Source organism: Rhagoletis pomonella, unplaced genomic scaffold (genome assembly GCF_013731165.1).
Source record: "Rhagoletis pomonella isolate Grant_MI unplaced genomic scaffold, Rhpom_1.0 Rhpom_scaffold_00008, whole genome shotgun sequence".
NCBI lineage: Eukaryota > Metazoa > Arthropoda > Insecta > Diptera > Tephritidae > Rhagoletis > Rhagoletis pomonella.
The window spans coordinates 25752020-25824108 of NW_023458562.1; the positions used below are offsets into that span (position 1 = coordinate 25752020).

The 72089-nt window shown below is 36.3% G+C and overlaps 3 protein-coding genes and 1 long non-coding RNA gene across 5 annotated transcripts; 1 reads left to right on the forward strand and 3 right to left on the reverse strand.

The window, feature by feature from the left end:
- Positions 1-2813: 2813 nt before the first annotated feature.
- On the reverse strand, positions 2814-10419 carry LOC118744532 (protein DEK). Its single transcript, XM_036477598.1, has 13 exons — positions 10322-10419; positions 7917-8172; positions 5938-6374; positions 5697-5871; positions 5519-5634; positions 5340-5460; positions 5146-5246; positions 4918-5079; positions 4617-4811; positions 4443-4527; positions 4246-4346; positions 4030-4182; positions 2814-3554 (listed from the first exon to the last, which is right to left on the reverse strand). Exons 1-13 carry the CDS (start codon positions 10322-10324, stop codon positions 3540-3542), a joined length of 1920 nt encoding a protein of 639 aa, XP_036333491.1. The 5' UTR covers positions 10325-10419; the 3' UTR covers positions 2814-3539.
- A 280-nt stretch (positions 10420-10699) lies between these two features.
- On the forward strand, positions 10700-12568 carry LOC118744533 (flap endonuclease 1). The gene is made up of 5 exons (XM_036477599.1): positions 10700-10910; positions 10970-11553; positions 11610-11828; positions 11908-12057; positions 12118-12568. The coding sequence occupies exons 1-5, from the start codon at positions 10829-10831 to the stop codon at positions 12235-12237; spliced, it is 1155 nt and encodes a 384-aa protein (XP_036333492.1). The 5' UTR covers positions 10700-10828; the 3' UTR covers positions 12238-12568.
- LOC118744531 (integrator complex subunit 8) lies at positions 12466-17543 on the reverse strand. 2 transcript variants are annotated; one of them, XM_036477595.1, is made up of 14 exons: positions 16511-17537; positions 16202-16447; positions 16022-16141; positions 15826-15946; positions 15274-15745; positions 14954-15199; positions 14661-14892; positions 14345-14586; positions 14039-14284; positions 13528-13961; positions 13334-13452; positions 13103-13275; positions 12876-13046; positions 12466-12810 (listed from the first exon to the last, which is right to left on the reverse strand). In XM_036477595.1, the coding sequence occupies exons 1-14, from the start codon at positions 16665-16667 to the stop codon at positions 12691-12693; spliced, it is 3099 nt and encodes a 1032-aa protein (XP_036333488.1). In that variant the 5' UTR covers positions 16668-17537; the 3' UTR covers positions 12466-12690. The 2 variants fall into 2 exon arrangements, with proteins under 2 accessions (XP_036333488.1, XP_036333489.1); XM_036477596.1 differs by having other exon boundaries at positions 12719-12810; positions 12876-13039; positions 16511-17543.
- Positions 17544-24869: 7326 nt separating this feature from the next.
- On the reverse strand, positions 24870-25879 carry LOC118744534. The gene is made up of 2 exons (XR_004993546.1): positions 25472-25879; positions 24870-25391 (listed from the first exon to the last, which is right to left on the reverse strand). It is a non-coding gene; the product is annotated as an uncharacterized LOC118744534 (long non-coding RNA).
- Between the last annotated feature and the right edge of the window lie 46210 nt (positions 25880-72089).

The window sequence follows — 72089 nt, forward strand, 5'->3', positions numbered from 1 at the left end:
TTCGAGCCCTGTTTTAGACATACTTCGTTTCGGATACACACATTAGTGCGGTGGTGGGCATCGGCCTATCCGCGAGCAAAGCTCTTTCAAGCTTTGTATACATTTAGTATAGAAAGCTTTAGGGAGCTTTGCCCGCAGGCAGGCTGATTGTTGTTGTAACAGCATAAAAATTCCCCAAAGAGTTTTTTGGGAGTGCTATTGGAGTGGCAGTCCTTGGCCAGGGCATGAATCACGTAACTTTGAAACGATAGTCGTTCAAACAATGCTGACAAAACGATGCCATCAAAACAATGATTTATGCATTTGTGTTGCTCTTACGTGAATCAAAATTGGAATCGAGTTGACGATATCGTACAAACGATCAAACAATTGTTGGTCTTCATCAAGCAAGACTATCTCCACACGATATCGTTCAGACGATTGTCGTAGTACGTGATTCATGCCCAGCTATATGTACATACACAAATCTGGGTCGTTCCGTTTGCATAGACCCGACTGTCGTTGGAACGCGGGCAAGCTGATGACCACCGCTTTAGTTACAGAACGTATCGATTCGATTGTATACGAAATTTTTCGCATTTTCGAATACGTTTCCGGATAGTTTGCTGGCTGGTAGGTTAACAGACCCAGCAAACACGGTCTCTAACGTTGGAGAAATTTGGATTTCTACATTAGATAACTAGGGTATTTCTCTAATCGTTCTCGAGTCGATGACGGAAGTTAGAGAACTATATTAGAATTCGATTCGAGAACGATTAGAGAAAAAACGCAAATTCAAATAAATGTAAATAAGCAATATTCTAAATGAATCATAATTTTTTTTTTATGTTCAAATTCATTATTATTTTATTGCAAATACATTTAATAAAAATTTTACAAACAAAGCGTTTTATTTAATAAAGCAAAATAGCAGTTTAAAATTCAAATTCGAATCCCATTAGAGATCAACATTAGAATTCGATTAGAGAATTAATATTTTCTCGAGTCAAGAACTATGTCCCATTTTTGTTGAGATCGCTATGATTCTCGATAGTTTTTCGAGTCGATCTCAAGCGTTAGAGATTGGAGAATGTGGCTAGTTCTCCAATCATTATATAATCGATAACTAACCTCAATGTTTGCTGGGGAAATATTTGCATTACATCGTATGGCATTTTTCGCATTATATCCATGATACAAATATTTAAATATTTCATCATGATTATATCTTCGACTCCTAGCGACAATGCGACTCCTTTACAGTTAAAAACATTCAAATCTATCGAAATTTCACATCGGTATTCGTCCACAAAATTCGGCTGGGTTCGATATCGACCAAAAAACTTCTTACAGCCTTTCTCATAAAATATATTCCGTCAAGAGAGTATCGAGAATACATAATTTAACAAGCTCACGATTCAAGATTCTCGTAAGAGGACCTTAAGAATACACAAAATTCTTTCATTCGCCAAGTTGGCACACCTCTAACCTTTTGTTCAAGTTTGAGCGTGTTCTGCTCTGGAGTGCTCGATTTTTCATCAATGAAGTGTTTTGCGATATTCGTGAATTTACTTCAAAAACTCGATGCCGCGAAGGTCGCTAAAAGACAATTCGTAACCGATGATGGAACATGGACTTACGAGTTTCGGCATACAATGCAACCATTCAACAATCTTCGGGGTAGTACCTTAAAACTGTAGAATAGAAACCTCTTCAGAGTCGGATTAACCGCTCTATTCTAATAGAATAGCAAAACTTAGCTCATCACTGTTGTGATTTCTAGTGCGCCTCAAAATGTGCCACAAAAATTCGATTTTTAGTGCTAGAAAAATACACAAAAACTCGACAATTTGTTTTGTAGCGGCATATTTGCTGCAGCAGCAAACTTTGAGGCGCAATAGAAATCACAGCAGTGATGAGCTAAGATTTGCTACTTTATTAGAATACGGCTGTAACAGAGTTTAGTGTCTTTCATTGCCGAGGTGTAGTGCACCTGCAATTCTTGGCAGAACGTTGGGAGAGAGCAAAATCGTCGGAAAAGGTCAGATTTGTGGGCAGTTATTTCATGTATTTTACACTAGGATAATTCACCATCTCATAAGTCAGTCATTTTGAAGATATTTCCGGCTAAAAACACGAAAAAATGTCATCGAACAATCACGGTGTTAACGTATTATTGCTTCGGTGGGCTATTTTGTCCTTCTAAAATCCACAATTACCATTTCGAGGCACGAATCAATAGCAGACAAAAAAGATAATTCACTGCGAGAACTGAGTGGATTCCGGGAAAGCGTTTAAAAATTGTTATTTTGAAAGCGATACACTAAATTTTTATAAGTAACAAATAGTTTTTGTTTTATCGACTATATACTCCCTTCAAATTTTGGCAATCTGCAAAAAGCTTCGGGCCGGCTTTCGAAGGGGAATATTGAAACACTTTCAGTCATCTAACATATATTTTTATTAAAAAAAGTAATACCTTTTAGATAGGAGTTAATTTTATTTTCACTTTATTTCACTTATTTGCTCCATACACATTTTTTAAACATAATTCGCGCATACTTTTGTTATGATAATTCTCCCTTTTTAGCATTTTTGACTTGTTTTTTTTTTATATGTCGATTTGTCTTAAATGTGGCCAAATATTAAAAAATAAAGTACATACATACTTTTTTGTTTTTTTTTTTTGTTTGTACTGACGCTAGTTTTTTGTTTAATTTCATCCAATTTTTTTTTTGCTTTTCCAAAATTGTTTTTAGTGTATCTGCTTTCCGCTACTTTTCTCCTTATTACAAATAGTATTTTTAGCAAATACAAACCAAAAATTAAATAACTTGATTTTTACTTTTTGTATATGTTTTCCATTTGTTTATTATAATTTACGTAATCTTACTTTACGCACATTTTATTATGTTTAGGGTTTTTGCGTTTTATTATAATTAAACATTTTACAGAAATTCTACAAATTTGCATTCCACATTTTTTTTTGTTTTTCTCTTGAAAGTCATAAGAAAAGCTAGTATTTATACAATGCTTTGGAACTAAAAACAAAATATATTATGTATGCATGGGTGTAGTTTTGTGTGCAAGTACACCATTCATGTAAAAAAATGAGAATAAAGAACGTTGGATGTATATAGTATCTAGATATATAATAAAAGAAGAAATACAACATTGACAAGTTATTATACACACCATTTGTGTATGATCAAGTTGAAATAAAATTAGTCAAATAATCAAAGATTTGTGTTTTTTTTTTTAATTGTTTTGAGTGTGTTTCGCTTCAATTAGAATGCACATGGTGCACCAACTTAGGAAGAGCCGGAGGGGAGTAATGAAAAGCAATCTTAATATTGACAAAAAAAATCTTGAAATCTTAAAGCTCCTGAATTCGTCGATTTAAACCGTCTTCAATAGCTAAATATAAATACACCGATGCTGTGGCGCAGACTGACAACAATTGTTGGTTAGCATACTTGCTGTGCTGTAGCACCGCTGCCTTTTTAATTTGCAATATTGCAATGTTTTGAGTTTTTTGCACATACTTGTGTGGCCTGCATTTATGCCGCAATTAGCTGTAAAAAAAAAAACAATTCATTGAAAATATATGCAATTTATGGGTTTGGCAAGACTGTACACTCATATTGTATTAAAAATGAAAGTAAAAATAATTAAATTCAAAATAAGAATAGCAGACTGGCAAACTAGGTTTGCGAACGGCAAGGTTAATTTTTTAAAACAGGGGAGCATTTGATGTATAATGCTAATCGTAACCTTTTAAATTCAATTAATTTGCGAAGGGAAAGGGGTTTTGAAAACTAGATATTGTGGTTGTTTTGATAAGTAATTTTCATATGTAAAGAACTTTTTATCAAACACCATTCTGTATAATTGTTTATTGTTTTTGAGCGATTGCGTACAAATTTTTGATAATTGTGAAAAAGAAAAAATTAAAACATGTTCTAAGATAAAAAAAATTCAATGTACGATTTTGATAAAAATATTGCATTAATTGCGAGTCAGTAAAAATTTTAGGCTTTCCAAACTTACCGCCTTCACCGTGGCCTTGATAAAGTCCTTTTTATCTGTTAAATCGAAATCGGGATATTTTGCATACACTTGCTTGCACACTGTTTTCATAGTGATCTCTTCAAGATTTGCTTTATCTAATATTTCCTTAACATAATTGCGTATTTGCTCATCCTGTACAAAAAATAACAATTTATTAAAAAAAAAAAACAAAAATTGCACGCTTATGCATCGTACCGTGGGGAATGTCGCTTTTCCCTTCTTGTTTAGTGGCTCATCCTCATCATCGGATTCCTCTTCCTCCTCTTTTTTGCTTGATTTTTTCGGCCGACCAGCAGCTAAGTTAAATAATTGAATATATATGTACATATGTATATACAGTCAAAACGGGACTAAAATTATATGGTACAGTTACCAAAACTACTTATGCTTACGTTTGACTGGCGTTTTGGCTTTGTTATTAGTTTTAGCATTTTTCACAGGCGCCGGGGGTTTCTTAAACTTCTTGGACTCCTCTTCCTGCAGAAAAGCATACACCATTAATAGTATTGCTTAGATGCAAAAAAAAAAAAAAAAAAAAAAAACACAAATGTGCCATCGCTTTTTACCTCACTCTGATCGCTGCCGAAATCAGACAGCTCCTCTTCTTCCTCCTCTTCAGACACCTCTTCCTCACTTTCAGAGTCCTTGCGCTTGCGCGATTTAGTTGCTTTGGCAGCACGTCCACGTGTACCACGTTTGGTAGTAGCAGCAACAGCAGGTCGGCCACGTTTACCAGGTGTAGCGCGTTTACGTTTCGGCACCTGGAACAACAAAAACCATAATACATTTTCATTTTATTAAAAAATGTATTAATAAAAAATTGAAGTAAGAGTATATGTATATCAAAACAGCACAGATTGCCCTCACATCACTATCGGCATCTGATAGATCAAAATCATCTTCTTCAGAATCTGAATTCTTCTTCCAAGATTTACGTACTGGTCGGCCGCCGCGCCCACCACGTGCCAATGCTTTACGAACGCCGCCACGCGCACCATCCGAATCAGAGTTGCCGCCTGACGGATTATACTAAAAGCATAAATAACAAACGCTTATAGGGAAAAAGTTTGAAATTAAATATAATTTGCTATTTACATCTGAGCCCGATTCGGAGCCATCGTTACGCTTTCGTTTAGCCGGCACTGCTTGGCGTTCACTTTCATCCGAGCTCGAGAAGTCGACATAAGCGGACATCTCTGCAACACAAACGTTAAAAAGTATATATATATATTTTTTTTTTTCATTTACATTAGACTACTAGTATTGGGATAAAAAATTATATGCCATACTTTTTCCAGCGGTTGCGCGTCTAGGGCGGCCACTTGTTGAATTTCGTGCGGGTGCGCGGCTGCTGGGTTTACGTTTACGCTCCTCTTCAGCGCTAACTTCTTCCTCTTCCTCATCTACTGGCTGTTGCAACAGAAAAAATTGATAAACAAAGGGCTAATAAGAAAGGCGTATAAATTACCTCTTCATCTTCTTCAATATCTTCTTCTTCCTCTTCGGCAGCCTCATCTACGCATAGCGATTCATCGGGTTCCATAAGGAATTTTAGCACACGATTTGCAATCTCATCTTTTGTGCCTACATTTAATCGGGGACATAGTACAATATACATTTAATACTATTATTTTAAGTTTTTATACCTTTGCGCTCCAATGCCAGTATATCACAAATACCCTTTAGTGCCTTAGCGTCGGTTTTCTTAATGGCATCAAACTTTTTCTTATATTCGCTAGAGTCCTTTTCAAACTCGAAACCGGCAAATGAGCGTAAATTCTTTTTTACAACATTATTTTTACCAACCGAACCGAAACAAAGCTGCAAAATTATTAATGTATTAAAATATGAATTTAAATTTAGGCATATTGCCGTTAAATTACATACCTCATGCAATGTTTGGAGTCCATCTACGCGAGTTTTATTAATGTTATCGTTGATTCTATCAATTTCAGCTAATGCCACCACATTTTCATCATCCTCATCTACTTCTTTATTCTCGCCCTCCGCTTCTTCTTCTTTATCTTTATCTTCTTTGTTTTTCTCCACCTTTTTATCATTTTTTTCTTTGCCCTGCTCTTTGGCTGGCTTCTTTTTATCAGCAGCGACTGCCGTGGCGGCGCCGCCTGCAGCACCTGCTACTGTTCCATTCTTCTCCTTGCCTTCAGTCTTCTTATCACCATCACCATCCCCATCACCATCACCATCTGTTACGTCATTTTCCTTCGAGTCGTTAGCCTCCTTGGCATCGGGTAGTTTGTCCTTCTGTGCCGCCTTTTTATCATCAACTTCATCAGTGGAGGCTTTATCGTCAGATATGTTGTCTGGTATGGTAAAACACAATTTTTATGAAAACCAAACAAAATTGTTAATTGAATTCGTAATTTTATTAATATTGTGTGTCATTTTAAGATATGGAACTTAAATTAAGGAACTAATTTCAATATTTGATATAAAGATTCTTTTTTATGCGAAATATATTTTTATTTATTCGTTTTGAATTTTATAGATTTTAGAGTTTACCGTTTTTATAGTTTAGATTTTTTTATTTATTTTTCTTTTAACCTTGTTCATTCCCTAGTGAATTTTTATGTATGCGTTTTTTATGCGTTTTTTTTCTAATTCTCTATATTAATTATAAATCTTAGCGTTAGTTAAGAACTGCTGTTGTTTTACATATTTTTTTTCTAATTTTTATCAATTATTTGTTGTACCATTAAAGATCACAAATGTTTTTGTACTAATGAACGTCTTCGCATTAACTGAAATGAAATTATTACATTTTTCTCATTTTTAATATTTTTTATGTACAAAAATATGTATTTTCCTTTATTTTATTATTATTTTTAATTTAATAAATTAACCTTCCGGTTTCATCAGCAATTTAAGTGAGAAATTATTTCCCTTTTTCAGTTTTCATAATACATTAAAAAAAAAAATCGTGAAACTGGCTGCTAATGATTTTAATATTTTGTTTGTTTGTTTTTGTTAATTAGATACATGAATTTATTTTTTAATTATCTATTTTTTTATTTAAGAAAAAAGCATTGTATTCACCCTTGGGAAGTTTAACAGTCACATATAACGTGACGAGATAAACTATGAAATAGTGAATATTTATTGTACCTTGGACATTACTACACAAAACCATATTTGTCAGGGTTTCGTATGAACAAATCCAAGGGTAGATAGAATGTTTCTGAGAAGTCAATAGATTTTATATATATATTTAACGAACTGCATACTTTGACGCTCTCAACACAGAATCTAGCTTATTTAGAAAGCGCAAAGCAAGGAAGAAAAGCACATACATAAATTAAATTTTCCTTTAACTTCCTTAACCCAAACACTTGCATTCAATAAACAACAAACAAACAAACACAAAAGTTGCCTTCATCGGGATTCGAACCGTGACCGAGAAAGCGCGCCAATTCATACAGTAAATGCGACACGCTAACACGATGCGCCACGCAACGTCAGCAATGTAGCCGGCTAAAACACACTTCCTTGCTTTCACGTCTTCGTTCTACATATATGTACATACATACATACAAATACATTTTGCTGCCAGCGAACACCGGAGGTCTGTCGACCGAACCGAATACGTAGCAAAACACAAACGCAAAAGAGCAACAACTCGCTGAATTACAAAGTTCATCCATTATTCATTTTTTGGTTTTCATGCTTTATACGTTCGCATTAGCCGCGTTTGTTTTACAGCTTATCAACAGTACTGAAGAGAAATGAATGTTCGCCGCGTAGCATAAATCTACATGTATGTATGTATGTACATTTATAAATGTAGCTAGATATGATCATTAAGAAACCTTTCGCCCATTCTCAAAAATCCATATTGCCCTGCTTACCTGCATCAGACTCTGATTTAGGTTTCTTATCGTCATTCTCTGCCGCTGTAGGCGCCTTATCCGCATTCTTATCATTGGCTTCGTCACCAGCCCCAGTACTGTTTTCCTTCTCTGCCGCTGGTGCTGTTTCTTCTATTTCTTTACCACTAGCGGCTACCTCTTTCTTATCGTTTTCAGACGTTTTCTCTGCCGTTGTCGTCGCTGATGCCTCAGCTTCGCCTCCGGCTTTTGTCTCCTCTGTTTTGTTCTCGCTTTCCTTTAAGCATAAGATCATCAAATATATGATTAGTTAAATATTTTATTAAAATATAAATACAACTGTAAAATAAACTACATATCTAATTGGTAAATGTTTTGAAGTTTTTTTAGTTAAGTTGTAATTCGTGTGCCTCCCAAACATAGAGGTTAACTATGAAAGCAGCTTCCAGAACTTACTATGTACTAAAATATGTATACATATAGATGAATTTGTTCCCTTGAACGTCATTGTGATGAAACGAAAAATACTGATTGTAGGCCACATACGTACATATGTATTATACCTGGAACTATTAGTACATGGCGACCGGCGGTGATATGGGTGCTATTCGGAAATGCAGAAAATCACTGGCGTGTTGGGCAGACAACTACCCTCATCACAATAGACCAACTTTGCTCTGACTGCTGCTGCAGCCTAAACACATACCTGAACTGAGTCAATACAGATGTTCAAATGAGTGCCCGGCAAGGGGAGTCTTCACATGACTCACGGCACCTCTTTACATGCGCCCAAGACCCCTCCCAGCTAACGCCCCTGCCTCTATGAACAACCACTGTTGAAGTTGCACACTTCCTGTGCCTTATCTTAGCTGAAACAGATGACAACGCAGATGGATGAGCCGACTCGAGCGGGGTTTAGTAGCCGCTACAACAACAACAACGTTGACGAACTAGCCGACCCGTGCGGGAATAGCCGCTACAACCATCAGTCTCTTATTTCTAAACTATAATATCGAATCGGAACTTACGTTTCGCTAATTGGGCTTTTCCAGCAATTATAGTTTAGATATAAGAGACGGATGTTGTTGCTTAGCTGCATTTCCGAATAGGGGTATGATTCTGTTGGTCCCAAGTGTTTAAACAATTGTTTATAAAATTTTTTGACCTTCTGGGCGCCTATGCATTGGATCATCCGTAGTGAGTCTGAACTCTCAATGGAAAAGAATTAACTAGACTTCTAAAGAAATTAACCGCACAAACTACTCGTCGCATCTCGACGGAAGCTAAAGGTTCTCGTCAGTCATTTTATTGGCAATAGGATTAGTCCAAAAAGCAAATATTCAGAAACAAAAAAAAAAAATCATGGTGGAATAATAACACCATGAAAAAAAATTAAAAATTGATATCGCTCACCAAGTAGTTTTAGGAATGGTGTAGATAGTAAATTGGAGCTTCGCGTGGTATTAAAACCACAGAGTGCCTCCTACATTGGATCTGACCCTGCCCACATGTACATACATATGAACTGTGTATCCAATTAACTAGACGGCATATGTTGATTTGATGCATGAAACCTGCTATCGAGCGTAAGGACATTTACGTAGTATTTCTGCACTTTAATCCAAATCATAAAAAGTCTAGCGAAATTAAAGAACAAGTGTACGCTTTTAAAATAAAGTAAATAAATTTTAACCTTCTAGAGTTTTCTCCCCAGGGATATATGTATGTACGTGCATGGTATGTATGTTTTGCAACACGTGTATGTACAAAGATACCTATTTATATATTTCCAAACCACTTGCCGAGCACATGAAAATAGGTTCAACTGTTGCCTCAGCAAACAGTTCAAACCCTCAAGCCACCCATTACAAAGATATCTAAAACTACAACTTTTACAACAATATCCTCCGCGCATAGGAAATAGAAGAAATTTTTTCGCCTTTGTTTTTCTCCCGTGTTCGTCTTTATATTGGCTCTGGTGAGCCACGGCAACACCGAATCGAATGAATATAAAATGGATGAACGTATGCCGCTTGAACAACGAATCAAGGCGAAAATGAAAACGCGAAATTTTCAACTAGATGAATTCGCTCGTGCGCTGAAGAAAAGACTACACAAAAGGCGGCAAGCGAGGAAAGCTCATACGAAATGTGAAGTACGTGAAAATGAACCGACGCCATGTTTATACACCACCACGGCGTAGCAAATACACGATGCAGCGCGGCGCAACGAAACAGCAAAACGACGACCAATAAAAAAAGAAGACGAAACGATGAAAGCGAAAAATTCACCGAATGTGACGCGCTTCAAATTTTTTCCACTCACTTATTCACGTTAAACACATTCAATTCGCACCGAATTTCATTGAAATTGAAAACTTTCAACACTAGTTAACAATTTGAAGTACTTTTTTTTAATTTACATACCATATTTACTATATTTTTTTCCCGAAAAAGTTTTTCTCGCCGTTTTCCTGGCACGAAATTCACTTATGGAAAATACACTCAACTATTTCACTAGTTCCTCTTTACTTTATGCTTCTTCTTTTTCTCAGCACATAAATGATTTTTTTGGTACTAGGTAAAATAGTACTATTTGGCGTAAAGTAAAGATCGTAAATCTATAAGTTATTTTTTTGATGCTGAAAGGAAACCAAATATATGTTAGAAATTCTAATTTGATTTCCTAACGTGTATGCCCTTGATTAGGAAGGAAGAAAACTCGTAATAAATCCAAAAGTTATCAAATTTCTTTTCAAATTTACCGCCACGCTAATGCATTCCTTCGATTGTAATAACAATATTTCGATAACATTTGCGATCATGGTTTATCGTTGCGGCATTGGTAAATAACCGCGCGCCAACATCCATCTGCTTCTCCTACTTGGCACATTTTGTCCTGTTGGTCCTGACTGCAATTTAAAGGAGAATATCATGGGAATTTTGGGCTTAGCCAAGTTAATAGCAGATATTGCACCATCTGCTATTAAAGAGAATGAAATTAAAAACTATTTCGGTGAGTTTTTTCGCAAAAAAAAAGAATACGTTCATATACTTGTACGATTCCCTCCAAAGGACGCAAAGTGGCTATTGATGCATCGATGTGCCTGTATCAATTTCTGATCGCCGTACGCTCTGATGGCGCACAATTGACAACTGTCGATGGCGAACCTACATCGCATCTGATGGGTATGTTCTATAGAACCATACGCTTGCTGGAGCATGGTATAAAGCCCGTGTATGTGTTCGATGGTAAGCCACCAGATTTAAAATCGGGTGAATTAGCGAAACGTGCAGAACGCCGGGAAGAAGCACAAAAGGCTTTGGAAAAGGCCGAAGAAGCGGGCAATGCTGAGGAAGTGGAAAAATTCAATCGCCGGTTAGTGCGAGTAACCAAAGAGCATGCGCGTGAAGCGCAGGAATTGCTTAAATTGATGGGAGTACCCTATGTAGAGGCACCATGTGAAGCGGAAGCGCAATGTTCGGCGTTGGTGAAAGCAGGCAAAGTTTATGCTACAGCTACAGAGGATATGGATGCACTTACTTTTGGTTCCAGTGTACTCCTGCGTCATTTGACATTCAGTGAGGCGCGGAAGATGCCGGTAAAAGAGTTTATCTATGAAAAAGTGCTTCAAGGATTCGAATTGACAAGCACTGAGGTGAGTACTTGAAGGCCCTCGAATGTATGAGCAGTATTATAAACCTTTTTTTGCAGTTTATAGATCTTTGCATACTGCTGGGCTGTGATTACTGTGAAGGTATCAAAGGTATTGGACCGAAGCGCGCCATTGAGTTGATAAATACTTATCGCGATATTGAGACAATACTCAAGAACATTGACCAAAAGAAGTACACAGTAGCGGAAGATTGGAACTATCAAGTTGCACGTGAATTGTTCGTAAAACCCGATGTAACGGATCCGTCGACTATTGAGGTTAGTAAAGATGCACATGTAAATATGTGTATATTCTTGGAGAAATTATTTTACATAAATATTTGATTCGCATTTATAGCTTAAGTGGACTGAACCCGATGAAGAAGGTTTGGTAAAGTTTCTATGTGGCGATCGGCAATTCAATGAAGATCGGGTACGTTCTGGCGCCAAGAAAATACAAAAATCTAAAAATACTCAGACACAAGGACGACTAGACAACTTTTTTAAGGTAATAAATTGAAGCTAAATGTATGTATGTATTAAAAAATATATATATATATATATTTAGGCACTACCGTCTACAAGTAACAATAAGCCCACACCTAAGCGAAAGGCCGAGGATGATAAAAAGGCTGCCAATAAGAAGGTTAAAGCTGGCGGCGGTGGACGTGGCAGACGCCCCAAGTAATGAAGTTTCATTTGAGAAATTAATTCATCGACTCGACGAACATGTTTAGCATTGGGCATTGGACTAAATTTTTTTGAGAAACTATCGTCGCAGCCGCATCTTTGATAAAATCCTATGATCAGATATATTTCTGTTCAATTTTGTTTTATTTGTTTGCACAAGTCTCCATTCTTTTTTGTTGTTAATCGTTGCAAAAATACTTAGTTTTTGAATCAGAACACATTGCTCAATGGTTTAAAAAATTTTATTTTGTCTGTTGGGAGAATACTATAATACTTTACAATTAAGTTTAAGTCTAGATACTTCGCATAATCATAGAAAATAGCTTACAACTACACATAAGTACTGCTATATACATAACTAAGATCTGTTCAATTTTATAATATGATTGCGCATAATCGAATTAAAAATAAATTATATAAAAGGTTCGGATAACTGTAATACGCATTTCATCTACAACAAATACTGCTTCGCTAATGCGCGCAGAAATCTTGTTTTTCGTATAGCTGCTGCTTCACGCTTGATTTCATCGTTATTATTCGCATTCAATTCCAAGGAGCCCATAATTGCGATCTGCAATCAAAATGGAATTAGAATATGATTGTTTAAGAGATGTTTAATTGTATTGTTAAACCGACCGCTTCTAATTTTCTGCTATGCTCTCCCTTTCTTGCGTGCAAATTAATTATGAATTCCAGCAATGTTGTATCCCAAATGCAGTTATAGTATGCGTCCATTGCATCGGTGAAGTTAGAAGATTTCTCAGTGAGTTTCTTAAACACGATACCATAGTCGATTTCTTCTAAAAACTGTAAAAATTTAAAAAAAAATATTATTTTAAAACTGCGCTGCTGCACTTTAATACCTGACACAGAACGGTGGCTTGCATATGACAGCCCAGGTTTGAGGAGCAACGTATCATTTTGTGAATTACATAGTCATCAGCTACATTACGTTGCAGCGGGAAAGTGCAGTAATCAGTGCCGGTGATGAGCGCATTGACATAACAACGCATAGCAGCTTCATTATTGCCAATTGCTAATGACAAAGAGTTAATTTACAATTCAAGTATGAATCGAAAAAAACTGTAACTCACCTAATTCCAGATCCCCTTTCATTTTCAGCCATGTAATAGTTTGTGGATAGTATTTAAGCGCTTCTGTCAGCAACCAATGCAATGTTTCGCAAACTATACGCACGCTATAGGCCATTGGGCTGTAAACAAAAATTTGCTTTGATTATATACATACATACATGCATTTGGTACAACATTATTTAGCTCACACATACCTTGGTATACCAGCTGGCCACAAATGCATATATTCACCACTGAGATCGTGATTTGTATCATCTCTGAGTATGTTTTGTATTTTTCCAAGGCAAGATATGGCCAAGGAGAAAACCAGTTGATGGCGTATGCGTTTCAGAAACGGCTGAAGGCCAGTGGAAACAACTAGTGAGGGAGAATTCCGTGAACTGCCACCACTACCACCACCACCACTACCACCAGGACCACCGCTACGCTTCGTAGTATTCACAAACATTTGCAATACCAAATCGAAGGCATCTCGCGTAACCTTTTTAGAACCCTTCATTTTCTCCATATCAAGTACAGTAGCTGCAAAGGCGATGGGTAATTCGAGCTGCGGCAGGCGCTTATCCAAGAACATGAGCGCATTCCAATCGCCTAGATTAAGTAGCATTATGGCGCAACTTTCGATGATCTATGGAAATGTATATTTTTTTAACAAATATGTCTTAATTACCCTACTATTGGGTTTAAACTCCAAACTATACTTACCTCAATGCGCGGTATAATATTGTCATTGGTTTGTAACGACGCTAAACATTGCTTGCAGCGATTGCCTAGTGACTGCAGATCTAAAGTTTTGCGGTTCCATTCCTCTAAACACTGTGTGATTTGGATAAGCAAAATTTCCCAATTTACCAGTTTGCCGAGTTTCGAAACGATGGTGGTGTTTGAAAGCTCTTGTCGCTGTGTTTCCGATTTTAGCACGCTTAGCATTGACACGGCGCCAATATAGTCCTAAAATCATAAAAGTGAATTTGTTCACATATTAGACAACACAAATAAAAATGAGCTTACACTCTTCGCCGTCATTTCACGCGCTTTTCCCAACAAAACATAAGCAAAATCTTGCAGAAAGCCGCGTTGCATAGACATAAGCAGTGACTTTATTGGCGTTGCTATCTCCCAGCTTGGATTGACGGTCCATAAAGGTTTAGTTGGATTGGTGGCCGCCAATTTTACCAGCAGTTTGCGGACCGTATTTGCATTTGTGCAGGAGATAAGTTGACGTTCAAGTGAGCCAACCTCAATGCGCATAACTGGAAAATAAATGATGTATAATACATTTTCTAAAAAAAAGTCGGTTTGCGCGGCACGCAGGCGCATTACATACTCTTCGAACTGAACTTCCATTCACCCAACGTTGCTAGTGTTGGCACAATAATTTCCTCTTCTGCAGTTTGTCGCTCCAAATCTCGCAATTCAGCGGGTGTGAAGAATTGTATGTATTGTACATTTTGTAGAAACTGTTTTCCATTATTTTGCTTCAAAATGCAGTCTATAAGAAAATGTTTGACGATATTGCGTTCGCTAAGTGTACAATGCGGCAACACATTACTGATGGCCTAAATGACATTAATGAATTTATTAATTGAAAACTAAACCAGCGATTACACATTAACTCACATCTATTATTGCGACAAAGCAATTCATATGTCTGTATTTTTCAAAGTAATCAACGCTGGCAAAAATGTTTCCCTCCTCAAAAATACTGCGCACCACATTCAGCGCGGCTACTTGCATTTCTAACGTGCGGGGTTCCTTCAGCGTACCCTGCGAAATGACGCCCTCAATATCAAGCTCGAGTATACGCCGATTTACAAGCGGGATTTCACGCACATGATTATCCTCTCGTAATATTTCAATAATGTCCTTAATTTGGGGTTGTAAGTATTTAATTTTAAATATAATGTTTTAATTGGCATACGTATGTTAAAAGAACTCACCTTATACTGCTTTAACGACGATGCATTAAATCGCTCCGTCAAAGTCGTACGCTGTTCACTGCAACCACAAGCCAGGAGATAACCCTCCAGTTCATCATCGTTAACGTGGCAAAATAGATAGCCAGATGCAGTGTGATTAGTCGATTCAGCTCGGTAGTCTGCCTTCATTTCTCTTAAATTACGTCGGCATTCATTAACAGCTTCTCGCGCCAGGACATATTGTTTGGTATACAAGTAAAAGTTAACTAAATCGAAATAGATTTGTGCACGCAACTCGGCAAGGGATATTTTTTGCATTTGTTCGAAATTTTGACGCATTGTTTCGTTATCGGCGTGAAGTGTTACAAATGTGTCATAGGTGAAGACATAAAAAGGTTCTGTTGATTTACATAGCTCCTGTAGATATTCAACGCTATTTTGTGGAGGTATTTCGGGAGCAAAGAATTGATGCATAGGCTCCATTGGTACGAACCTAAGATATTTTTCAAATAAAAAACAAATTATTATACATATATTAAAAAAAAAAATCATTAAGAAAATTTGTTCACTCACATATTAGCCATGGACGGTCGTGCAGCTTTCATGGCAATATCTTTCAGTATTTGCAAGCGTAGCACCCATCGATGATAAAAGGTTAATGCAAAACGGGCTGCATGCTCATGGCCATCCGGCGCTGCAAAACACAATATTTCCAAGCGTGTTCTAGTATGATGTTAAATAAAATTTCTACATAGATATATCTACTTACAAACTTTTTGCTGAAAATCCTGCTGTAAAGGTATTGGTACCAATTTGCCAAAACATACTGTACATAAATCGCGCAACAGAAAGAGCTGCTTTGGAATGGGAAGACTCTTTTCCAGGACATCTGGGATATATACAGAATAGATTTCACCAATGTTTTTTTATATATTAATTCTCCACTTACCCAAGTTCCATTTCAACCATGTCGCCACTTTGAGCGTTAATATTTTTAAAGCAATTTGCTTTCGCGGTATACGCAGTCCATCTATGTTGCTCATTATGACAGTACCAGTTACGCCTGCGCCCGGTGTCACTGGTATACCGCCTGGTACATTTTCAGCCTCTGGCGAAGTCAGATCATACTGCGGCGGCATTATAACATCCGGTGTAACAGATATGAATTGAGACATTAGCTCCAAAGGGCTGGGATCTAAAGAATGGTATTTGCTTTAATGTTAAGTGCATCTTTTGGATATTTGCCATTCGCACTTACCTGGATTAGGTTTCTGCAAATGTTTGGTAATTAAATGTGGGTCGAGCAGAAATTCAAACCAAAGCACCGTTTCAGCGGCAAGTGGCACCGCTTTCGGCCGCAAAGGGTCTTCCATTTTTTTAATCGAAGGATTTATTGCACTTTTATCTGCATTCATTTATTTATAAAATTGGAAAATTAACAATTTTGGAGTTAAAGCACCTCGCTGCAAAAATCAGATGTTTTCCTGTGTGTGTCAAAACAAATCAGCCGGCTGAAGCGTTGCCATATGTTTGTGGCGCAGGGTGCATTATAATAAAAAAATAGAAAAATCTTTAAAGTTTACTGCAAATAATTGGCACATAAATATCTTAAATCCTCTCATTGATAGCCAGTTCTCCAGCAAAAACCCTGTGTAATTCGTTTCCGTTGTATAATTTATTGAATAAATAGAAACAAAAGATTTAGCACGTTTGATAGCCTTCATTATTAGAAAATCGTAGGCACCCTGTACACATTTGCATAAAAGTACCGTTTGCAAATTTTCTGTTCACTTCAAGTGCGCGCTCAATTAATTTATTTGGTGCAAAAAGTGTGATTTAAAGTGAAAATTGTTCAATAAAAAGTGATAAAATGTGTTAAATTGATATTAAGGTATGAATTTAGCCTGAAATATTTCGAGGTGGCACTTTTGTAATATCAAAAAATTGGCAGTAGAAAAATACAGGACATAACCTCTTTTTCTTCCCGTCTGATAAAAGTTGCGCGTTTGATTGTAATTTTCAGTATCTGAATTTCGTCAACTAAATAGTTTATTCACGCTAGTGCATATTTTCGCGGGTGTTTGGTGGTAAGTACAATTCTTTGATGCATAAATGGAAATATAGAAAGCTTTTTTATTACTCATATGTATGCTACATACTTGCCGTTCATACCTTCAAGTTGACATAGGAAGCGGAAGTGCACAAGTTTTTGTCTCAAATAGATAACATTTCCAGTTCCGCAAAGGGATACAAAAACGAAAACGCTAAACATCAGCATTGTCCTAGCCAATGCATCCAAATGATATTAGCAATTTTTTAATATATATGTATATGTATGTATGTATGTACGTTGGTAGCTTCTATACTTAACAATTATACTTACATACATATGTATGTGCATACTTTTAAGAAGCGAAAATGAAAGACATTTGGTATTAAATAAAAGCGCCTTGAATCTGTAAAACCAGGATATGTATTTGGAATGTGGGCCGTTCCGATAACGTAGACTCAACTGCTAGCAACTTTTCACTATAAGGGCCAGTTTTTCAGTGCCAGTTGAAACTTAGATTATGTAAAGATTATACGGATAATCCCGGCCCTAGTATATATCCATGTACCTATAGATGTATGTATGTGTGTACGTACAGTGACGGGCAAAACTGTAACACTTTTTACTTCAGTCATGGCTATCTTTCCAAGTTCTAACGACTTTCATACTTTTGTTGTATGTTATTATTGGTACACCTGTACTTCCTCTCTCGTAATTATTTGAAGTTAATCCAACAACAATAATAAAACCAGCAGACAAAAATGTAAATTAAGGCAGATGTTACAGTTTTGCACTCATATATTTTTAAGAACTTTTTAACAATTTTAACGGGAAAAAAGAACTTCTAACACAATGTTCGGTACCCCTTTGCTTGTTTTAGTTTCTGGATGCGATTTGGCATACCTTATTTTTATCTCTGTAAAACTTCTGGAGGTATATCCTCCATATATCCTTAGTTTGCTTTCACAGCTCATGTACTCTATTATACGGACTTGGATACTTAATAAGCTGTGCTTCTAGTTGATTTCGCAAATTCTCGATGAGATTTATGTCCGCGGATTGTGGAGGTCATTTCAAATTAGCAAATTTTTTATTTTGTATCCAGTCTTTGCGAACATATGCACTATGTTTTGGATGATTTTTCAGCAGAAACTCTCATTTTTCGACTACATCTTGCAAATTTTGTTGAAATATGAACAGATAGGCTGCTTTCCAAAACGTCAAAATACAAAGCATCAGTCTCTTTTATTTCTAAACCTCAGCAGCTTGGAATGCCAAATGTACGCAACCACAGTTAGATTCTAGTTTTCACCTAGGTTGCGCAAGTTATACTTTTTCTTCTAGTGCGGTTCGGTAATAAAAGAGACTGATGCTTTGTATTTTGACGTTTTGGAATGCACCCATACTGTTCCTTACGCATAATGCGTACTAACGGACCCATAAAATTGTTTAAATACAACCCCAAACTATTATTGAACGACCACTGTGATTCACAGTTTGCCTAACATGTTGCGCATGGGCTTAATTTGGGTCTTTGACCCGATACCATGCCCGGCCATCTGATTGAAAGCAATTAATTGAGTCTTGTCAGACCAAATAACCTTCAATTGAAACTTAAAAATATGTTTTTTATTGCATTCTGAAAGGCGTAACATATCCCAATAGGCAACGGTCCGGTTTCCGGGCGACACAGCAAAATGCTACCACTCTCGCACATATATTTTGGTCAAATTAGCTTTTTTCTGCTTTTATGATGCCTTTGCGCCAATTTGGCAATTCGTCGCCTCGCTGTCTACTGATTTGCATTAAAGTTTAATACCTTAAGCGCTTCTGTAATAGTGGCTGCATTGCTACTTGCTGCTAAGCTCACAAGATATTGGTCCGTAATATTTTTTGATAGACTTCCTTTGCCCTTGGGAACACTTTAGGCTATATTTTTTATCAATCTAAATATTTTCAAGTAGCAAACTCTAAAATTTTTTTCCACTTTCCTGCGGCCCCGCCTTTCCACAGTAAATCTATTATTTACATTTATGGTTCCTGATAAACTATATTATTTACTGGTGATTACTTCTTCAATAAATTACAATACAGAAAAAAGTCATCTGACTTCCAACTAAGTAAAAAATAACTGTAAAATGCAAAACTGAGAGTAAGTGCAAAACTGTAACATTTGCCTTAATTTAAATTTTTGTCTGCTGGGTTTTTTATTGTTGTTGTACTGACTTCAAATCGTTATGAGAGAGGGAACACAAGAAACAAACAAGAATATACAACCAAAGGATGAAAGTCGTTAGAACTTGGAAACATAGCGGTGGGTGCATTAAAAAGTGTTACACCTTGTTACAGTTTTGCTCGTCACTGTACATACCCTGTGGGAAAATCTCTAGTTCTGAACTGGTGTGCTTCTAGTACATTTAGACCCAGTACTGGTTCGCGATAAATCTCTTTTGCATGCAAGCAACTGGCGAATTTAACATGGCGATGTCCTAGGAAGTGTCAATTGCCCCCCGCTGCATCCCTTTTTCGACAGTTCCGAACTAGTCCTAAATTCTATAGTTCCGAACCAGTTCTAAAATCGACAGACGATGATTTTTCAATCTTTTTGGTTCTTCCGTGTGTGCGATTTTAAGTTATTTTGAAAGAAATGTGTTTTCAATTTGAAATTAAATTTGTTTGAGTGATTGTAAGAAATGTACGTTTACATACGTTTAGCTGTAGCTGAGTTTGCAGAGGTGCTCGCTGTTAGATTCCAGACGGTTCCAAGATGTTGAAATGTTAACACAAATTTTGGTTTTGTATTACCAAGCTATGAAAAAATATCTGCGAAATGCAGAATAGAAGCGTATTTGAACGAAGAAGCCGCCGAACACATATCTATGTAAAGTAAACAAGCGCCCTGCAGCATCCCTTTTTCGATAGTTCCGAATTAGTTCTAAATTCGACAAATAAGATCTAGTTCGTTCTGCATCTCTTTTTCGTTAGTTCCGAACCAGTTCTAAATTCGTCACTTTAGAAATAGATTTCTAGTGAAAAGAACTGAAAAAATTAGTTTTTTAAACGTACCACTTTTCGCCGATTTTGGACTGGTGGGGATCTAGCTCCTATCGGACTAGTTCCTTTTTGGCGATAAAGACCTAGTACGAAACTAGAAATTTGATTCACTAGTTCGTGGTTTCCCTGCAGGGTATGAACATATGCATTTTTCTGTTTTTTAATATTATCATATATACATACATACATTCATATGCGTCTTTCTGTTTGTATTTTTAATATTAACATATATATACGTAAATACATACATACATACATACATATCGATGGTCCAAGTGCAATAACGACACAATTCAAAATTCAAAAAATAAAAACTGTTACTATTATGTGGCTCATATCTCTAATCATTGTCGAATCCATGCCTAAACTTTTGAATTCACCTTAGCAGTCCTCACTGCTTACTTTAGTAAGGGATGGAAATGGATTAGACAAGGATTATAGACGAGCCACTTAACATTAATAACAGTTTTTATTTTTTCAATTTTGAATTGTGTCTTTATTGCACAGGACCATCGATATGTAGCCTTTTTTATCGTAATCCATTCAACTATACTGCTTTAAGCCACCATATTTCTTTAGAATACGCACAAATAGAAAAGTTATGGAATTTGTATACATTCATTATACATAATGTATCTTCATTAAAAATGTAAAGCAGCTTATAACGCGACACCTTTTAGCGCACAGGTATCTACTTCGTATACCTATACATAGATATATATATATACATATATATAAATACATATATATGGATGTGTAATAAACCCATTGAACTGTGCCGCCGGTCTAACCTCTCTTACTACGTTGAGTGCAAAATCGACTACGTAAGTATGACACATATATATATTAATAAGTTAGTAAGCGAAGAAAAAACAAAATACATTTTATTAAAAGATAATTAAAAAATTACAGTATCACTAGCGTAATGAAAGATAGTGAAACAGAACAGTTTCGCCTTCTTTCCTTGTAGCCGCATAGCTATTTAGTTTCTAAAAGCCAAGAAATGTACCCATGTATGTAAGTACATACAAATGTATTTTAAATTTAAATAAAATGAAAATGTTTCAACAATTGGTATTTCTGCCAAGATCATAAAATAAAAAACGACAACAACTATAGGTGTACTTCGTATGTAGGAAAATAGACAACAATACAATAAAAAACTAACGCAAGTGGATGATCAGGAAAAAAATTAAATTATTGTCAACAGCTGCTGAAAATGTTTCCAAAACTTAAACTGAAATATTTAGGTATGTATGTACTTACATACATACGTGAATGTTGTGAATCCATCGAAATGCCTAGGATTATTTTCAACATACGCAAGCTTTCTTTCAACCTTGCGTTCGAACACTTAACTTTTTTCCACGCTAAAAGATAAATAGCTCCAATTATTTTAAGGTAAAAGTTTTTATTTTTTTTTTCTTGTCTACGTGCTTAGGGTAGAGGTTTGGAGACACGTCAGTTTAGTGAGTAATGGTGAAAAAATGTAGAAAAAAGAAGAAAATAGCCAAAAATTACTATTTGGATGATGTCCATGAATAGGAATTTACTTAGTTGAAAAATTAAAATAAAATTTTAGAATAAGACAGAAAAATGTTTAAAAATTTCGCTCAAAATTAAAAAAAAAAATTTGCAAAAAATTGACTGCTGTAGCGGAAGTCGCAAATTGTTTCCAAATGTTGTTAGTAGGAGAAATTTACTTTTGTATATTGAAGTATGAATGTAAGGATGTATACATACATAAGTATTTCTTAATAAGTTATTCAACCAGAATACTCATTACTTACTTTCAACTTGGAAAACTATTAAACATTAGGGCTGTTTAAGATGTTGTGGAAATGGTCTTGGATTTGCAGTTGGAATTGCATTTGAAAATTTTATGCTTGCTGCCATGGCAACCGCGTGCATTTTATTGTTGTGCATTTACAGATGCAATTAATATGCAAATGCAAGCGCATATGCACAAGATCCTGAACAGCCCTATTAATCGTCCTAATATAACCGACCTAATGAGAGCCAAATTCTGGCGCAGGATTTAACGTAGTGGTGCACTGTTCTAAGACTAGCTCTGGAGTAATTAAATATATGTCTAAAGCTAATATCCTACACTTTCAATTATCTTCCAAGCAGAATTGTACGCCATAGATGGTACTATCTACTTACATACATTTATCTCTGCTCTGGCTTCCGGTGCATAAAATAAAAAATGGTTGCAGAGAATTTTTTGGGGAGTTCTAAATACCTGCAGAGCCTATCGTTTGGTTGTCTAAGTCATCGGGCTGTCCCACATTCGGTGCATTATTTTTTTATTACTGATTTGTAATTTTTTAAGAGCTTTTCTTTTTTTTTTCAAATTCTTAAACATCTTTTTTAGTATTCAAACAGTTTATACATTTTATATTTATTTCAACATTTTATAATGCTTTCTATATTCACCGACTAAAGAAAACTCGTTTTTTTATTACATATTTTTAACTTGACCATTTAAAGTTTTATGATTTTCGGTTTATTTTTGTTGATGGTTATGTTAATTTTATTTACTTGGAGCTATACTTTAAGTAAAGCAGTACATACATAGTGTGGGCATTAGGGTGGTCCTCAAATGTAGGAAGCACATTTTTACTTCAGATTTCCTAAACCTTAACTCCTACATCGATGCTACTATAGTCGAAGATATAACATATATAAATTTTGGTCGCGATTGAAGACTTCTAAGGCGTGTCGCACAGAGGGCAAAATTCCGATTCCTCTATGAAAAAAAAAAATTAAAATTATTATTTTTTTCATCTAATACCCAAAATCGATACTATTTACCATAGTCGAAGATATCACATATACATTTTGGTCTCGATTGAAGACGGTCAAGGCGTGTCGCACAGAGCGCAAAGTTCAGATTACCTTATCCAGACCAATCTTAACCGACTCCAATCGGGACCAAAATTTACATGTGATATCTGCGACCGTGGTATTACCGATTTAGGGGGGGTGAGACTGAAAAAATCGTTCATTTGATTTTTTTCAGGACCACCCTAATATACATACGTAGCTACATTTGAAATCATTTAATTTCGTTTTAGTGTAGCATCTTAAATTAGCAATTTTAAATTTTATTGTTGTATGCCATCTTTTATTATTATTCGTTATTCATGTCACCTGCGGCGTTTTTTATGCCTGCGTGCGCTTAAAATTGTTTCTTTGCTGCTGCAGGTGTATTAAAGAAAAAAAAATAAATTATAAAAGAAAATACCAAAAACCGCATAATAAAAGTGTTTCATCTGCTCAAATTTAAATACTTAATCAGGTATTTTTTATGTCATCTTGTTAAAAATATGCTAATGTATTTGCCACAATGTCCAAACACAAATATTTCAAAATATTTATCGAATTATTTTATGTGCATACAATACACCAACGCAGCGCTCTGCTTTATCGTGATTTAATTATTTTTTTTCAACTTTTTTTATGGAACTATATACTTTAATGCATACATGCACTTACCAAAATTGCTTTGACCATGGCTTCTTAGCGCAACTGTAGCTCTGTCGAATTATAAATTTATGCTGATAACATAAATGAGCGCCCTAGCCTAGATTTCAGTATCGCATAATGATGAAAAACAGTTTTATTTTTTATTTTTTTACTTTTGTATGTATGTATATATTTATGTTTGTGTGTATGTACGTGCGCATAAGAAAATGGACAATATCTTGCCATCGATTTTCAAAAAAAATATTTCTGAAATACATACTAAAGAGGATAAAATCTAGAAATTCAATACTTTTTCGGATACCATACGTACATATGTATGTACATAAGTGTAGACCGAAAAAAATTATAATTAAAAAAAGGAAAATATTTTTAATTCATGAAAATAATATATACGTAAATACTCCTAACTACTAGATTTTGTTCGAAAAAAAAATTGCTTTCTATTGTTTTTGATAAACCGTTTGACCCTTTCTGCAAGCAATCGTTTTTCTGTGGTGGAATAAATCCAATTGAAAATAAAAAGCACTAAATTTTATTATTACTGAAAATGAGAAAAATAAGATTAAGATGAAGCATAGAAATTGCATAAGAAGCATACGTATGTAAATACATACTTGTACATAATCGTTCCCACTACAGTCGGATCTACGTAACCGGAACGACCCAAAATAATATCTGCCCAAGGACCTTCACACCAGCATTATTCCTAAAAAAATCCTTTGTGAATTTGTACTTATGATGTTACAACAACATCTTGTAGATAATATAATTTTTTTGTTAACGAACTTCTATGCGACTCTTTGACTATGTTGACTAAAAATACAGTAGGAAAAACTAGATTTTTCAAACTTAAAAATTACACAGGTTTACAAAAAAAAAGTTCCTGCATATTGAACCAAACCTCTGTATCCCTATGTTATTCGACACCCTGAATGCGAATCCGAGGTCTGTTAGGCCCCATCTCGTCAGGTTCGGGGTCAAGTAGGAAAAAATTCGTTTCCCATTAATTTTTAAACCCTGCTTATGAACTGCATTTTTTAGCAGTCTTTCTAAATATTTATTCAAATGTACGTGAGTTCACATATTTTTATTATGTACTATTATATTTCATTATGTAAATTAAGTTAAAATAATCTATGTACAAGAATAAACTGAGTAATTATGTATCATTTTTTCGTAGCTTGTTCGGGTTCATAATACTGTAGTACAATATTTTGTATATCTCCTCTCATTTTCAATTTATTACTCGCCGCCACCTCTTTCACATATGGCAAAAGGCTTTTGAAAAAGTGTAGGTCGTCACAATCTTCTTCTTTACTCATACTGCTTTCGTCCTTGAGGGCGATATTATCAACGATGCTTTGATTGCTTACCTCCCCAAACGAGGCAACACCATCCCTTAAAAACGAAATCATCTCAAAATATTTTTGCTTTGAAAAATATGTATAGGGCGCAGCAGCACTTGACGCCAATTGTGGCATTTTACGCGAAACCTTTCTGAATTCATCTTTTAAATATTTCCATTTCCTTCTGCATTTTTCCTCTAGAATCGTAATGGAAAAAAATGCAATTTTAAAATATGTATATTTGAAATATCTTTGAAGCAGTACATTGATACAATACCTAACTTTTAGTTTTCAAATCGTCTAAAGCACTTTTTGCAAAATTCTATTACAATAGAAACTTGTTCAGTCACGTATGAGCCTGCTTGTACCTGCGTGTGCATGTATGCACTTGTGAACAGTCAACCTCGTTCTCTTACATTTATAACCATATATTTACTTACTTGTTGAATGCATATCAATCACAATTGTGTCCCAGATTGCCTCCTTTACGACTCTATTCGTGAAATTTCTATCTTGTTTATCCCACAAAGGTGGATTGTTATAAATTTCTCTAATAAGTCTTTCCAAATCCATTGTTTGACTAAGACTGCCTGAGTGTCTGCTGACTCAGTACTTCAGCTGAAGGAAAAAATTAAGCATACACCGAACTTATAAGCAGTGTTGCCGCGAATCATTTTTAGTGGTAGCCAAATCCCTTTAAAAAAAGGGCTAAAAAAGAGCTAAAAAAAGTCGTTGTGGCTAAAAATGGTAGCTAAATTTTTACTTACATATACATATATAAGTATACACGTAAACATTTTCAATAGGTAAAAGCGAAGGTACAGAACATGCGTTCGCCGGCAAATGCGTCACGCCGTCAATGTCAAATAAAATTGAACACGTGCGTTTGTATGACAGCTGTTACAGACGACGCCGTTACGAATGCGTTAACGCAGTTGCCGTCGTACGTAAACCAACTCGCTACTTTTCTGTTGCGTTCATGCGTTGACATTTGAAATTACATTTGTGGATATGCTTATCAGCTGTTTTATGTTTACAAAACAATGAGCGGCACAACGCAAGGTGTGTAACAGCAAATTTTTCAACGTCGTCAACGCATCAACGGATCAACGCAACGCCGCAGCAAATAAAATGATGTACCTTCAGCTTAATGGTATACCTAAAACCTTTTTGTATAAAATAGGAAATATACGACACCTGCTTGCTGGCTCCATCAAGTGATTGTTATATCAGGCTCGAAGCATATAACTTACCAGCATGCTGGTACAATATTTATTTCTTTATTAATGAAGTCCAGGAAAGATCGAAATGATTACAGCCGAAATTTCATAATTTTTCTACCATTTTGTTAAACATTGTTTTTTTTTTTTTAATTCACTACGGCAATATCGTGAACTTAATCTTCCACAAACACGGCTTTGACTCATTTAGTGAAGAAATTTCCGCCACAATACTTTTTACTTAGAAAATTGAGCTAATTGCACCACTCACGACACCAGCATGCTGCTACAATCATAAAATTTTCAAATAATTTTTGAAGTCGCACCAGCAGCTGGTACAATCACACCACAAGAACATACACGGTCAATCGACTTGATGGGCCATTTAACAATAACTTAACTTAACTTATCTATTTTAAACTATAGTTAAATCGTTAATAAATAAGTTAACAGCCCTAACACTTTTACAGTATGTATGTATAAAAACGTAAGGAACATACAATATATATAAATATCAGTCTTCCTTAGTTTAAAAATTCATCTCTTACATAAATGAAAAAAAAAATTAGATCAAGTTAAGCATGTACAACTTTTTCATGCCAAGTATGAATAAATTCTCCAAAGGGCTAAAAAAAGGGCTAGGGGCAATTTTAAATTTATGTGGCCAAAAAAAGTATGTGGTAGCTAAATCTTGCCACCAAAGGGCTGAACGGCAACACTGCTTATAAGCGCGTACGCTCAGTTCAGCTACGCTCTTAGTTTGTTTGCTTGTATAACTACGGTGACCATATTAACCAACGTAAAATACAGGACACTTTTTTTTTCAAAATGATTTGGGAATACATACATACAAATTGTATGATAAAAGTACCTTACCCATATATTAATTTAAATCAAATATTTACCAGTTAATTATATTATTTAATTGTACAAGTTTCCCTGCTGTAGGGAAAAATTAAGCCAAACCTTTTCAAGAACTTCGCCATCCTTTGCTACTAAAACGCGTTTACCATAATTCATACTGCCCCACGAAGCCAGCACACAGTGGTTGAAAATTGAAATTTAATGTTCATAATTCACCGGTGCTTTTATTTTGCAACCACTTATTTACTAAAAACAAAAAAAATATATATTTATTTTGGTAAAAATTTTGTTATAACATTTAAATTTTTTTTTGTGTAATTTTTTTGTTTTGGGAGAACCATACAATTGTTTTCAACTAGTTTTTGTTATGAACCATTTATTAACTGGAACAGGAGAATACATTTTCTTCAAAATTGCTACATTTTCTGGATTTTGTAGAAAAAAAATGTTATATAATCAAATAAGAATTCAAAAATCAGGCTCAACAGGTCTCTGGCAAATATTGTAGGCTATCATAAAAAAAAATAAAAAGTAATCAAATTAAGTGAAAAATGAAGGCTCCAGTGAATTACGAACACTAAATGCCGGTTTTGAACCACTGTGCAGCAGGGGATTTATCTTCTTTAAGTGGAGCGGGAAACTCAGCGTGCAACACGATCCTGGGCACAACTTTCCCTGTGCTTTATAGATTGTACAAAGATTACCGATTAAATGATTAAATAGAAACCCTTGAGTGGGGTGCGAAACAAAATGGCGAAGGTTTTTATTATATTTTATAACGGACATTTTTATTTTTCATATTCTGTGTTTAAGAATTTACCTCTGAAAAATGCAGAGCTGATTTAAAGGACAGTTTAAGAAATAAAGGACAAAAGGCGTCCTATATTTTGAAAAAAATTATAAAGGACAGGGGGTTAAAATAAAGGACTGTCCTTTAAAATAAAGGCCGGATGGTCACCGTATGTATAAAACATGTTCATATGATGTGTTTTTTCTCTCACCGCTTATCAGGTAGCTGTAAAGTTCAGCTCTCGTCTAAGCTCGCTAGTATTGCCACATTTGTTTTTTCAAAAAGCTGTAGATTCTAAAAAAAAAAATTTGTATTTTCAAAAAAACTGTAACCTTGGAATAAAGACTATGTTTTACGCAAATTCACCTGGAATGTCTGCACGCTTCTTAAGGGAAGGCGCGTCTATCGAACTGCTGGAGGTCATAAATAAATACTATGCTAACATCACCGCAATATAGAAAATGCGATGAACGGGGCATGTCCAGAAAAAATTTGCAACATGCAGTGATGCAGTGATATAATTATTTGTGGTATTTTAATGTTTGTTTAATGTTTTTTAGACAATTTTTAATACAGGCTTTGGCAAATTTAGTCATGGTGCGATACTCAGTTGAAAAACGCGTAAAAGTGATCCAAACGTTTAATGAAAATGGACATTCTACAAGAAGAGTATTTCGCACATTCGGTCAACACAAGCGGTACAAAACGAGACAACAACCGCGCGTCTTCGTAGAGAGCTCTCGGCCGAAAATATTGCTGTTCTGGAACAAAGTTTGTTATGAAGACTGTAATGCTATTGCGGTGAATTTATGGTCTAAATTAGATGACATAGACTTGAGCAATATGTGGTTTCGAAAGGACGGTGCCTATTGCAAACGAAGTACCCAGACGCATTATCTCATGGTGGGCAAAGAAGGCATATTTGGTTCAACAGTTGGAAAATTCAGACTTCATGATAACGCCTCCGAAAACGGAGAGACAGTAACCGACTTAGCCGCGTCACCGAACATGATAGTTCGTAGTATCTGGTCTATCGAAATGTCCATAAGTCACTTAGGTATCCCCAGATCAAAGAACCAATACCACGTTGTTATAGACAGAAAATATGCCTCAAGCGTTCTCGCCGAGCTGCGTGTAGGGCTTACCTGCCAGCAAGGCTTAGCATCATGGTGCCCGCTTGGATTAATTTTTGCCTTAATTACTGACCTGAAATGCCAGCTCTTCAGTACCAATTGGCAGTGTGTGGTAGACACACTTACCACCTTAGTAGGGCCGAGGCATACCTATACCTCTGACGTTCTTTGGATCACGACATCCGGTTGCAATGCAACTCCACATTGAACCATTGCTGGTTCTACCTGCATTTAAGTGGTAAACCACAGCCACCACGATACTCCCCGAAGGGCAGCAGAATGAACAGACTGGAATAGTGCTCACCAGTCAGACCAGCTCAACCAGCCAGACTGGACCGATTCGCTCAACATGCACAACTCGCTTAGCTAACATAGTTGAAAAACTTCTTCTCATTCACACGATTTCCCCACCCACTCTCCGTTTCACCAATTTTCCTACTTACATTCATCTTTCTCTCCGTTTTACAAGTCCAGCGGTGGAAGTACATGTCTTGTGAGCCTTGTTCATCCAAATAGTCTCGTTTATCTGACCGGCGAACACACTACGTGGACATCTGTTCCCCGTGGTACCATTTTAAAGTTTTTGGTATGACTTTCGAAAGCCGTAGACTCTTCTACCATTTGAGCCTCCACCAACTCAGGACCTGGTAGCCTTTGACTGGGGCCCTGGAGTCGTCAGTTCTCGCCGAGCGTACGATTTGAGTAGGCCACATAGACCATGTTACAGCTAAGGTCGGTCGGCGCCTTTGCGCAATAAAGAAAGTGCATCAGGCAGTGCGACTGAAGTTCGACGTCGAAAAGCCGCGAGAATTGAGAGGTACTGGGAAAAAAGTGCGAAACGGAAACGGAAAGGAGTGGGTGCGAAGAGCTTGAAATGCTGGTAGGCAGGAAAGCGGCGCGAAGATTCCATCAAGATGAGGTGAGACGGCCAAAAATAATGCGGATTAAAAGCAACGTTCTTGGAGCAAACGGATTACCGTTGGTTTCAAAGCCAACAGGTAAAGGGTGATATAGAACATTTACCAACTGTTAGGCTCAATTTGGTTCATGCCCGAAAATTGAAATCTCAAGGCTCTTCTTATTTTGCGCTGTAACCGCCTAAGCGTTTATGGCCGAATTCAACAAAACACGCCAGTCGTTTCTCTTTTGTGCCGACTGACACCAATTGGAAATTCAAAAGAAGCCAAGTCCTTCTTCACTTGTTCTTCCCATCGTAGTTGGCGCCTCCCTCTTCCTCTGGTAACAGCAGCGGGTTCCGAGTTTAATAGCTTTTCGAGCTGCAGCGTCGGTGTCCATTCGAACGACATGGCCAAGCCACCGGAGCCGCTGCATTTTCATTCGCTGCGCTATGTCCATGTCATTGTAAAGCTCATCGTTGTGTAGCTAATCGTTTAATCTTACTGCGTGAATACCAATCGGACAGTGAGCTTACAGTACACCCATAAATTCGGATTCGAATACTTGGTACTATGAATGTGCATTATTTAGTCCGTGTCGCCTTCCGAATCGTATTGAGTTTCGAATCGCAATACAGAGTAGACCCCCTGAAAAGCTTGTTACGAAAATGTGAATTCGAATTTTGCGAGTGAAGCTCCATGCTTAATGACAAAGTAGTCAACATAACAAAAACATAAAAAATTATTCAAAGCTGCAGTGAACTGGATAGCTTAAAATTTTTTGTAATCTCTAAACAACTTTCTAGTTTCCTCTCAGCAATTTTAACTCAATTTAACCATCTAGCGTACTTTGACACAAATACATACATATCTATTGTATGTATATTTTTGCACCCAAAAGTCGTTGTTTCGCTTGACAGCAATGAACTTTGATGAACCGTTACGCATAACCTAATTACAATTTTCAACAATTTTCGAAATGCATTTTACATGACGTCGCATTTAAATGCTACTCAATAGTAGATACGTCTACATATTTAGTATTTTTGAGTACATGTATGTATGTATGTATTTATTTTCGCATGTATAGGTAATTTCTATTTTTACTTTGTATATTTTTGCATGCTGACACTATTGACATTCTTAAGCTATGCAAAAACAAAAAAGTAAAAAAAAAATTAACACAAAAATCAAACAATTCGATTCATTCTGATTTCATTGAATTACATGAAGTCGCTACTCAATAAAACATGAACGAAGGCTTGTGGCACTAGAGTGCATATAAACATGCAAATAAAGAATAAAGTTAAAAAAAAAAACAACAAAATACTGCAAACGTTCATAAAGATATATGTACATGCATATGCATATACATACATATGTTGTACTATATATAGAAATTAGAAAATCTGCAATATTGTTGGAAGTTATATATTTCCCGCCAGCTTTAACCCGCCTCTGATGTGCAAGCATTTTTTAAATCGTTTGTCTATCATTTTGATTGACTGTTTAGGCGCGGAGCGCGGGCTGAATTTGACTTTGGATTATTCCGTTACTATTTGGATTATTGATCTCGCAGAACTCTAGATTATGTCAGTAAATATGTACATAAATATGTACTTCTATATGCATGTACATTAGGGAGGTCCACAATGCATTTGGGATAAAGTAAAGTCATAATTTTAATGCTCTCATCCTCTGGGATTGTTCTAAATCGAAAAAATATGCCGCGGCGTTTTACTTCGAAATCAAAAAATATTTAGTTTTTCATGTATTTTATATCATGAAAACACAATAAGGCCCTTCACACCTGCTAGTTGGTACTCGGTAATTTTATCAACTGTGAACGTCCTTTTCGGCTTTCTTTTGTCAGTCTGGTACCTTATGTTTCGCAACAGCTGATTCGTAGCTTTTCTCCTTAAAAAAAAATAAATTAAATAAATTGTATCAGAAAATTCATTCAAGAATTTTCTTACTCATATGCCTTATGCTTTTCGGCAGCAGGTGGAGTTAAAATTGGATAAATATCGAACAGCTGACAAAATACATGGGGAAAAATTACCGAACACCGATTTACCGAGTACCAAGCTCGGTGTGAAGACCCTACATGTTTCGTAGAAATGGTTTTTGGCAATACCGATTTACCGAGTACCAAGCTCGGTGTGAAGACCCTACATATTTCGTAGAAATGGTTTTTGGCAATTTTTTTTTTTTTCGTTTCCGGAGGAATTTTTTTTTGTTCCAAAGTTCATTGACCTCAAGTTCCCCGTTCTAGTACCTACCCGCCAGATCTCGATTTCCTATCATTTTTACATACCATTCTAATGTCAGTAAAATAAAGCTCACGAAAAATTATTAAACTTTTGCTAAGTATGTAAGTATTTTAATTATTCCAGTAGACTATTTAAAAAAAATATTTCGCCGAAAAATTTAAACAGACGACCTCCTCTAGGTTCTGCCAAAACAATTTTTTTTTCCAAATTGCCTTGCAAAAATAATTTAAGACTCAGGGGTGTAAAGCGAACTGTTTTTGTTTGCTTGTAAGGCGGCACGTTCTAATGTACATATGAATTTACCGACACATGAATGTAAATATGTACACAAGTATGTAGTGTGTAAGTGCCGCTGCTGATGAATCCGCTTATCAGTTGCTGTTGTGCAATTTCCTTGTTTAGCCTTTCGTTTTTTAATAATTGCTTACTTCGTTAATTTTTTTACTATTTTAACATAAATGCATACACATGTACAAACTCGTACATATTTTTCCTTTAAGTTCATATTAGCTAACGTTTAGGTTATGACTTTTGTCCGAATTATGAATTTGAAGCAGAAATAATTGCGCAATGGTTATTTGTGTCAGTTTTTACAGCTCCTGTTTTTCCAGATGATTTGTTTTGTGCCATTTACATATGTATGTAAAATTTTCTGTAGTGTTTGCTATGTACATATGTACATAGTTTCTAGTTTGTCGTTATGCTCTAGAAATTTTAGTAAAATAAAGGGCAGTGCCGATTGATGGTTTGATGACAGGAAATACTTTGTCTTGTCTTTATTTAAAAGACCCATTCGCTTTGCTTCCATATCGATATATGTATCTACGTTCTTTTCGATATCGATTACTATAGTTATTGATATTAATTTCTAAGGCACTAGTATATGTATGTATATATGTCAAAGATATTTTTCTTGTGTTTTAATGCGCATACGGTGAATAACGTATATTTAGTAATTAAACATTTTTTCGTTTCTTACCCCGAATGTCCAGCTGTTTATGGATGTTCCCACATTTTCCTCTTTTTAGTGAACCTAATAAGTAAGTACACATTTCACACATACATACATGCACTCATGGACAAAAGAATAGGATCAAAATTCAAAATGATATTATTTGCAACTTATTATATTTTTATTAATTAATTTTCATTTAAAATATAGGTCGGTCCAAAACATAAGCAACATACATCAAACTTTCAAAGCTTACGCAATGTTTATACAAATTAATCAAATTTAAAAAAAATTTCTCGTATACCGTTTTATAGCCGAATCAATTATAGTATAATAAAGTGCAAGCTTCAAGTCGCTAAAAATTACCGTTGATCTTTAATATTTTTATTTTGTCAAGGGCATTGACCACTTTCCTGTAACGCATGAAAACAAATTTATTTTCTTAAGGACCGTCTGCAGTTCTCAAAAAAAAAACAAGAAATATTTTTTTTCATTATTTCTTTTGCTAGAAAAAGTACTTTGCGGTTGCTGTAAATTTTCTTGAAGAAATAAATATACGAGCATTTTTTTCTTGAGAGCTTTTTACTGATTTAAGAAATTTTAATAGAATAAAATATCTTTTACACTTCTCGTGCGTCAGTTTATATGAATTGTTCATGTTTTTTTAGGCTTGCAGACAGGCCTATATGGAAGAAAATGCTCAACGCCTTCGACAAAAAAAATCTTAAAAATCAACTGTAATTTTTAGCGCCGTGTTGCACTTTGTTATACTAAAATACAAAACTGCATACTCAAAAATTTGCTTAAATTCTGAATGAAAAGCTTAAAAATTTTATGATTTTTGTGAACTTTGTGCCAGCTTTGAAACTATAATTTATTAATGTGGGTTTTCTTATATGTAGGTCGTCTATATTTTAAATGGAAATAAAAAATAAACGTAAGCTGCAAATAACATTATTTTGAATTTTGCACCTATTCTTTTATCCATGAGTGTACATGCTATGTACACACATACATGTTACTGCATGGTGAGAGAATTTTTCTCATGTACACACACATACATACATATGTACATGCTGTACTAAATGCTGTAATAAATCAGTTATTTGATCTCTCCCTTTCTTTCTTATAAAAAAAGTTTTTCTTCTTCTATGCTTAGTAACTTCGGAATTTATGCTCTGAAGTAATGGATCCTAGTAGAAACGAAATTGTGGTTATAGAAGGACGGTGTTTTTAGTTTAGCGTCCTCCGTGTTAACCACAGAGAAAAATTATTACTTTTCATTTATATTTTTAAGTTAATTTTTAACCGTTAATTTATGATTTTTATTTTTCGTTCAAAAATAATCGCTTTCTATGATTTTTATTGTTTCTGTAATTTTTTCGATGAAACATAATCGTTATTCTTGAATTTTCATTTTCCGGTAATTTTGAATCGTTATTTTATGATTTTTATTTTTTCGAGCATTATTTTCGGACTTCATTTTTGAGATCATAGTAGTAGTAGTAGTGTAGTCTCTTTTATAATGGTTAAAAATAATCGAAAATAAATCATAAAATAATGATTAAAGATAAGCGAACAAATAAAAATCATCAAATATCAGAAAACCTCTGAGCGAAACCGAAGATATTTTATATAAAAGATTTTTTATCTACATACAAGTTTCAAAACAAATTTGCATATTTAAAGATCATTGATTCCTGCTTAAACGATAGACTTCTGGTTGCCACAAACAGTACAAATCAACGCCCAGAAGCAAGAAAAATGGGCGTCAAAAGCAAACTGGGCTTAAAGTTAATGTTGGATTTTCAATCATTGCGCGTATTTTTTTCAAGTGAATTTTTGAATTGAATTTTGAGAAATTCTTACGTGTTAGCTTATTTTCCGGTCTCCTTTGAATCCAGTTTACAATCGGTTATATGCAAAGAACTTCTTCAAGAAAGTTGCACAGATTTTTAATTTCCTACAGGGTCTCTACAAAACTAACATCTGAACTACCTGCTAGCATACCCTACAAGAACAGTGACCATCATTTGACAAATCATTTGACTGGCAAGGCTGATAGAGATTTCTGTCACTGGCTACCTACAAGTTTCTATCACATTCTAAAGGGCAGTGTGAAAAATCTGATGTAAACATTTGTGTACATATGATCTTCCGTCTTCTTCCAACTTATGGCCTTATATATTGGTCTCTTTTTAACCAACGCAAAATTTGCAAATGTGTTAGTAAGATAAATGAGAATGTGTTAGTTTCCATCACACAATTCTTGTAGGGTATGCATATATATTTACATATGTGCGCACATGCATGCACATTAGGGCGGTCCAAAATAAGTAAAGTCGAAATTTTAAAGCTCTCAACCTCTAGGATTGTTCTCCATCAAAATAAAATATACCCATGTTTTTTTTTTATTTTGAAATGAAAAAATATTCAGAGGTTGCTCAAAGTTTTAATGTATTTTGTATGGAAAGAAAAAAAAATTGTGGAAATGGTGTAAAATTTTTGAAAATCAATATCCTTCTATAGGAAAACTCTGTTTCTATTCAGGAGACTACCAATTATAATTCCCCCCATTGTTTATTTAACAATATTTTAATATCAACCTTATTTTCATAGGTCCTCCAAAAACCCCAAAAAAAGCAATGTGGTACCCATAAAAAATAGTTAGTATTAGAAAATGGTAAAATAAACAATTCGATATTATTATATTATATATGAAATACTTGAGCTTTGAGTGGCCACTAAATATTGTTTGATCGCGAAATAAAAAATAGGGGTATAGTTTTTCGATATAGAGCAATCCTTGGGGATGAGAGCAAAAAAATTCGGACATTATTTTTTTCATATGCCTTTTTGGACCACCCTAACGTACATATGTACTCAAAATGGTATGTCAGCATTTCAATAAACAGTTTTCCGGTTAATCAAAATGCAGTCATGGCTATGGTTACGGTAATGTAAGGACAAGTCTGCATGCCCCTTGATCATTGTTGTTGAATTCAAGAAATGGGTTGGGTCCAACAAATGGAGTGTCTGCCCCTTTTTTTAGCTTGGAAGTCCATTTTTTCATTACCATCATAGCAATCATGACCAGGTACTCAGATCAAGGAGACCCTTTTCTGCACGGCTAGACCATTGAGTGCACTCTATACGGGTTTTGATGAGAAAACCTAGCTATTTATTCCGGGCTTTGAGAACAGATTGTCTATACAAAAATATCTAGTTCTTTGTTCTGGCATATTGCCTGCTGAACAAGACGTAGGCGGCCTTAAGGATGGCAGCTATTTCCGTTTGGAATGTCGTTGCGTGTTTGCTTGAAAGAAGGCAAAGTTTGAAATCTTTATGCTATTTTGTTAGCTAAGTAATGTGCAATACTTAAAAAATAAATAATGAACACTAAAAGAAAAAAAATGTTCAAAACTGGCCGAAATGTTGAGGTGCTATCATTTTGTCGCGGGTTGTACATATGTATGTGCATACTTATGTATGTATGTATGTATGCATGAATACAATTCATGTGATTATACTTAAGAAAATAAAAAAAAAATTGGTGTTCAAACATGATCCGTCGTCCTCTGTCTGTTGCAAGAGTTCACGTCCCAGCAACAGCAACAACAGCTATACAAAAATCAGCAATCAACAAAAAATAACAAGGTACTATACAAGATGCGGCATATTTAATTTAACGTTTCCAACCATTCCTTTTTTTCGAGGTACTCTCAATCACCGCTACCATGTTCTCTACAACCTTTTATTATTGGCTCTGTTTTGTTTTTTTTTGTTTGTTTTGTTGTTGTGCTGCATAATTTGCTTACACGTACGCTTGTTACGCGGTATTCCTTTTTTTTCCAAAACACGCTGTCAATTCAAAACTTTTATGTCGTTTTTTCCTTTTTTCGTTTTTTCTTTTCTTTTTCGTTTTTTATTGCATTTCATTTCATGCACGTACATGCATTAGAGTGGTTCAAAAAACACAATTTTTGGAAATGCATAAACGCTGCATCAAAATATTGTTATTTGTGAAAAAAAGAAATACGTATTTTATTACTAAAAAAATAGTTTTTTTTTTTAAGATCGCGCTAGTCGGTGTTTTATAAAAACGCTGATGTTCTAAATTTTTAATTTTTTTTGTTTTTGTGGTCGTTAACAGGACGTTTCTGGGGTCACTGATTAAGTACGCATCTGATGTCAGTTTTTCAAAATTAAAAATGGCGGTACGAATATGGCGATCAACTTAAAAAAAAAATGATTGGATTTGTTCGAAACTCGGCACTTGGGAGTTTTTGGGATCATTGATAGAGAATCTGAAGTCGATTTTTTTTTTAATTTAAAATGGCGAAGCCAATATGTCGATCAGCTTAAAAAAGATGATTGAAACTCGGATCCGCCGTTTTTAATTTAAAAAATTCGACATCAGATCGTAATCAGAAACCGCAGAAACCCACTGGTAACGAGTTTCAATCCATGACAATGCTTACGACGTTCAGTATCAACTCTTTAATTTTAACAATTTCTTAAGAATTTGATCCGCCATTTTGACTTTTAAAAATTTACTTCAGATTCATAATCAGCGACCCCAAAAACTCGCGAGTGCCGAATTTCCAAAACATCCAATCATTTTTTTTTTAAATAGATCGCCATTTTGGATCTTCCGTTTTAATTTTAGTAGTCTCTTTTCGAAAGCATATGTCCAAGACAGGTATGTAATTAAGGGAATGTTCCCCAATAATACCGGAGTAATTACACGTAAATACAACTTTTTTTAGTTGCATTTTAACATGTCACGAAAATAAAAAATTTTCAACATCAGCGTTTTTATAAAAAAAACGACCGGCGCGACCTCTAAAAAACTTTTTTTTTTTAATTAAAAAAAAAAACGTTTCTCTTTTTTGTTATTACAAATAACAATAATTTAAGGTAGCGTTTATGAATTAAAAAGACATTTATTGAACCACTCTAACATACATACTTATTTGGCTTTGTGAATATATTTTGGATTCAGTGTCGCCTGATTTTCTAAAACCACTCATTGGGATGCCATGAAATTGGAAATGAGTCTCTTAAATTAGTTTTAAGATGTGCAATGGATAAAATACACTATAAGAAACTAAAACTACAAAAAAAAAATCACACAAGCACACACGCTGCGTACATAGCGATGACACACTTTAGAGATGGTATTTAACATAAATACTCGTATGTTGGAATGTTCATATGTATATCAGAGAGAAAGAGTTGGATATCGCTGTAATCGGTACGACATTAAATATTCTTAGCCAACTACATTTGCATGTATGTATGTGTGTATGTGTGTTTGTTGGTTGGTATGAGATTGACGCAACTATTTTGCATAATTTTGTTTACACTACACTGGGAATAATTTAAATTGATGAACTGTAAATTGGATATGCTAATGAAATGGGGGACTTCTTTAGAAAGAAAAGTATATTTACATTCACACAATTAGTTTAGATTTATATGACGTGAAAGTACTCTTAAAGGTTAGAAAAATGGGCTTGTCGATTCAAAATCGAATCTAACGTGTCTAGAGAAAAGGTTCCCGTAATGTGGTTTTGTATTATTTAGTATAACAGAAAAACCATTTGGATAAGTAACAGGAAATTGGGATCATCACCTATGAACATAAATATGTAGTAGGAAATGAGATCAAGACAGAAAAGTAGCCCAACTTAAGCAGTAAGGAAATGATTTTTAAGTAGTGGAATAGGATAATTCTTCGTTATTTATGTAAATCCAGTCATACGAGCTTACGAAAGCTCAGACCACAACTTCTGGTTGTTTTTTATGTTACACTACTTTGCCCGCACACGCATCACTGTTGGATTGTATCACGCCCCCTTTTCAAATAGCCCACACTTTTCTCCGTAAGTCTGGGATTGAGTTTTACTATACTATGTATGAAATATAAGTTTGTATGGCAGGTGCCACGCCCCAATTTTTTCCATGAGTATGGTATTGATTTAGTTTATCTCTAACTAGAGCTACCATTAACACTTCCAGGGAACTGAGTATGAAAAGGTTAATTTGTATGGGAGGTGCCACGACCCTTGATATGTCGAAATTATTTTTAGCCTATTACCATCCCAGGAAAGTCTGCAGTAGGTATACAAAATTTCCAAAAATCGTTGCAGAACTTTGTGAACTGTTTATCCAAACAGACAAACTTAAAATTTGCTTACACATATGGGGCGGTTCACGTCAAATGTCTTAGGGCGCTGAGCGGTGGCAAACAAGCTGATTTTCGACTAGCTGGGAAGCAGACAGAAAATGGGAAAAATAACTCGAAAACTATGATTTCTGTAGATTTTTGTATGGGCTAACCGATCTGCGTTTTCCAAAATTTTCCCATATTCATGGTGAAAATTCTAAGCGAAAATTTATTTGTAATTTTTCCCAATGATGGTAATTTTTAATATTGTTTTTAGTTATCTCAATGGAAAGATCGGGTCTTTTTATATAGAAATCATTAATAAAAAAGTGACTTTTTCGTGGTGTTCTCTCGTCGGAAATTTTACCACCCAATACCCAATAATCGGTTTTGAGAGCCTTAGCAAACGCCTGGGTCTACATTAATCGAACAGTGGCCAGAGTGAGCGCGAGGCAGTACATCTCTTCACCTTGTGACTACAGAAATCTGATGAAAAGTTGTTTGCTTTTAAACGTTTCCCTTAAGCCGATCTCTGGATCCCTTTCTCTACACTCGTTCGCTTCTTCATTCCTTGCAATACCGCTGTGTCTCTAGATTCAGTAAAGTTTGAGTATGTGCCATCAAAGATATTGTAAAAATTTCCGATTTTCCTAAACGCATATCGAGGTAGTCGTTAACGACCCTAGCGCTTTGATAGCAGCTTGCCTATCTACAACGGATGCAAGTTTAGATGTAGCTAGGTTGAGAATGCTTACCAGCTTTAACGCCATGGCTATTACATATAAATATCTCAGCCTGTAGTATGCTGCAGTTATCTGGGTGCCTATAGAACTCTCTCAAAGATTGCTTCTGAGAAAAGACGCCACTACAGCCGTTTTGCGGTTTTGATATCCTACATAGGACTTTATGTACCAGAGTGGACCGAGGACTCTCGAGAGGAGCTAATTGGGCTCACATCTGAGAGAAGACGCCAAATTCTCTTCGAATGACCGTTTTGGAGGCATCTGTGAAGATGGCTACTTATTCTATTCCGCGGTTAAGAAGCAACAGAGGTTAAATATCTTTGATGAGCGCCTGATTTTGCTCAAAATACCCAAAAAAGGACTCCAAATTTATTTGGAAAGTGTCCATGTGATCAGAGGGCAGACGTGCTTTAAGTATTCTTTCGGTTTTGGGGTGCTACATAAAATTTTCTGCCTCAGAGTTGATCAGGAACGGTCGAGGGAACTAAAAGGCTGTCAAAGGCGGAACCTGCAATTTTAATGAGGGTTTCGCAAGGACACTACCTAATGGAATTTACGCGGTGAGACTTTCCTGATCCGAGCTGTCGAAGGTGTTCGAAGATACTGGCGTAAAATCAGCTCAGCACTTTTTCATTTTCTCATCAGCGTTAGCCACAATCTGAAAGAAAAATTTTGCCCAATCCGCACTAATGTTATTATAACTACGTACATATAAATAGCCCCACAAGTTGAGTGACCTTTTTAATTCGTCACCTTACAAAATTTCAGTTTTAGTGTTCTCTTGCGGCATCTTTTCGATACCTGCATTTAGTTTTTCACATTCTTTCAAAGCAGCGCTAACTATGTATAATTAAAATTTATGACTGCCCAATAAATAGTGGCTAAACATACCATCATATTAATTACCTATTGCACAGGTAGTAAGTATACATATGTAACAATAAAAAATTTTTCTTTGTTTTCATTTGTATGCCATTTATTTCTTTTGTTGTCACCCAATTTGCCACAGAGCGAGGACGAACTCGAATCGACGTCGTTACGACGTCAGTCTGGTGATGTCGTTTTTTTTTCATATAAGCCGCAACGTCGTTCCGATGTCTTTTTCCCTCATCGAATCGAAGTCCGTATGGTTTTTTTTTTAGATTTTTAGCATCGTTTCGCAGTTCGCTAGTATATCGTTTTTTTGCGGTTAGCTGGTGAGTCGTTTTGTTGTTTTGTTTTGAGTTGTTGGCGAACGTCGCTGGCGAAGAAATTGTTCACCACAACGAGTACGAAACGATGTAGTTACGAAGTCGTTTGGCAAATTGGGTACATAATTTGTGGCTGCGTGTCCCAATTCTTTGTCTTTGCGTTTAACCTTCAAGCGTATTTTGTGTCAATTTGACACAATTTTCAGATTCAAGTGCTTATTTATTTAATAGATGTATTTGAATTAACTAGGGATTTTGGCTCAACGTGAAAATCATATCCGACCTTTTAGTATTGCCGTTCCCTTTCGTCGGTAGATGTCCCTGTTTGGCTGTACAAAAAATTTTCCTAAAGAGTCGATCATGTATCAAATTGACACAATGGCAAAGCAAGCTTTCTTAACGGGGAAAAATTTTTTTTTTGCATATGTATAAAGCAAAGAAAATCAACGTGGTTTCAATTCTTACTCGTTACAAGTAGTGCTCTTTTAAGTTTTTTTCAAGTTTCTTATAAAATGGAATCTTCTTGGTTTGATCAATTTGTAAGTGATGAGAGTGGTCCATACAGTTCTGAGGATGATGCGGATTATGAGCCATGTGAAAACATAGAAAGCCATTGTAACGATTACAACAGTGACGATTCCGATGCCGTATATTTTCAAGAAAATGTCAGAGAGGCGGCAGTTACAGAGCCAAATGTAATGCTTTTATCGAAAGATAAACAAGTACAGTACTCTACAGAGCCATTACCATTAGCTCGGCGAATTTGTTCATTCCAATCATTTTCAAGTCGTCAAGGTAATAAAATATAACGAATACATAACCCGTTTGTAAGTTCATATCGCGTTTAATCCGGTTCGCAATACTTTAGGTCCTACTTTGTTTGCCGCTTCCCAATGCACAGACGCCGTCTCCACTTTTTTGCTATTTATAGAACCGTTTGAAAATACAGTAGTTGATATGACTAACGTATATGGTTATAGACGCTACAAGGACAAATGGAATCCTGTTGACATGACGATTATGCGTGCTTATTATGGATTACTATTACTAGCAGGTGTATATCGATCTAATGGTGAAAATATTACAGAACTGTTTGATAGTAAGCATGGCCGCCCAATATTTGCTGCAACAATGTCTTTGCCTCGTTTCAAAGAAATCAATCGTTGTCTACGGTTTGATGACAAAGAACAAAGAGATCGGCATAGAGATAAGCTAGCGCCTATTCGGTTCATTTTTGATAAATGGGTACAACGGTTGAAAGTATCATATTGTGTTGGCGACTTCGTAACTGTGGATGAGCAATTAGTTCCATATCGAGGCAGATCACCGTTTACACAATATATTCCTTCAAAGCCGGCAAAATATGGATTGAAATTATGGGTTGCTGCCGATGCTGAAACTTTTTATGCATACAACATGCAAGTATATGTTGGCCGTGATCGTAATTGTGCTACTGAGGTGAACCAAGGGCAAAGGGTTGTACTTGATATGACAGAAGGTATTTCGAAACTAATAATATTATATTTTGTACTATACGGTACGATTTTAGGTTTGAACGGGAGAAATGTAACTTGTGACAATTTTTTTACGTCACGAAATCTTGCTATTGAACTCAAAAAGAGGCAGATTACCTTGGTTGGAACAATTAGAAAAAACCGGAAAGAAATACCTCCATTATTGGTTGATATGAAGAAAAAGCCGGTGCATCACACTGAAGTTCTGTACGATCATCATGCTCGAGCATGTATGCTCTCTTATGTACCTAAAAAAAGAAAATTTGTTTCTCTTTACTCGACATACCATTCAGCTGTTCATATCGAAGATACTGACCCCGAAAAAAAGCCAGATGTAATAAAGTTTTATAATCGCACCAAGGGGGGTGTAGACGTTTTAGATAAGTTAGTAGGTACATACCGCTGCAAAAGAAAAGTAAATAGATGGCCCATCGCTCTTTTCTGTAATATGCTGGATGTATCGGCGAGTAATGCTTACATAATTTTCGTGAAGCTGAATCCGGAATGGAATATTTCCAAAAAGGGTATAAGGAGGAGGTTATTTTTGATTGAGGTTGGCGAATCCTTATGTGTTCCAAGCATTGAGCAACGCAAGCATATGCCGCGTTGCAGTAATGCAGTTGCTGTTATCCAAAGGGTGAGAAACATAGCTTCTGAAGGCCCATCAACATCGCAGTCTTCACGCCATTCAATGTCGCGCACACCTAAGTCTAATAAACGAGCACGCTGCTATATGTGCCCTTCAAAATCAAACGCTAATATTTATAGCGCAAGATGTGATAAGTGTGCAAAATATATTTGCCCCGCTCATCGATACATATTTTGCGAAAAGTGTACAGAACCTTAATTTTTTTTTTTGAATTGGCTTTAAATCTAACAGTTATGTAAAAAGGAAAACAATTTTTTGCTACTTAATGATGATGAAATATTTTTAGTTCTACGTTTTGTAAAGGAACACTTTATAACAAAGTACGTATCAATAAAAAATAGTTTTATTTCGAAAATAAAGCTGAAAACTTGAGTTGAAAACGTATTGTGTCAAATTGATATATTAACGACTCATTCGTTATAAAAAATGAACTACGCTTGAGGGTTAAGCTACTTTTTCTCCATCAATACTATAATTATGCACAATGTTATGTATGGAAATTAAGTTGATTAACTTTTATTATGAAATGTAAAATATTGCTTATAAAAATTATTACCTTAATCTGTCAGTCGTGGCAGAATTGAATTTCCATAGATACACGTGTAGCTCTATACAGAGAAATTTCAACGCGACAGGTGGCTTGGATTTCGGGCGATGAAAAGAAACAGAAAGGAACAGTAATAGATGAGAGATTTATGAAAAAGAAATTTATGTTATGCCGGGTAAACTATATGATTGTTTAGATCTGGCAATGCTGGTTATTAAACTTTGACTTACTTATTGATGTGGCCGAAATGCGGGAATTGCGGAATCTTCTTTTCAATTCTTCTTCTTATTTGGCGCTGTAACCGCCTAAGCGATTTTGGAAGTGTTCAACAAAGCGCGTCAGACATTTCTCTTCTGCGCCAATTGACAGTAATTGGAAATGCCAAGTGAAGCTGAATCCTTCTCTTGGTGTTTCCATCGAAGAGGGGGCCTCCCCTTTCCTCTGCCACCACCAGCGGGTCCCGAGTAGAATACTTTCAGTGCTGTAGAGTTTGGCACAATTTCTTTCAAAATTAAATTAGATAAATTTAATCGGACTTCATACTTAGCTATCGATAATGAAAGTAAAATTTAATCAATCAATGTTAAAGGCCATATTTTTCACATATATTTTTGTATATGCATTTTTTTTTTTTAATAAGTTAGTTGGCGCCCAAAAGCACCATTATACAAAAATTTAAAACCATATCTTCAAGAGTAAGTGCGTTTTTAACATCTATAGAAAAAGTATGTACATAATTATTCTGCAAATGCTAAACGTTTTATTCTCACCCGTAAAATGTAAAATTTGTTGGCCTTCACTCATGACAAAGACCGAGGAATAAAATGAAGTCACAGATTAAAACAAAAAGCCTACATTGTAAATACCTTTAAATTCGACTATGAAATAAAACATTTCACAAAAAAAAAAAATAATAAATAATAAAATATTCAAAACATGTCTTAAAACGTTAAAGAGCAGAATGCAATGTTTGTATTTATGCAAGTGTTATAACTGTAACTGTAAATTTAATAAAAATGATAAGGAATTTTTTGTGCTTGAAATGAAGGAAAACAGCGCTTACCATTTGTTCAAATGAATAGCGCCCCTTTTGACCCTCAGCATTTCCAGTTTTCCTTTTGTTTATAAGTATTCAATAATTTTTTTTTTTATAAAAATATAGCATATATATAGTTATATATATATATATATATATATATATATATATATATATATATATATGTATATATATATATATATATATATATTTATATATCTAATGCTATGTAAATCCGATTTTCAAACTTTAAACAAAATTTATAACTCAACAAATTTTAATCCAAATTACAAAATTGTTTAAAAGTAATTCTAGTTTGAGTATGCAGTTTTATAGCCTGATCAATTTTAATTTAATTTGATTGATTTTTGCGATTTTTTTTTGGCGAGTGTGTTACGAATTGTCTTTCATTTAAAAAAATAGGCGAACATATCTTGTATGGAAGAAAATGCTTAACAGCGTCAACAGAAAAATTCTCAAAGGCAATGAAATTTTTTAGAAGCTTGGAACTGGCTCCTTATAATACTAAAATTTTAATAAACTGCGCACTAAAAAAAATCTAAAATAAGAAATAAAAAGGGTTTGAAATTTTGACGAAAATTTGGTGAATTATAAGTTTGATATACAGTTTGAAAGTCAAATTTACATTGTTGTTGTTATAGAATATGCTATATCGTTTCGCTTTCAGTTCCCTATGCGTATTCGTGTTCATTAGTTCAGTTGTCTCAAACGCCGTTTTGCCAAGTGGAATGTCGCGTTGAAAAAAAAAACACAGCAGATCAGACGAAGTGAATACTCCTTCCGAGATAAGATCTGTGACCCGATGCTTCCCCATACATGGGAACACGACAAGCAGTTTCTCCACTTACCTGACGTCTTGTCACAAAAATTTTACCTCAAATGCTTCAGCTTGCTCACATAACCCCTGTAGGGTGTTCATAGATTAACTCTAAGGTTCTAAATCGTCTCTGGCTACTAATGCTGAAGGTTGACGATGGCAAGGAACACATAACCTTCTGATGGTCCATAATTGATTCTGGAGCATGGAAACATAGACGGATAGCACCTGGTGTTGTGGTGGTTGTAGCGGCAGCACAGCTAAGCCCAGCCTAAATCGTCGAGTATTTGTGTTTGTATCTAACTTCGTTGTCGCCAACCTCAACTAACGGCAGGCCCAGGATATGTGCGGTCAAAGCGCGAGTTTTATTGAGTGGGCTGAAGAAGAGGCGGCTGGTGTCGTGGAGGAGCCTTCACAAGCCAGACAATTGTTTCGTATTTCGGGGTCGAGTCTGGATAGGTAAAGTTCAGTCGATTGAAGCATCCAGACCTTATTTGCGTGGGTCTCTGACAGCAGCTGAAGCTTTTTGTCTGTGATGGTTGGTCATTTGACATTCATAGAACGGGAGCATCTGAAGGCGATAATAGACTGTATGAATGTCGTTATGACAGTGGTTGGGTTACGCATATCTGGATCTCGTTCCTGAGTCCGTGTAGATGCAATCCGACGTGCTTGAGAAAGGCTTTGCTTCCAGCAAGTATTCGAATACTTCATACGATGAACCCGAAATTAAATTGTGCTCCCTGACGGAGGCGCCACTTTGTCGGTTGCGTTCAGGCAACAACAGGAGGTATCCGATTGCTGCGGTGCCTGATTAAAGGTAGCAAAGAATGCAGAAATTTGTAGTCCAGACAGGAAGGACTTGTCTAGACTTACGGCGGTACTACCTGGGCGCTGGTGGAGCAATCACAGCATCTTTTCTGCGACTGCTCTGCCCTCTGTTGGGCCGAATCAGATTTCTGGACGAGCCTTATTTTGTAGGTTCCATCAAATTGAGAGCTAACTTAAGTTCTTGAACTCCCACTGGGGGGATATGGTGAACGAGAGGTTACTTAATTTCATTTCTTTTTGTTTTCTTGCTTCTTTCCAGACTTTAAATTTTTGTATTGACAATCTGTAGTTAACTGCTGAATGAAAGTCAACTGGTCGCTGTGAAAACGGCCCTTAAACTATCTTTTCTATTGCAAAAAAAAATAAATATTTGTCAATTGCCCTAAATATTTTTTTTTGTCATTTGGTAATAGCTACCTCTTTAAAATGTTTGTTCGTTTTTTACTTCATGTCACATGACATTAGGAAACTGCTGAGCCTAAATAAATACATAAATATGTATGTATGTATACATATACTATGTGCATACATGGGTTTCGAAATAAATTGCAAAATAACAAATAGGAAAAAAATTCTAAAACATGAAAAAGTCTGTTTCTACATTAAACAGTAAATATTAAACGGTACGCAACAACAATACGAAACAATACGAAAACTTTTGAATGTACATACATACATAAGTACATAGATACAAAAATTTTATGTTTTCAGGTGTTGTTGTCAACATTCAAGTGCCATTAACACGGCCCACGTGTGTCAACACCCGCGTGCGTACATTGACATACGAAAAGCAGACCAACCAAATAATGTGTAGAGAAAAATCCTTTTAATTTCATTAAAATTTATTTATTTTTGTTCAACGCATGCGTTTATTTTATTTTAATTTCTTAAATGTGCCTTCAAGAAAAAAAACAACACAAAAAGCGCACACAAAATTTGTTTGTTTGCACGTATTGAAATTGTGGCGCTACATCTTCATAAAAATTCGCTCGTAAAATTTTTAAGTACCAACATTTTTTTTGATTTGCAACCTTTTCTGCTTTTGGTTATGTATTTTTGCAACAAAAAATGCTTTTTTATGATCATTTTGATGTAGCCAACCTGCGCAGTCACATAATTTTTTTTTTGTTTTTTAATTTTTGGGTGTTATTGTAATGTGGCTCTGGTTTCGTGACATTTTTTTTTATTTTTCCTGAATCAAAGTAGACTACCTGCATACAATGCTGCAAAAAAGTATTGGCACATAGAATTTTTCACAATATCTACATATAGGCAAAAAATTTTATTCTAATATTTTGCGCTAATTTTTATAAAAATATGGTTCATTCTACAACAAAAAATATGACTTCTAAACTTTGTGCGAAATTCGGGGAAAGTTCAATAAATTTTCATGCAAAATTTCAACGATTTCTTTAATTTTCCCGAGAATGCAATTTTGTAGCCTATTAAGTTCTGGTATAAAAAATACAAGCTTGAAGCTAGTCAAAATCGCGTTTTGAGAATATTTTTTTTCATACAAAGGATTTTCGAAATTTTTTTGTATGTACGAAACGTTCTCTGACGAAACTGCTTAAAAAGTTGACAAAAATCAACGGTCCTAGCTACTTCAACTTTCACTTTCTTATAATAAAATTTATTGATCTACAAATCAGCATACTCAGAAAAAAATCTGATTAAAAAGTGGAAAATTTTCATGCAAATTTATTGAATTTTCCCGAGTTTTGCACAACGTTTAAAAATTATATTTTTATGTTTTTTGTTGTAGAACGAATGACATTTGTGTAAAAAATTGGCGGGAAAAATTAAAAAAAAATGTTTGCATATATTATAAAGAATTCTCTGTACCAATACTTTTTGCCGGCAGTGTATATACAAGTTGAATACGTTCTCAATTTAAAATTTTTATGGCCTTTTCAATACTTTTAATAATACATACTTATGTTTTATTTTTCAAGTTTAGTTCATCTGCTGTTGTTTTTTTTTAGAACTTTTCCTTGAAAAGCACTGTTGATGGAAAATAAATGTAAGGGGCAATAAAAGATGTCTACATACCGCATATTTATGTATACTATTTAAAGATTTGAGAGCAATTTAATTTGGTGATAGAAAAAGATTCTTCCAGTAATTTTAAAAATATTAGCTCTTTTATTTCAAAAATCGGCAAGATATGTTTTGATATTTCAAACGAAATATGTATGTCCATTAGGTTGGTCAAAAATGCATGTGAAAAAGTCGTAAAGTCGGAATTTTCATGCTCTCACCCCCTAGGATTGTTTTATACCTACCGAAAAAAACCCATTTTTTTGTTTGTTTTGAAATCAAAAATATTTAGAGGTCGCTCAAAGCGCCCAAAGTTATCCATGTATTTTATATCGGGAAAAAACAACTTTTCGTAGAAATGGTATAGAATAGTTAAACATCAATATCCTTTTACTAGAAAATCCTGTTTATCTGCAAAAGATTCCCAATAATAATACCCAATTGTTTATTTCACCATTTTTTAATCACAACTGTAATTTAAAGGTCCGCCAAAAACCCACAAAAACCCCGAAAAATGCAATGGGGCGACCAATAAAAAATCGTTAGTATTTATTAAAAAATTGTTAAATAAGCATTTGGATATTATTATTGAAAGTCTCCCGAAGAGAACCAGAGTTTTCCCATCGAAAAATATTGATTTCCAAGAATTCTATACGATGTATAAAAATACATGGAAAACTATGAGCGCTTTAAGGGACCTCCAAATGGTGTCGGGGTTCGGACATCACACTATACTTTCCATATATATTTTGATGCGCTGAACAATTACGTGAAGTCCGTTTTTCTCTATCACCTCCTCCCAGTAGGAAGGGTGATGCAGATCTCTGATAGCAATTATTTGTGATGTGTTAATATTTTTTATGTGTGTTTTAGATAATTAGTACCACAAGTTTTGGCAAACCTAGTCATGGCAGCGATACTTAGTTGAACAACGCGTAAAAGTGATCCAAAGCTTGGTTGCGGTTAAAAAAAAAATTAAGTCATCAAGCGATGAGGCATATTTTCTCTTAAAAGTATGGGTTAACAAGCCAAACTGCACATACTGTAGAAAAAACTATGCACCCACAGCGATTCATTGCTTGGTCTGGTTTTTGGACAGGCGGAGTCATCGGACCGTACTTCTTCGAAAAAGGTACTGGTAACGCTGTTACGGTAGCCAGACGTTATGGGAACATGATAACAAACATTTTGTGGCCTGGATTGGATGTCATGGCTTGGACAATATGTGGTTTCAACAGCGCATGAAACAATAGCTCTATTGCGAATATCTGCGGTCTTATTGAATTACCTTATAGAAGGGAGGCCCCGTCTCTGTTGACTTTCATCGTTACCTTCAAGATTTTGTTTTTAAAACTTCTGACAAGCTCGCTGTAATTCGCAAGACAGCGCGAGCAGTCTTGTTGGTAAGATTTTTGACAAATGTGTGCTCTGTATCCAGTTTCCTATTCTACCAATATTACCCTTCAACCAGGAATTGTGCTGTCATGACACGCCCCAATTCTTTGGATGACTACGGAGGTTAATAACTACTTAACCCTCACATTCGGTAGCGTTTTGTAGATAACCCAGTTAGTTTTCATTGGAAGTGAAGTCAAGTTGCGGAGCACTGAGTCCGCTGTAAGTAGACACACAGGGCTTCAACGACACCATCCATCCATATAAAACAAAAGAAAAGAAACAATAACATGTAACACTTATCATAAATTAAACTAAATCAAAAAATAATTTAAAATAGATTCGAATCGAAAAGAAAAGCGGAAAGAGTGCTGCGAATATATGTATATTTTTTTAGTTTCTTATATTTGTAATGTTACTTTGTGTTTAGTGCTGCTTGCTTGTATAGCAATTTTCCAAATGAAATAGTTTTCCATGCACACAGGCGTACACACATGCATACATGCGATCGTATTGGAAATGCTTGGTTTTCACTTTTTTCACATTTTCTTGCGGAGACATAACACTTTCCGGCGCGGACAATTTGAAGAGTCAACAACGTTGCCAACAGCGACACGGACAATGACAGCGGCTGCAATAGCAATAGCAACAACAACAAGAAAAAAACTCCGAAGTATAGCACTGGCGGCAAAACGCATTCTATCAGGTCACAAGAGTACAAAAAAAAAAAAATAATAATAAAAATAGGGGCAGAAGATAGCAGCGGCAGACAGTATGACAGCCAGTCAGTGAATACTCAAATTGCAACAGACACACTTTAGCTTTGATTTTTTTTTTGTTTCAATTACATTTGGCTAGTAATTTTTCCTTCATGCGGCTGCTTTGAAAAATTGAGTGTAGGTGTTGCATGCCAACGCTCTTGCCTTTTGGGAGCGACGAATACAAATTGTAATTGTTGGTATTATTTTTAAGATACCCACTTACAAGCTCGCACACATTATCATAGGTACATATAGTGTGTTGCCACATCATCCTGTTGTTGTCAAGCAGTTGCTTTAGATTTTCATGGAAACTTTTTTCTCCATTAATTTTTATTTATTGCAATGCTTGGCTATAAATATAGTTTTTTTTTTCTATTTATGTATGTATGTATTAACAATAGTTTTTTTATTTAATTATCAAGAATGATTTTTTTGCTAAAAAAAAAAATATTTAAAAATACTTTCGACGATTAAATACCTTATTCACAGCAAGCCAGCGAATTCAAATTTCTATTTTAGTTTTTTGAATTTTTGCGTTTGTTTGTTCCCCTTCTTTTGTTATTGTATTTTGCTAGCTGTCATTTCCTTATTTCTCTCTCTTCATCACTTGAGCGATAATATGTGCCTTTGTTTTTTATTCGGTGTCAAAGATTTGGCACAAAAGCCATGAATTTTGATAATTTATGACATTATTAGTGACACTAAGCATTTTTTAAAACAATTCAAAAATTTACCATCACAATAATGAAATTAAATGAAAAAATTAGATTTTATTGCCATTCTGTCGCGCAATTTTTTATTTTGCCTCGTTTCTAGTTTAGTATTTTATAAAAATTTATTTTGGCTTTATTTTTGTCTTGATTAAAATATATGTATATGTATGTACGTGTGCATTAACTATTTCTTTTCTCGGTCTAATAATATTATCTAAATTCAAATTACTATATAACAAATTTGATCGCCTTTTTCGAAATTTCCTCTTCGTTGGACAGACCGCGAGCTAATGTGCCTCCCCTTGCGACGTTTCGGTCGTTTATCATTCCAGTTGGTTAAGGAAAAACATCTTCAAGGTATGTGTGAGATTATACTACGGAAAGAAGAGATCCACAAAGCTTATGCGCAACCCTTACTTGTGTTCTATAACCCTAAGAGTGGAAGGATGTATAAGCTTCTCATACTCCAAATTTAATTCTGATATAAACCTCAGAGGACTAGGAGCGCCTCGACAGCCGGGGTTGGTGTTGTTGTCAACTCTACAGTGATGTCCACGCTGGCCAGTCAGTAATTTTTTCATATAACAAGTACTACGTGCTTTGGCAAACGTAGTCATGGAGCGATACTCAGTTGAACAATATGTAAAATTGATCAATGCCGATTACAAAAAAAAAAAATTTGCATTAGCTATGAGGCAAATTTTCACCTAAAGGGATACTTTAAAACTTTCTATGACGTGAATTAGATGACATGGACTTGGACAATATGTGATTTCAACAGAATGGTGCCGCTTGCCACACTTGCGAACAGCTGCGGTCTTATTACATCAGCCTAAAGTTAGCTAAGCTTGGCTTGCATGGACTTCAATTCTTTCTTCTCCCACCAAATGGCCGCGGCATATGTTAGGATAGGTTTGGTGATGGTTTTGTACGATGGTTTAGACTCTGATATCCCAGTTCCTACCCATAAGCTTTCGCCAGTTCTAAACGTAGGCCTTGGCCTTTTGAATAAAATTATTTTGATGTGGTTTCAATGAGAGCTTGTCATCACGGGTAACTTTCCTCTCCCTCACCACCTCATTACCGAAGTTTATATTTTCTTTTTGAAGGAATAGTAACCACCCCTGTTATGAATTCGTACGATGCACGATTGCATTCTAATATCCCCTATTACGAATCAATGTTTGTCGTGTTGATTCACAATAAAAAGACAACAAAAACCACAGCCATCCACCATAATGCATCAGTCGAGCGTATGAAAACGATATTACGAAAACTGAATTCATGCGATACGCTTGCAAGCGGTTATCGTCTATTGAGTGGAAATACATAATAGCGGGTTAGTCTTCGTGGGGTTTAGGTTTTACCCACTTTTACTGCATCATTGTGTTCAACGTATTCTGCAGTAGGTTAGAGTAGTGTCTTCAAACCTACCTATGATGTGGATCAGTGTACGAAAATAAACTATATTGTACGTTACTATTTCGTTTCGTTTATTACTTTAACAGTTCGGTACAATACGAAACAAAACGGCTGAGTTCACTTTGGCGATAGTACACTACAGTAGTTTAGTAGTTACAGACGAAACAACAAACGAAATGAATCGTGCAGGGAAAATATTTTTATGTATGTACATATATGCAATAACTTAATACAAAACGAATGGCTGCAATTAATATAAAAAATAAAAATGTTTTTTAATTGAATTGGATATGAAAATTTACAGAAAAAATTATTTTTCACGTAATTGAAACGTTCGCATACATATAAAACGTACCCTATGGTACAATTGTCACAAACGAAAAGCAAACGTTTCTCGTTGGGGAAAATGACAGTGAATCTTACAATTTGTTTCTGACTATTTACAAAACTGTACAAAACCACAAATGATATGATGATCGATGAGCAAATGGGAATTGTTTTGTACAGTTTATTTTCGTACCCTGATGTGGATGACTGTAGTCCTGAATCGAAGCCATCTTCACTTAGAAGGTAGTGTAGTTTGGGAGGGAGATCACCCCACCTAGCGGACATCTTTTCGTAGCTAGCAATCTGACTCTTTTCTGTTCCCGTCAGCAGACGTGCTTTTAAATAAATTTTTTGAAACAGCCAAGGTATATGAATATTTATGTGTATTAGCATTTTAAGTAAGTCACTTTTAATTTAATTTAACCTGATTTTCCCAACTGCTTAGTCATAATTACTGCCTAATTAAGCTGTTCGCATAAAACTCCAAATTTATGGCTTTTTATTCAATTCCAAACAAGCTTGTTTGTCTCGTGCTCTAGCCAAGTAGGAGCACCGATGAGTTCATATTTTATAATACCAAATATAAAATGAAATATTTTTATAAATAAAGTGGTTTCATTTCTAAATGAAATTCGTAAAGATCATATCGGGAGTAGTTTATTTTTATTATTATTTTTAACTGAAGCATTTACCGAAGTACCTAGACTTGAAGAATTGCTTACTTTCCCATAGAAAATAAATCGCATATAAATAATTCCTTATTGCCGCTTCAACAACTCCAGAATGAGTTATTCAAATTCAAAGACCATAAATTTCACACTTAATTATATTCATCTACAGCGTCCTTACTTACTGTATACCTAACAGCCCATGGTAGATTTGTAGGTAGCTATGTATGTGCACATCCTGGCGAATCTCCGATCTATCTGTACTCATCAACGCATAATAAATCACACAATTTGTCCCAAATTAGTTGGCTTTGCCATTTGTATGCACTTGCTGCTTGTAAATATGTATGAAATAAATACATACATATGTGTATAGGTATTTGGAAGCCTTGTTGCCTTGGATTAAAATGTGCCATTGTTCCAATATGCGCGTACCTATATCAATATTGTCTCGCTTCACCACATACATATATGTATTCATAGAGGGTGATTCGTGAGTGGTGCTGATCTTTGATAGGCAATGGAAAGCCTCCGAATGCATTTCTGCCATGAAAAACAGCTTCTCATAAAAGTGCAATCGTCGATCGGGGTCGGCGTAAAACTATAGGTCCCTCCCTTTGTGTGATAACATCAAGGCGCACACCACACACCGGAGGAGACACTAGCATATTGTGTAAGCGCCAATCTATTATTATTAGATATTATTAATGTTTTTTATATCTTTTTTCAGACTACAGGCTTTGGCAAATTTAGTCATGGAGCGAAACTCAGTTGAATAACGCGTAAAAGTGATCCAAAGGTTTTATGAAAGTGGTCGTTCTGCAAGAAGTGCATTTCGCACATTGCGATGAGGCACATTTTTACCTAAACGTTTCAAACGAACGGTGCTATTTGCCACACAGCGCATGAAACAATGGCCCTATTGCGAACCAAGTCCCCAGAACGTATAATCCCACAAAACAACGAGGTCGAATGGCCGCCGAGATCTTGTGATTTGACACCATTGGACTTCTTTGTCTGAGGCTACGTGAAAAGTATGGTCTATGACAATAACTCCTAGACATTTTCACAGCTAAAGAACGAACTCATCCGCGTTATAAATGATGGAACGGCCCGAACGATGCCAAAAAGTCTAGGAAAGTTTTGATATGCGCAACCTTTAGATTCTGAGGTGGTCATTTAATGAACATAAATGCCATAGACTAGAAAACATGATGAAATAAAGAGAATAATTTCGACCAGCTTTGTTGTATTGTTTATAAACAAATTCTGCGGTCTTATTGAATCACCCTGCATAATAATAGGTGTGTTATTGTACCTTTAGTTCGTTGCCCAACTAACAAAATGGACAACGGACGTATGCGCATGCGCGCGTACACTCAGTCATTCAAACTTTTTTGCCCCCACATAGGTACGTACATTCATGTTTTATTTATGAGCTTCCAAGCTACTGGTCCTTGTTTCTGCTTTGGGGCGTACTATGCCGTCCAGTTTGGGCTGTGAACCCGCTGCCAGAACTCGCCACTTCACTGCACTTCTTGTCTCCAGCACAGCATAGCACTCCATCCATGTCTTTGAGTGCGCTTGCCTCCTTCGTTTTCCTGTGATTTTCGGTCGATTTAGCATTCTTGTAGCGAGACTTTGGTTAGTTGACTAAGCGTGCTGGATGTGTAGATAGCCGGATGGCTCATTGGATCGTTGCCTCATTGCTTGGCTGGGCAGGTTAACTGGCAAAACTCTCGCGTACCTAACTTTTTTATGCGTCACATATATGTACGTATTCAGATGTGTTTGGCATATCGCATATCGAAAGCATCTTGTTCTTTTGCGTATCTCGTATCTACACTTGTTGCGTTGTGGCAGACTGCTTGCGGTGTCGGTTGGTCGGTTACTCGTTTGGCTTGCGCTTATTTATTTTCATTGATTTGTTCAGCCGGGGTTTTTTTTATTACTTTTCATTTTATTCCACTTGCTTTTACCGAATTTTTATATTCTTTTTATCACTATTTTTACTTTTACTTGCTTTGTAATGCTTCTCGCGTATTTACTCCTTCAGCCGTTTGCCGTCTTATAAATAACAGCTTTTGCCAGTTCTTATACACACACGCTTGCAGTTGAATGTCCCAGCAACCGACTCCGTCTTCTTCTTCTCCTTTGTCCTCTCTCGCACTGGTCATTTGTTGGGTAATACCAGTTTCCATTACCAGCCATTCCTGTTGCCTTCTGCCTACTACGAGTACCTAGTTTGCTCAACCTTCTTGTTTTGGCTTTAATAGCTCACATAATAATTGCAGGTTCCTTGTGCGTATTTTTAGCTTTGCCTCTTTGTTTGCAGACATTTAGCGTTTGGCATTTTGTACTTCCTGATTATTAGCGTTCAGTACTTGAGCAACAGTTTTTTATGAATATAAATTTCTTGTTTTCCTTTGCTTGCGAAGATTAAATATACCTTTTAGGAATTGGTAACTGCATTTTTCAGGATTTTATTATTATTTTGGGTAGATGATTGAAAAGCTCACTAACCCGAAATTCGTGTTCCGCGTAAAATTTTGTTAAGGGATTTGTAAAGATGGTGCTTTAAGCAAAAAAGCGTCCGCAGTATTGCCAGATACATTTACGATCAATGAGTCGTTGCTTTCAAAGCTGAAGTAATGCTAAAGAGCATTGTCCTCAGCGTAGTGAGTTGTAGTATACACTTTGTTTGTGTCTTATTGTGGGCTGTGATGCTGAACCTTACAATGTAAGGCGAATCTTTGGCTACTGGAAGTTGGGCATCGCCTGATTATGTGCTCAAATGATTGTTCGTTATATATTCACTTCCGTAACTCTGTGTCCTCCGCTAGACCTAGTTTGAACTCCTGCGCTCAATAGTAAACCAGAAGTGTTGAGAATTGCTCTTTTTATCGCTCACAAACAAATTTTTAGAAACGCACGGTTTGGGCCATGACTTACCTCACAATTGCCTACTTACTTTGCTACAATGGTCTGACGGACTGTCAATAAAAGTTTATACACCGCTTTCCTTATTTCCAAAATTTCAGCTTAAAAAATATTCAGCACTCCGGAGGCTGAAGATAATTTGCATGTTTTCGGGTTAGAGCAGTAGACCGCAACACACTAGCGGTCAATAAACTTCCTAAGAAACTGGAAAGAGGGGTAAAAGCACATACGGCGTACATACATATGTGGACTCCGTTTCGGTATGAGTAAGCGGCTAATGAGTTTGGCTTAAGCGTTAAAGCCGAGATGGCTGATATGATTATCTTGCCCCGAAAATATAAGTTTCCAGGTTGTATGAAGCCCAGGCACGGTTTAAGCAAGAAATGAAGAGTGCATTGAACCCATTGCCTGGATATACATGCCAATTGTCAGACGATTTTTTTTCTGGGAAGTACTGCTTTGGCGGTCGGTAACATTGCCGCTGGAAAGCACGAGTTCAGAACATACAATTAGATGAATCTAGGACTGAGCTTCGAAGGGTTTCAACACGTAAAGGTGCTAAGCAATATGAAGAGTACACGCCGCACATCTACAAGGATGGTTCCAAAATGGATGACGGCCTGAAACCTGCGTTCTATTCTTCCAAAAAAAGGATCAGTAAAACCTTCAGACTTCTGCACTCACCTGCTGGGTCTAAATCCTCTATATCGATATTCAAACGGCCATCAAAGCTTATCTGTTGCAAAAAACTTCTCCAGAATTGTAGCAGACTGCAAAAAAGTTGAAAACAAACTTGCCTTGTCCAAAACGTACATACCTCTATACAGGGTCTCAGAACACAAGGGTACATATAGAGGGTAGCCAAAGGGTAGATGGCCTTGCTAAGGAGAGGTTTCCAGTAGGAATGTTGATTGGAGTTGTCTGCTGGTGTCGCATGCTTTTAGACTACGCTTCATAGCAAGAAAACTCTGCAGGAAATGCGAAATGGAAAACAAAACTATAGCATTTAACTCTGTCTGTGCCCAGTTCTCGGAAGACTCTATGCATACTACGGATTCGAAAAAGTAATTTTTTAAGATTCTGCAGTACTGAAAGAAGCCGCTGCGGGGGGAAAACCGATATTGGGTATACCCATCATCCTATGTCAGATTGACGTACATATTAATGACTTCGAGCTTTTTAAAAAAGATTTTTTGGCATGGTCTGACTTGTTACTTGTCACAGTAGGTTCCGAAGTAACTTATAAAAGGAAATGTTGTTGCCTATGTTCCTTGCTAGTTTGGTGTGTCCTTGTCTAAGCTTATTCACCAACCAACACCACTTAGTATTTACAAGAGCTGTACAAAAAGATCACAGTATTTTCTACCTCATTCGCATTTTAAATTAACCGAGAAAGCCTACAAATTCGTTACACAAATTAAAATCTCAACTACTTAGAACCGGTTTTATTGTGATGTATGCGGTTTTTTGTCTTTTTCTTCGATCGATTAACAACCGCATTCAACACGGTGTGATCAAAAGCCATTTTTGAAATGTTAAATTGCAATGAGCTTCGATGTATCCGTCGACCGGACGAACGCCCGAATAATCAACTCAAAGCCAGACCAAATCACAATGCAGCGCATACAGGTGTAGACGAACTTGGAAGTCAACAGGAGGAGGCGCAATAAAAAAAAACAATAAATAAGCAGTAAAGTAAAAAAGCTACTCGTATAAGTAAAAGCCAGTTGAGGAAAATATATGCAAAGTCGTTATTTTTATTTTGTCACAAAAAATGTTTTTTAATTAAAATAAGAGAAAATCAAAGGAATACAAGCTTAAATACATTGTGCATGAGTGTGTCCGTGTGTTGCGTGTGTTTGTAGTTGCTTTTCAGAAAAGTACATGCAAGAAACTCGATACAAAGGCCACATCTACAGGTGTATACAGTTAATTGCGATTGGAAACGCAGCCGAGCGATCGACCGGCCCAGTGTGTAGGTAGCATAACTAAAGACGCACACCGATCGATAGCACAATAAAAGCAATGAGTAATTTACATGTTGATGAGTTGGACAACTACTGATCGGTCGGCTGGTGGATCGTTTGATGGAGCGGTGAGTCGATCGGTTGGGAGGAGTGGTGGGTTAGTTGGTTTGGATGGTGGATGGAAGTTGGTTTGGCTGTGCGGTTGGTTAGTGAATGGGCGTTGGCAGCATTTGTTTTGATGTTTTTTTATTTTCTTCTTAAAGAACACCGGCACAGTAATATTATTAGATGACGTGAAATGAAGTGCCAAGCACATTGGTAGCACCTTTATTGACCTATTTTTGTTTGTATTGGGTTTAACTGTAATTTTGAACCGTTTCAAATTCGAAATTTTCTCTCACAGGCTATTTTAAAACGGATGGTTGAATGGTTGGGATCAAAGTGGACTATTATTTTGTGCGAAGCGCTTAATATACTCCGAAAGTTAGACCCATATATTCCAGAGCTGTCCAAAAACTTCCGGAAAGCATTCGATTAATTGTTCACTCAAATACGAAGACTCACTTCCTTAGTGTGATCCAGGCACACCTCTTTTTTCTATTCATCGAAGTGGCTTTGTCCTTTTTCATTTACTGAGAGTACGCTCGAAATTATATTACAGCATGCTTGATTTTTTTTATATTATCTTGTTAAGTATTTTAAGACCAAAGGGTTGTTCACGAAGCTCATCGCTGAGGACACTTCTTCTTCTAGCTAGTTTCGTGTTATGTTTTTTCGACCTTGCAAAGTCAAACTAGATCAGAAACAATCGAAAGTCTCGATTGCGATGCGTTGTTGGCCTTAAGAAGCCACCTGCTGAGTGTCAGTCATAAGCAAAAGTTGGCATTGAGTCAGCATATCGTTCATTCGAGCTAACTGGTTGTACGGTAAATCTTAATATACTTTATGGATTGCAAATATTAATCTAATCTTCATAAATTGTTTGATCAATATCACGCATCTAGTTTGGAGACTCTTGGTTAGGCTACGGACTAATAATAGACACTTGCCATGAGGCTCCAGAAATTTTGTTGTTGTAGCAGCCCTGACTAAATCAGTGAATCCATTAAGTGTTGTCGACAATCTTATCTTTCTTTAGCTTTAGGAAACTGACAATTTAAACGGGGAGACTAGTGTTATATGAGTTGGCTTAAGTCGTTAAGTGAATCTGTGGTTAGTAACGTACGGCGCGTCTTCATATATTGCACATACATTCTTAGGTTGGGTACGTCGGGATCAATTCTGGATAAGTAGGAGTTCAATCTGCTGAAATATCTAGGACATTTTTGCACAAAGGAACCACACTCTCACGAGACAGCTCGAGCTCTACGTGCGCAGCAACAGGATCATTTAGGTCTGGCTGTGTATGTGGTGCTCAAGTGAAATCAGAAAGCATACCGTGGCAGTCCCAAGTATGTCGTTCTGGTAGATCTGAAGCTTTATCTACATACTCGCCGCTGCTACTCAGTCCTGCCGGAGAGAAAGTTGTTGTATATTTTGTATGTATCTCTGTACTGCGGGGAACGCGGTTTTGTGCCTAAATAAAGAAAGTTGTCAAAGGTAACCTACAAAATACTTGATTGTTTACGATCGGAATGGTAGTATCATCGACCCGCATGCCTAAGTTTGAATTTTTTCATGCAGGCAGTGAAAAGGTTTCACTGCGGAAAGTCCTAGATTTAATGCTGTGATTGAGGTGAAAGGTTCTTCTGTTCCGAAGTTGATTGGTTGGTAGAAGCGTAGCCTGAGCACATGCCCAGGACCCAATTAGTCCCTATATCACCATTTTGAGATGCTTTCTCTGGGATCCTCGATCTTTTTCTGCTTTCATGATTCGGTTTCGTCAAACCATTTGAATTTTTCGATGAATCTATTGGTGATGGTTCGTTTGGAGATCTCAGTGAAACACTTGCAGAGATAGTGTAGGATCGTTTCCTTACTTCCCTCAAGATCACAGATACGGCACCGAGGGTTATATGGAAGGCCCATTTTAGCCGCATGTTCGCCAATGGGCGTCTTTAGAAATTCTTCTGTCTTTGGTTAGTCATAGTGCGGTCATATGTTCCAAAGTGCATCAGCCATACATGCGAATAGCAAATGCAGTTCCCTTTTGATGAGTTCGAGTAGTTAGTTTATTGTCTCTGCTTCGCATTCATCAAGAGATGCTCCGGCCTTAGCCAACTCGTCAGCCCTCTCATTTTCGTGTATCTTCCTATGGCCGGGACCCCAGATGAGGGAGATATCTATTAACTCGGCCGTCGAGCTTAATGCACATTTGAAATCTCTGACTGTTTTGGTCTTTGTTACCGGTGAAGCAAGCGCCAGGAGTGTCGCCTGGCTATGTGAGAAAATGTAAGCTTTTCGCACTCCTATGCAGCTCCTCTCTAATTCTTTACAGACCCTTTCGATTCCCAGTACTTTCGCTGGGAAGATACTAGCAAAGTACGATAGTCGGAACGAGAGAGAGAGAGACATCCTGCCCCCGATCCAATTCCGTCTAAAGGAAACTACACTTAAAAGTTTTTCTTGAAGTCTGTCGTAGGAGGTACATAATCTGATTGCCACCATGACCCAGCTGCAGCGCCCTACCGGACCCCTTCTCTTTGAGTCTGATTGCCGAGGACGCAGCAGTTTTGCGGATGTGGAGTTCTATTGGCAGTTGATGCAAGATCACATTACGCGCATCAGATGGACACGACTTAACTGCTCCTGTAGCGCCTACACAGCTGCTTTTTGTATACTGCCTAATTTCCTGATGTTGTATTGTTTTTCTAGTGCTAGCCACCAAACTAATGCCCCGTAAGTTAGTATTGGCCGTATGATAGCCGTGTACATCCAGAGGACAAGCTTTGGCTTTAGTCCCCAGTTCCTACGAATTTTTTTTTTTTGTATGTGTAATAGGCTGTGTAGGCTCTCCGAAGTAGTCTAGTCAGCGAATGTAACCGGCTGATTGTACTTCGTCGCGTTGTGTACGGGACCTGGCGATTCTTTTGACTCCAAATTTCTCTCTTACTACTATCAACAAGGAAGTGACGAGCTGCGGGATTCAATGTATAGAAATGTATGAAAAACTTAAGTGAGAATCATTCAGATTCTAACAAAATGGAGACGGTTCACTGGCTTACAATGAAAATATAATTTTCCAACATTGTTTTTCTCTCTTTACTACATATTCCAAATGCAGAAAGTCTAACTAAGTTTCACTTTTAGTTCTTTATTTAAGTAATACCTGCACTTTCCTACATACCTATGCACTCCAATGAACATGTACCCCCATGAGTAGATTCTAAAACTTGTGCCTAAAAGGCATAACCGAACACTTTAATATGAATGTAGATTCACCTTGTACATAGAATTCTCTATCTGGCCCCTAGTTTAAATCATCAAAGCCATAGAATATATTAATTAGCGTTCGCGAATTAAATAAACCTTTTAATGCAGGCGATTATCTTTGCTAAAGAGGGGAGAACATGCTGGCAAAAACAAAAACCAACAACAAATATGTAATAACGTATGTTGTATGTAGTGCATCATGATATGCAACATAAAATGCATATGAACACACACACATACATACTTATGCGTGCGTGCCTCCATTATATAGCGATGAGGGTCGCTAGAGCGCAGAAGCAACATAAAAGTAGTACATTGGCACAAACGAACACGCAAAACACTAACAAATCAAGCACAACAACTGAAAAAATGGGGGCAACTACAAGTACATTGTTGCATGCAAGTTAGATATGATACGACATACATATGGATGTATGTATTTATATTACAGGAGGGATGCAGAGCATTCCGCAGGGCACTCCGCAGGGCAGCGTAGCAGATAGTCGGACGTTCACTGTTGGCTAAGAGCGGAATAATAAAAGCTACTGTCAACAGCAACCACGGCCACTGGGAGAATAAGCAATAGCATATAGCATGCTTAATAGGCAGACGGTGGATGATGGAGCGCGGCTGCCTATTGAAATAGTGGTTTGCCTTTGGGCAACCACCATCATAAAAGCAGTGAGAGTAGCTCAGGTGGTAGTATAAAATGATTCAAGTCGGTCAGGTCAAGTGGTGGTGATTTTAATGGTGACATCAGACTAACGCACAGCTTCCATTTATACCAATCGTAAAAGCGCAGTAAAAGTAGGAAGGCTATTGTGAAAGTGAATGCTATTAACTGAAGTGAGATTTTAAAATGTTGAAATGGTTCAGTGGCTGCGACAGTTGTATGATTGAATACGAATACTCGTTTTCCTGAAGATTTTCTGAGATGTTGACAAGCAAAGAGATACTTCCAATATATTATTGGATACTCTAAGCTTTTTACTACTCTAGCCTCTTCCTACTCGAGTAGAACCCTTCAGGGGTAACAGTTAGACTTAACTGCCGCATGCTCCGAACTGCCTTAGCGAATTGGGGCAGTGCCGCTGTCCCGCAAGTAGTGAAGAGAGGTATCATTTATGCAGATCGTCATCGTCAACGACATCTTGGACTGTCTGGAAATCAGTGGCTGTAGAGTTATCGCCTCAGCTGACGACGTGCCACTCATCGTCAGCGTAAAGTTTCTGGACAGTTTTTATGATCTTATGCTGGGGTACTTAAACTTAGCCACAAATGGGGCGATGAAGCTCATCTTGTTTACCAGCAGATTTAGAGAGCCCAATACCTAATTTGCTTCGATTGGAGGCATTCTACTTGTGCTCTCTCACACATCTCTCTTAAGGATGAATGGGAGAGTAAGAGCCTATGGAATGGGACAGTTGTTGCCTTTGGTACTGAGGTCTAATAAACATGTTCACAAATGGGTCGAGTTGTGTGGTATAGTTGAAAGAATTTGTTCTGCCAGGAACTCCGGTATTCGCAAGTTTATGCTTGACTTCTCGCCCGGTCGCCTCTCGAATTATTTCCAAAGCAGGCTGATTTGTTTCCCAGGACACAGTGGCACTGCATGAAACTGAATTTCTGATGAATTCGCAGAGCAGGACACTGTTGAAGTCATCTTCCTTAACAGGATGGGTAGAAAAGTGCCTTTGGCAGCCTGTGGACTGCTTTTGAACAGATGGGCTTACAGTCGGTTCAGAAATCTCCGCTCGGAGCCAATAGGGAACGACTTAGTATCACTTTGGAACTCTTTTGTCGTTACAGCCTATTCTGGTGCTGTAACCTTATGCCGAATTTCCACTAGCCATTGAAATTACAAAAAATGTATGCCATTTAAAAAAATGCCACGTGGAAATGAACTAAATGACTATTTTTTAATGTAATGACGAAATTATTTTTTAATGCCCGACTTTGTCATTTGTCATTTTTACCATTTAATGCCTAGTGGAAATCCAGCATTATAACAGTGAAATAGCTTGAATTGGTTGTTGGGAAGTGCGCATCCATAAGGAAATAGATTTTTATTTTCTGTTTCGCTGAAACTACTTTCGGTTCAGGAGTCTCACAGATTAAAGATGTTCCAAGAAATCATAGCTCTTTTGCTGTGTAGAACTGATTATTAAATTGAGCTTGCCTCGATATAAGTTAATATAATCCAGGAAAAGTGTTGAAATTGTGTCGTTCCCGGCAAATACGAAAACAAAATACAAAAATCTCCAAAAATTCCGCAATGTGCCGAAAAATCCGGCAAAGTTCCGAAAAAACTTGACTCCAACAAGAAATACCCATTAGTTTACAAATTTACAATTTTTCTTGTGATTTTCCGGTTTTTCAAAATTTTTCGTGGTTTACTTTTTGGATTCATTTAGGATACTTCGGGACTTCAAGAGATTTTCTCTGGCCTTTCCTGGATCTTTTCAGATTTTATTGTATCTTTTCGGCATTCCTTTCATTTTATTTTTTAAGATATTTCGGAACGTTTTGAGATTTCTCGGAGTTTTATGGATATTTATCTGTTTTCGAGATATTTCGTGACGTTCCGAGTTTTTTGGGATTTTTCTGACTTTTTTCGGAGCCCCGGTTTTTAGATTAAATTTTTCGCGATATTTGCGGACTTTTCGAGATACTGTGAGACTTTTCTATATTCTTTCGGGACTTTACGGTATTTTTCTAATATTATTTTTCGAGATATTTGAGACTGGATTTTTTTTGGGACATATCTTTTAATTTTACTTTTCGAGGCTGGTATGTTCTTTCCTGGATTTTTATCGGGACTTCTCGGAATTCTTCGCCATATTTTTCCAAATATTTTCGAGTGTTTTGAGTTTTTTGGGTATATTTTTAGTACTTTTCTGGATTGGTTTGGAGGTTTTCACGACGTTTTGCGAATTTTTTCGGGGACTTTCGGGTTCAATTCCGCCATGATTGTGCTATATTTCGAAGAAAAAAAATATATATTTTATAATGCATGACCAGTTTTTCGCTTTCACCACCTTTTTTTTTGTATCAACATTAACTCCTATTTTGTTCTATCCTCTATTTGCTTCAACCAATTGGTGTGAATTCGTGCTAGATTGTTTACTTTGGTTAGCATGTTTGGTACATCTACCGCCCCCTCAGCTTCCATTTGCTATCGTACCTTTGTTCCACTCATGCGCTGCACGAGTCAAGCGTGGCTTTCGTGTTGACCAGCATTTCGTGTTTAAACAGTTGCCGTAGATAGAGCTATACGCCCTTCTTTCCGCTTTACCAACACCACCACCACCATTATCACCACCGCCAACAAAAGCAACACCAACAAAATAGCGCACCATTGCGGCATCTGTTGCCTGCCTCACCCATTTAACAAAAACTTTTCGCTATGTATGTATGTATGTATGTATGTATATATTGGCACCGCGCATGCGCATCGAACACTCAGTCATAAATTCTTCACACCTTATGATTATAGCATCTTAATATTACTTTTAAGCACGGCCAACCAATATAAAAAACACATACACACATACATTCATACATATGTGCATACAAACATGTAAGGCATGCGGCATGCGGCAAGTGGCAAGCCGGACGTCATCCAACAGCCAAACAATACTGCAGCTATGCACTTGATTTGCACAAAGACGCTTACAAAGCTATTAACACATATCTACTCATACCGGTGTGAGCGCACTCGCATACTTTTTAACTGCAAGCATGCTTGAATGCAAGTAAATCTTTTGACTTGCAGCAGGTGGTATGCAACATTTTGCGGTAACAACTAGCACTACTTTTCTACATACTTCTCTATACTCTGCGATGCTCCCTTTTACGAATGCGCACCGCCGCCAAAGTGTAACCGGTCAGTCATTGGTGTACCCGGATTGCCGGGTATTGTTTACGTCTGACGGCAATTCGATGCTTCAATGCGCTGACAAAGTCAATGCATGCGGTATCTACATGCCAATTCTCAAGTGTGTACATGTGTATGTACATATGTGTGTACGGCGAATAGGTGGTGCAACATGCTACAGTACCATCTGCATACATAGTGTGTGTGTATATGCAGTTTACCCTTTACTCAACACTTGGTACTCGATGCTACTTTTTTTTTAATTTCATTTCATTTACATCTTGTTGATGCACCGTGCAATCGTTCTTTTGTGGTGCCACTTAATGCTTTGCTTTTCGGTTTGGATTATATTTTGTTGTAGTTTTTATTGTTCTTATTATTTCCACTAAGCTTCTCAACGCCTGCTAATTTTCATAATTAGTATTTCCTTATGAATCATCCAATTGTCCGTAGATCAACATGGTTTAGGTAAGGTAAGGGTAAGTTATGTTAGTATGGTTTCCCTACTTGGAATGCTATAATTGAACTTTCTTTTCTGATACCTTTTAAATAGTTTGAAAAGAAGACACAACGAGAGATGCGATTTTCTTTGCTTTAAGAACTCCTTAGATCGCCCTTGGCCCAATCGTCGCAAAAAAAAACCAAGTGAAAGAAAGTTCCACTTCACTTAGTTTTTTTTAAAGCACCGATTCCCTACTCCTCATCTACCCACATAGCTAGTCCGCATCGCATACTTTCAGGTCTGGAGTATTCGTATTCAAACACACGACCTTGGCTGGCCAACGCTCATACATCTATCATCCTAATGATGAGAGACTTTCAGGCATACCTTGACCATTTTCTAGCATGCCATCAGCGAGCCAAGGACTTAACTGCCGCCTGGCAATAAGTATTGTGATCACTTCTTTGAATTATAATATTATATTGCTAGCATTGAGACCTCTGCTGCTTTTATGGCAGTTATCCGTTAGAAAACCCATAAAAATTGAGGAGGGCCTACATTTGAGGTTAAATAGTGGACAGTTTCTCGCCGAACTCCTTACCATTCCATCCAACATCTTAGAGGGCTTAGTGCAGTAGTACCTAAATTTATGCCGGAAGTACATATCGTCGACGTTTTTGCGAAACCGCTCATCGCCCAGTTACAAAACCGCCTATCTTACGGCACTCAAATTTTAAAGGAGAGCGAAAAACCGGTTTATTCTTTGAAGGCATTGCCTTGATAGGCGGTATTTTCTCTAGCTATTATTTTACAAATCTGTTGTTTTAATAACGATTTAATGATTTTTATGCATAAATCTCGATGCCTGGAGTTCAGCGCTACCAAATCTCATTTTTGCCAGAACGGCGATTTAGGCGGTTTTGCAACTGGCCGATGGGCGGTTTTGCAAAACCATCAACGATATGTATAAATTAATATACATATTTACATGAATATACAAATGAATACCTTTATATTAGAGCGTGCCGAAAAAATTTCGGAAAAATTAACCTCAGTTTCAAAACTTAAATGGAGAAAATCTCGAGACAAATAATTACTTTAACAATTGAATTCTGATTTTTCCAAACAATACTTTGTTGTTAATATGTAGCTCAATGATTGCTGCATTTTTCTTTTAAGATGATCTGCTACTTTTACTGGCCAGATTATGTACTCAGAGTTGTACACCGTAATGCAAGTTTACTCGTATTAAAAATAAATTAAAAGCCTCAAAGTATCGTAAAAAATTGCGTAAAGTTGTGACCAGTGTTGCCAGAACTTTTTGGGCCGACCGGCTAGATTGGCAAAAAAAAGCGGCTAAAAACGGCTAAAATGTTTTAGTGAAATTTCACATGCTTTATTTAAATAAATCGCAAGAAACGAAAGACTAGTTAACACCATTAATTTATATCGAGTGTATATTCCTCATCATCAAATGAATCACTATTGTATATATCACCTGAATTCATTAATTTTAAGAGATCGTCATCTACAGTAAAATTATGGCAGCATTTTTCTTCACATTTTAAACCGTATCTTATATATAAAATAGCGTTTAACGTTTAAACGCACATTGGATTTCTTTGCTTAGTTTTTAATATATTCATTGAACTAAATATTCGCTCTACTTCTGCATTACTTATAGGCAAAACAAGAAAACTAAAAAGTAGGTTGCAAAGGTCAGCAAAAGGGTTTTCTCCTAGGGCATTTCGAAATTGATAAACTTCGGCCCAAAATTTTACAGTTGAGTCTAAATTACTCCAGGTATGTAACGTTAACCGTTGCCATTGCATCTCTATGGATGTTATTTCGTCATTATATTTGTGTTTTTGTTGCTGTAGTTGAACAAATACTTTTGGTTTAATTACTCTTAATGCATTTCCAACCGAAAAAAGTCAATTTTTTTTAGTGTGGCAATATTTGTAGGGAGGCGTTGGCGTAATTCCTTTATTAAAGTGATAATAAAATAGCGACCATTTTCTCGAATTATTTTCTCGGCTTCGTGGTCAAAAGCGTTTGTGCTTACTTTTGTTTTAAAATACTCTTCAAAACAGTGATAAAACTGAGGAAATGGAGCAAGGTATGGTTCCATCGGGGAGCATATAGGATCAAATGTGTTCGCGCTAATAACCACTAGGGAGCATAGATGCGAAAGTAAAACATTGAGTTCATTAAAAATCTTCATTGGGTCTGCATTATTGCTTTCGAACAACTTGTTCACTTTTTGCACCTGAAAATTAGGCAAATAGTAAAATCGGCTAAAAACGGCTAACTTTTTTTTACAAACCGGCTAACAAATCGGCTGCCGGCTAGATCGAATTTTCTCCGGCTAGTTGCTATCAAAACCGGCTAAATCTAGCCGGAAAACGGCTAAAATGGCAACGCTGGTTGTGACCAAAAAATTATTTTAGCGCTTAGTCGGGGGTTAATTTTCTTGTTTCTTGATAAGTATTATACACATAAATTTTCTTATTTTGTTTTTCTTTTTTTTTTTGTATGTGAAACTGACTCGGTCTAATATACATACGTACACTCTTATGTATTTATGTACCTAATTAATATTCATACTCATTAGCAGCTAATTACGCCCCTGTTGCGCCTATATATAGGCAATTTTTTTACGTCTACAAATTGTAGTGCTCTTTTCTTTTTCTTGGTTTTTTATTTTGTTCTGCCTTTTTTTAATTTTTAACTGTTGCTCGCTCATCGAAAGCGAATTTATGCAGCACATTAACTTAGTTGTTTATGGCATCATGATATAGTTTTGCAATTATGATACTTGAAAATAATGGCAAACTTTTTAATGAAATACCAGAAAAAAATGCAGACAAATGCAAAAAAAATGTAGCATAGACAAGAAAAATAAAACAGTGCAGACATTGTATTTACAAAAAAGAATCTTAAAGTTGTATAATAAGCGAATGAAAGAAATTAGCTAAAAAAAATTAGCTGCTTTTGAACACAACCAATTGTAATGAATCCATTCGTACCTGTAGATAGTAGTAATTATTTGAATTGCTATGTAGAATTTATACTCTTTTCTCACGCATAATACGCCAATAAGAATTTCTCTTCAAGGCTGCACTAAATTGCAAAAAGATTTTGGTTGATATTAGTAAGGTCGCAAATATGACGAACTATTCCAAAGGCCTGCTTTCATCAGCTGAGGGTGCCCGAAGGAGTGTACCTTAACAAAGCAAATGAACTCGCAAGTTGAGCTACGTGCTACGTACCCTGAAACCTCTGGCTTAAGACAAAATTTCCGGCTACTTAATAGATGTGCTAGAGAACCAACGTGTGGGGCAGCACTCCAAAATTGGCGTAGGTTTGATAACAACAGAATCCACGCTCTTATGCAATTGAAAAGCTCCCAGCAGCCACTAACATTAGCGATCATTATGGGCTGCTGCCTTATGGAAACCTGTTCTGTTAGAACGGCCTTTATGAGTCTGTCTTTTGGATCTAACCTCGACGAAAATCTTCGAACTTGAACCTTGATGATGGCAGCTACCGTCTTACCTAACGTACATATCGTCGCTACCAGGTCAAACTATCGAAAATGGGTATTTTTCAGGAGAGCAAAAAAATGTTGTTGTCATTAGGAAAAAGTGTGCGATTCGACGATACGTTAAAGCCAGTGCCCTCTACTTCTAATAAGACTAGAAATTTGACGATTTGTCAACTTGCGTAACATTCTAAACGCATGCGCAAGGTATCGTAATTGAAAAAGCATTTTGCACAATCGATAGTTTGACATGGTAGCGACGATATGTACCTCGGCACGTTGAGTTCACCCAAGAAGTGTTTTAATTTTTATGCATTCACTTCGACACAACGAATATCTTACCCAGGATCTTAGCATGAAATTGACTCATCTTCTTTCTTCATCTTCTTCGCTTGGTCATTGAGTCAGAGGCTCCTTAACCAGCCTAGGCCGATATTGAGATATTTTATTTGTTAACTCCACTGTCGACACTGATTTACTGGATATACATATGTATGTTTAAAACCCTTCCTCTGCCAAAACAGATCCCCCTTGGTTAGAAACTTCTCACTTGTCTTATTAAGAATTATGTACAAGAATACGTACGGCAATTGCAACTTTAATGTAATTCATGGGACAAATGTTTGAGAAACTTTCTCCAGGGAGATTCGTTCTTCCTCCACTTCTACACCGACGAATCTAAACTTCCTCTTTACTTTCTTTACTGTCAACAACAGTATCAAAAGAGATGCGTCAGCAGATATCGAAAAAGGGTTTACACGAAAATGCCTCGTACCTCGTAAGGCATGTTTTTAATGGAGATATCTTAATACCCACAGTAAAACACAAAACTCATTCGGCCAGATTAGAAGGAACGACGGGCACAGCATCTGCTCACGTCCAGCAGAAGATATCATGGGTTCCCTTCTGGAATTTTGCAGAAACTTTGGAGGCGAATAGAAGCTCGAAACTTGAAGTCACTTGCTGTGCGAAAATTGGAATCAGTTAGCAAGGTTGAGAACATAATAATTGCTCAGATTCGGAGACTACGCGCTGATTGATCAGAAAAGCACGTGAATTAAAGATAGTCCTTTGTCTATTTAAGTTTTATGCTTTACTAAAAAATCGATTAGAACTTCCAATAACTGAGCTGGGAGACTAAGCTGACTAAAGTTGGAACTCCACACCTAGCTTTGCAGGCTTTCAGTGCTCTAATCAGCTATAAGTGAGCGCCGAAAGGCACAACGCTTGAAAAGTTTGGTGTGGCGCTCTACCTTAACTTCTTTAAAACCAATCACAGATCATCAAAAACTCATTAAATAAATAAGTATTTGTACATGTTACGAGTAAAGAGCCATAAACGCTGGTAATTTTCAATGATCAATGATCTTTTTGTACAGTGATCGTAATTGTAGCAACGCGTGATAATGATTTTCAAATTAACAACTTCAAGGCTTCGAAAAAAGAGTTAAATTTGTGCGAACAAGTTTGCTTAAGAGACCGAAAGTAAATTCAACTAAGCATTAACCCTTTAATGGCCAAGCGGCATTTGTGCCCCCCTAAAATAAGTAACTCCACTCAAGAATGAATTGATCGTTGAAAGCCTGAAAAGCTTATATAACTTTTAGCAGAATAAAGCAACGAAAGCTTGAAAAGCTTGTGTGTAGCTTTACCCACTGGGGGCTAGGTATGCTTTCTATGTCTGTGGTTTCGAAAAATTTAGCTGAGCTCTTGACATCACTTTAGTTTTTAGCTACTACCAAATAGTGTGGCGTTATTTAGTTTCGTTGGCACACACAT

Excerpts from the sequence above, each read along its gene's own strand:
- LOC118744532 (XM_036477598.1), bottom strand. Across the intron at positions 5,635-5,696 it reads ACTGGCATTGGAGCGCAAAG|GCACAAAAGATGAGATTGCA; the intron begins GTATAAAAACTT and ends GATTAAATGTAG. Across the intron at positions 5,247-5,339 it reads ACGCGCAACCGCTGGAAAAA|AGATGTCCGCTTATGTCGAC; the intron begins GTATGGCATATA and ends TTTGTGTTGCAG.
- LOC118744533 (XM_036477599.1), top strand. The coding sequence starts at position 10,829 with ATGGGAATTTTGGGCTTAGCCAAGTTAATAGCAGATATTGCACCATCT. Across the intron at positions 10,911-10,969 it reads TGAAATTAAAAACTATTTCG|GACGCAAAGTGGCTATTGAT; the intron begins GTGAGTTTTTTC and ends TTCCCTCCAAAG. Across the intron at positions 12,058-12,117 it reads GACTAGACAACTTTTTTAAG|GCACTACCGTCTACAAGTAA; the intron begins GTAATAAATTGA and ends ATATATATTTAG.
- LOC118744531 (XM_036477595.1), bottom strand. The coding sequence starts at position 16,667 with ATGAATGCAGATAAAAGTGCAATAAATCCTTCGATTAAAAAAATGGAA. Across the intron at positions 15,947-16,021 it reads GGATTTTCAGCAAAAAGTTT|CGCCGGATGGCCATGAGCAT; the intron begins GTAAGTAGATAT and ends TGTGTTTTGCAG. Across the intron at positions 15,746-15,825 it reads CGACCGTCCATGGCTAATAT|GTTCGTACCAATGGAGCCTA; the intron begins GTGAGTGAACAA and ends AAAATATCTTAG.